This window comes from Homarus americanus, unplaced genomic scaffold (genome assembly GCF_018991925.1).
Source record: "Homarus americanus isolate GMGI-L3 unplaced genomic scaffold, GMGI_Hamer_2.0 scaffold39155, whole genome shotgun sequence".
Taxonomy (NCBI): domain Eukaryota; kingdom Metazoa; phylum Arthropoda; class Malacostraca; order Decapoda; family Nephropidae; genus Homarus; species Homarus americanus.
Window position 1 is genome coordinate 14049041 of NW_024737042.1, and position 72089 is coordinate 14121129.

A 72089-nucleotide genomic window follows, 5' to 3' on the forward strand; every position below is an offset into this window, starting at 1 on the left:
CACACACTACACCCAACACACACACTACACCCAACACACACACTACACCCAACACACACACTACACACTGTATCTCCCGTCAGCTTGGGTCGGGTCGTGATGGCGTCATTTGCTCACTCTGGTTCAGCTGGTAATTGTCGGTACATCATAATATCCCACAGTGACGTAAAAACCATATTACGAGGGCCATATTGGTAATCACTTCCGGTAATAATAGTGGGAGAGTCTTTTTTCCGGGTCATATTTGAACTCTATTGTGTGTGTGTGTGTGTGTGTGTTTGAAATTTAAACATTTTCGTGGTTGAGGATTTGGTTAATTTACATATCTATTCCTAGTTTAAATTATATACATAACATTTGTATTGGTTAAAGTATAATAGTATTCGCCAAGTTTTAATAGTAAAAAAAGTATGTTTTATAAGTATTTTTCTACGATAATACTCTTACGTAATTTTAAGTAAGGATAGTAATAAGTGTACTTGTAGGTGTATCGCAAGGTGTAAAGTGTAATTCATAATTCTCGTCAAAATGATTCGTGGCTTCGTGTGACACATCGAACCTTCTGAGCGAACCTTTTGGGAAATTGTATCGAGACAGTTTATTCAAGTGTTATATTATAGGTTAGGTCAGGTTAAGTTAAAGTTAGGTTAGTTTAGATTAGGTCAGGTTACAGTAGAAGCTCAGGGCAATATCCATGTCATTTTGGCCACCGCCTTTTGTGCCCCATCCAAACATAGCCACTTTTATGTTTCTTCTCAGAGACTTGGTCGTATTTAGATGCATTCTCTCATCCCCTGTTGAGTGTGTGTGTGTGTGTGTGTGTGTGTGTGTGTGTGTGTGTGTGTGTGTGTGTGTGGCAAAAAAATAAAAATAAATACAAAATAGTAGTAGTAGCAATAATACGACGTATCATGTATCAAGTCGTTCCTTATCGCGTCGTGTCGTACTGTATGCTGTATCAATTCTTATTATGTCGTGTCACATTGTGTATCCATCATGTAGCGTTGAACCTATCCTGTCGCGTCGTGTCGTGTGTGGCGTGATGCTGTGTGACGCGGCAGGATAAACAGCGGCTGTGGGTAATGTTCTGCCGGCCTCACAGCCTCTTGGAGACAGTGAGACAAGGTCGGGCCGCTCCTGTGACGGCATCAGCGGCGAGAGAGAGAGAGAGAGAGAGAGAGACAGAGAGAGAGAGAGAGATACTGTACATCAACCTTGACCCAATGATCGTCTTGCTTTCCTCACATGACTTGGGTTAGTGGGCTCTCAGGTACACCAGTGAGAGAGAGTTAATCCCTGGTTGTTGATCACATACGGTGGTATAGGTAGACCTGGACGAGCTATACCAACCACACGTTTGGCTGTCAGGAACTCATGTGTGTTTTTTGTTGCTGTAAGTCAGGTTGTTTGTGGCATATACCCCAACCGGATATCTCTCTCTCTCTCTCTCTCTCTCTCTCTCTCTCTCTACACGGACCCGGAAACATCAGGTCGTCAGGTTCCAGTACAATTGACTGCCTCGCTGTCGTACTCTCGTGAGATATAGAACGACTAGATTGGTGTCAGGCTGTATAGTGTGGTGTGGTGGTGTTGGGGTTGAATTGCATGTGGTGGTTCTTGGCGTTGCGTAATTAAACTGTGGTAGGATTGCTGTGGTAGGTTTGCTGTGGCGTTGGATACCATGGTGTGTGTGTGTGTGTGTGGGTAGAGAAGGCAGGCGGGGGTTGTGGCTTTGTAGGCGGTTGCAAGTGGGTATTGCAAGAGATGTGATTGCACTGCGGGGCAAGTTGTGGTGTTGCATGTGAGTGTCGATGTGCTCGGCTTGAGATACCATTGACTTGCACTTATTGATTAAGGTGGGCCATTGGCAAGCGTGTACAGGTCCTAACCCCCACCCTCCAAAACACACACACACACACACACACACACACACACACACACACGGTCTCTGGTTCACGTTGGGATGGCAGGGCAGCACAGTGGAACGGCCATCGCTAACCACCAAACTGAAAGGGGGTTGATTCGGACTGTATGGTCAGGGCTGGAGGGGTTCGGTATAAACGTCTGGAAGAGGAGGAGAAGCGGTAAGAGGAAGATATGGAAGAAAAGGAGGAGAAAGGGGAAGTTGTGGAAGAGGAAGATGAGAAGGAGAAAAAAGGAATATGTGGGTAGAGGAGGAGAAAGGGGAAGTATTGGAAAAAGAGGAAGAAGAATAGGGGGAGGAGGATAAAGTATTGGAAGAAGACGGGAAGAAAGAGAAAGTATTGGAAGCAGAAGAGGAGGATTGGAAAGGAGAAGAGGAGGAAGAAGAAAGGGAAGAGAAGGAAAAAGAGGAAGTATGGGAGGAAGAAAAAGAGGGGGAAGAGGAGAAAGGAGTTTGTGGAAAGGGAAGAGCAATCTGGTAATGGAGCGAGTGTGGCCGGAAGCAACTTCGAGAAAGAGTCTTGAGGGAAAATTTTTAAAGATGAGGAAGAGAAGGAAGAGGCCTGTGTGTGTGTGTGTGTGTGTGTGTGTGTGTGTGTGTGTGTGTGTGTGTGTTTTAAGAGTGAATAATATATTTACAAACACAAGCAGGCGGATTTTGATGAATTTACATACCTAACCGAACCGAACCGAATCGAATGCCGTAAAGGAAGGTCAGGTTTAAGGCTTCGTACTCTGATGACCCCCATCTTGTTGTTATTTTGTGGTGCCCTTATAGTCATTACCTCCTCCTCCTGTTGGTTAAATTGGTCTACAGTAGTTAATGTTCGTTGTGCTCCGTGTAGGGTGTTTGTGTACTAGTCTCTCTCTCTCTCTCCGTGCCTTTATCTCTTCCTCTCCGTCTTTATCTCTTTCTCTCTCTCCGTGCCCTTATCTCTTTCTCTCTCTCCGTGCCCTTATCTCTTTCTCTCTCTCCGTGCCTTTATCTCTTTCTCTCTCTCCGTGCCTTTATCTCTTTCTCTCCCTCTCCGTGCCTTTATCTCTTTCTCTCCCTCTTTATCTCTTTCTCCCTCTCCGTCTTTATCTCTTTCTCTCCCTCTCCGTGCCTTTATCTCTTTCTCTCTAGTTTAGTTAATAATTTCAAACCTCCAATTGGTTCATTTTTGCTTCGTAGTTTCATGTCTGCAGTTTTTTTTTTTAATTTTACGGAAACATTTCATCACTGTCGGGAAATAAACAGCTAATTCCTTTAAAATATTTGTACAGGTAAATAATCAATTAATTATTTGATAGATGAAAACACAAGCAATGCGTTAAGTATTTTGAACCAAACTCGAAGCATAAGAATTCAGTGTGGCGTCGTTGGTTCGTCACCGTGCTTGATACTTCGAGCACAGTAAACAAACTCTGGCAGACGGACGACTCAGAAAGAATTGTAACAAGTCTAGTGTATATATCGCTGGTCTCTCTCTCTCTCTCTCTCTCTCTCTCTCTCTCTCTCTCTCTCTCTGATACGTATAACAACATTTAAGATACTCAGTTTCGAATTAAGGATCATTTCCCTGGTTCAGCTGTTCGAATTAAGGTTCATATTCCCGATACTCTGATTCGAAATAGGATTTATTGTGTGGTTAGTGATGTAGTGTGGCAATTGTAGTCATCCAGGGAGGTTGTGTGTGGGTGGCCTCCTGCAGTACTACACTTCTAAAAAAAATATTCACCTGAATATTAACCACCTTAGTTTTAACCTTTCCTAACCTGATTCTGCAAGTAGCTTAAGAGTGGTTAATCTTCAGGAGAAATAGGCTAGGGTAGATAATTTTCAGGTGAGACCATAGATAAGTACTGCATCCAGACGTGTTTTAGGTAAAGATAATTTGAGTGCGTAATCTTGCAACGAGGATGATCACAAATATTTATTGGAATATCTTAATGAAACTCTAGTATGGTATGTATTTTGAGTTTACATGAAAAACAAAAATTATTACAGGATTATGTGAACTTAGCTTTGAAGTTCCCTTAGGCAGAGCATCACCCTCCGACTGCTTGTTTACAAATGGCGTTGGTGGGTTATGGCAGTAAAGCGTTTTATTGAAAACTGATACAACTCAAACTACTCTCGCTTAATTATGTTAGAATGTTTTGTTATTGTTTTTGTCTTAGTTATGTGAGGTTGTTTTTGTTTTTGAAAAGAATGTTAAAGTCCAAACATTTAAAAGAAAATTTAATAAAAAATTACCTCTTGAATTTCAAATGTATCTTTCTCCCTTTCAGGTTTATTCTCTTGTGTCTTTCTGTATCTTTTTTTTTGCTTGTCTGTGTGTTTGTCCTGTATATGTAAACAAATAAGTTTACTGGGTAATGAAGGTCGATTAAATTTACCACAAGTTATTGTTTCAGGGTGACTGACGTTGGTGAGAGGCGACGGACCTTGGAAGATCGGCAAGCCCTCCAACCCCTCCACCTCAACTCTACACACGTGAGTAACATACACACACTTATCGAACGTTTCTATTGCATTTTAGGGAATATTAAGAGGTTTAAAGGGAAATTTCTGACGTTTTAGGGATTAGTCTGATATTTAAGGGAATTTTCTGACGTTTGGGATTTTTGTACGTTTTAGGCTGCATTTACACCGAGCCAGTCAAGTCAAGTCAAGTCAATTAAGTCATTTGACTTGACTTGACTTGACTTGACTTGACTGGCTTGGTGTAAATGCAGGTTTTGGGAATTTTGGCACAGGTTAGGGTATTTCTTTGACATTTGGGGATATTCAAAGATATTTCAGGTCATTTTGTGTAAACCAATCTCACTATTTAGGATGTTGATGAAATCTAGGGTAAGATTTTTTCCAACCTCCCTGTTTTTGTCCCGAATCCAGGAAAAAAAAGTCACAATACAAACACAGTACAAACAAACATATATTTCATGTAGATCCACAATGGAAACATGGGTTAGATAAATCTTGATAAAATCACACATCTCCAGTTGCCTCTGAAGATGTGTTGAATAAAGCTAAGTTACTCCATTGTTTCCCTTTTTCCTGTGTGATTTTATCAAGACAAACATATATGTATAAAGGTCACCTCAACGTGACCTCACACCAAACACCTAGTCAAAAAAAATTACCTGATTAGACAACCTGTGGTCACAATGACTTCACCTGACTGGATTAAGGTAAGTCAGGTGAGGCCACTGTGACCACAGGTTGTCTAATCAGGTAATTTTTTTTGACTAGGTGTTTGGTGTGAGGTCACGTTGAGGTGACCTATATACATATATAACCTTGTCCCTCTGTATATTTTGTTAGTATTTAGTGAAAATTAATTTTTACGCCTCTAGTCATGGAAATTATTGACAGTAATAAGCGTGGTTCAAAATTCTGCAACAATGGGTACTTGTATACCAAACGTGTCACTCGCAAAACCAAGTTGCAGTGGATGTGTGTTAAAAGATCCAGTGGTCACTGTTGGGGCAGTATGACGAGAAACCTACAGAGAGAGATAGGCCAGCCTCACAACCATGCCCCAGATCAGTCCCAAATCCATCTTGCCAAAGTACGCAACTGGATGAAAGACCAAGCTACCAACACCCGAGATAAGCCAGCTCAGATCTACAGTCATGGTGTGAGCCAGTGTGATGATGACGTATGAACACTTATACCATCTGCTGATACTGGCAAACGAACTCTGCTCAACCAACGGCTGACTCCACCTGTACCACGTCTGCTAAAAGATCTAGGTGAAATTCCTATTGAGTTTGCTGACAGTTGGCCCTAATCAAGGGAGTTTTTACTCTATGATAAGAGACCAAATGTAAACAACAGCATTCTAGTGTTTGGTACCAGTGGTGGCTTCAGACACCTTGCTGGTGCTGTTACTGTATATATGGATGGCAACTTTGCTATGGCTCCAAACATATCCGTGTGCCTTTTGGTGATACAGCTATTATTTCAGTGTACTCTCTTCTTCCAAGCAAGACTCGTGCCACCTACGAAGAACTCTTTCAGGCTATAGTTGATAAATGTGCAGACCTGAACTACAATACCAACGTGCAAACCGTGGTGACCGACTTCGAGGATGTTGCTGTTCCCACCCTCTACCTGTTGCTGTTCCCACCCTCTCTACCTATTGTTGTTCCCACCCTCTCTACCTATTGCTGTTTCCACCCTCTCTACCTATTGCTGTTCCCACCTCTACCTATTGTTGTTCCCACTCTCTCTACCTATTGTTGTTCCCACCTTCTCTACCTATTGTTGTTCCCACCCTCTCTACCTATTGTTGTTCCCACCCTCTCTACCTATTGCTGTTTCCACCCTCTACCTTTTGTTACCACTCTACCTATTGTTGTTCCCACTCTCTCTACCTATTGTTGTTCCCACCCCCTCTCCCTATTATTGTTCCCACCATCTACCTGTTGTTGTCCTCACCCTCTCCCTATTATTGTTCCCACCATCTCCCTGTTGTTGTCCTCACCCTCTCTACCTGTTGTTGTTCCCACCCTCTCCCTATTATTGTTCCCACCATTTACCTGTTGTTGTCCTCACCCTCTCTACCTGTTGTTGTTCCCACCCTCTCTACCTATTGTTGTTCCCACCTCTCTACCTAATGTTGTTCCCACCCTCTCTCCCTTTTTATTGTTCCCACCCTCTACCTGTTGCTGTTCCCACCTCTACCTATTGTGTGTTCCCCTTCTACCTATTGTTGTTCCCACCTCTACCTATTGTTGTTCCCACCCCTCCCTATTATTGTTCCCACCCTCTCTACCTGTTGCTGTTTCCACCCTCTACCTGTTGCTGTTCCCACCTCTCTACCTGTTGCTGTTCCCACCTCTACCTGTTGCTGTTCCCACCCTCTACCTATTGTTGTTCCCACCTCTCTCTACCTATTGCTGTTCCACCCTCTCTACCTGTTGTTGTTCCACCCTCTATCTGTTGCTGTTCCTACTCTCTGCCTGTTGCTGTTCCCACCCTCTCTACCTGTTGCTGTTCCCACCCTCTCTGCCTGTTGCTGTTCCCACCCTCTCTACCTGTTGTTGTTCCCACCCTCTCTCTGCCTGTTGCTGTTCCCACCCTCTCTACCTGTTACTGTTCCCACCCTCTCTGCCTGTTGCTGTTCCCACCCTCTCTGCCTGTTGCTGTTCTACCCCTCTCTGCCTGTTGCTGTTCCCACCCTCTCTGCCTGTTGCTGTTCCCACCCTCTCTGCCTGTTGCTGTTCTACCCTCTACCTGTTGTTGTTCCCACCTCTCTGCCTGCTGTTCCCACCCTACCTGTTGTTGTCCTCACCCTCTCTGCCTGTTGCTGTTCCCACCCTCTCTACCTGTTGTTGTTCCCACCCTCTGCCTGTTGCTGTTCCCACCCTCTTTACCTGTTGTTGTTCCCACTCTCTATGCCTGTTGTTGCCTCACCCTCTCTGCCTGTTGCTGTTCCCACCCTCTCTACCTGTTGTTGCCCCACCCTCTCTGCCTGTTGCTGTTCCCACCCTCTCTACCTGTTGTTGTCCTCACCTCTACCTGTTGCTGTTCCCACCCTCTCTACCTGTTGTTGTTCCCCACCCTCTCTACCTGTTGTTGTCCCTCACCTCTCTACCTGTTGTTGTTCCCCACCCTCTCTACCTGTTGTTGTTCCCACCCTCTCTGCCTGTTGCTGTTCCCACCCTCTGCTTGTTGCTGTTCCCACCCTCTCTGCCTGTTGTTGTTCCCACCCTCTCTGCCTGTTGCTGTTCCCACCCTCTCTACCTGTTACTGTTCCCACCTCTCTGCATGTTGCTGTTCCCACCCTCTGCCTGTTGCTGTTCCCACCCTCTCTGCTTGTTGCTGTTCCCACCTCTACCTGTTACTGTTCCCACCTCTCTGCCTGTTGCTGTTTCTCCTCTCCTGTTGCTGTCCTCCACCCCTCTCTGCCTGTTGCTGTTCCCCACCCTCTCTCTGCCTGTTGCTTTGTTCCCACCCTCTCTCCTGTTGCTGTTCCCACTCTCTGCCTGTTGCTGTTCCCCCTCTCTGCCTGTTGCTGTTCCCATCCTCTGCCTGTTGCTGTCCACCTCACTGCCTGCTGCTGTTCCCACCCTCTGCCTGTTGCTGTCCCACCCTCTACCTGTTACTGTTCCCACCCTCTCTGCCTGTTGCTGTTCCCATCCTCTGCCTGTTGCTGTTCCCACCCTCTCTGCCTGTCGCTGTTCCCACCCTCTCCTGCTGTTGCTCCCACTCTCTCTTTGTTGTTCCCACCCTCTCCCTATTATTCTCCCACCTCTCCCGCTGCTGTTCCCACCCTCTCTGCCTGTTGCTGTTCCCACTCTCTCTGCCTGTTGCTGTTCCCATTCTCTCTGCCTGTTGCTGTTCCCACCCTCTCTGCCTGTTGCTGTTCCCACCCTCTCTGCCTGTTGCTGTTCCCACCCTCTGCCTGTTGCTGTTCCCACCCTCTCTGCCTGTTGCTTTTCCCACCCTCTCTACCTGTTTGTTCCCACCCTCTGCCTGTTGCTGTTCCCACCCTCTGCCTGTTGCTGTTCCCACCCTCTCTGCCTGTTGCTGTTCCCACCCTCTCACCTGTTACTGTTCCCACCCTCTCTGCCTGTTGCTGTTCCCACCCTCTCTGCCTGTTGCTGTTCCCACCCCTCTACCTGTTACTGTTCCCACCCTCTCTGCCTGTTGCTGTTCCCACCCTCTGCCTGTTGCTGTTCCCACCCTCTGCCTGTTGCTGTTCCCACCCTCTCTGCCTGTTGCTGTTCCACCCTCTGCCTGTTTGTTCCCACCTCTGCCTGTTGCTGTTCCCACCCTCTCTACCTGTTACTGTTCCCACCCTCTGCCTGTTGCTGTTCCCATCCTCTCTGCCTGTTGCTGTCCTCACCCTCTGCCTGTTGCTGTTCCCACCTCTCTGCCTGTTGCTGTTCCTCCCCTCTCTACCTGTTGTTGTTCCCACCTCTCTGCCTGTTGCTGTCCCACCCTCTCTGCCTGTTGCTGTCCCACCTCTCTACCTGCTGTTCCCACCCTCTCTGCCTGTTGCTGTTCCCACCCTCTGCCTGTTGCTGTTCCCTCTCTGCCTATTGCTGTTCTCATCTCTGCCTACTGTTCCACCCTCTCTACCTGTTACTGTTCCCACCTCTGCCTGTTGCTGTTCCCATCCTCTCTGCCTGTTGTTGTCCCCACTTCCTCTGCCTGTTGCTGTCTCTCACCCTCTCTGCCTGTTGCTGTTCCCACCCTCCTACCTGTTGCTGTTCCCACCTCTCTGCCTGTTGCTGTTCCCAACCTCTCTGCCTGTTGCTGTTCCCACCCTCTTACCTGTTGCTGTTCCCACCTCTGCCTGTTGCTGTTCCCACCCTTCTCTGCCTGTTGCTGTTCCCACCCCTCTGCCTGTTGCTGTTCTACCCTCTGCCTGTTGCTGTTCCCACCCTCTCTGCCTGTTGCTGTTCCCACCCTCTGCCTGTTGCTGTTCCCACCTCTCTCTACCTGTTGCTGTTCCCACCCTCTCTGCCTGTTGCTGTCTCCATCCTCTACCTGTTGTTGTCCTCACCCTCTCTGCCTGTTGCTGTTCCCACCTCTCTGCTTGTTGCTGTTCCCACCCTCCTGCTGCTGTTCCACCCCTCTCTGCCTGTTGCTGTTCCCACCCTCTGCCTGTTGCTTTTTTCCCACTCTCTCTCTGCCTGTTGCTGTTCCCATCCTCTGCCTGTTGCTGTTCCTCTAATTCTCTGCCTGTTGCTGTTCCCACCCTCTCTACCTGTTGTTGTTCCCACCCTCTCTGCCTGTTGCTGTTCCCACCCTCTCTGCCTGTTGTTGTTCCCACCCTCACTGCTGTTGTTTCTCCCACCTCTCTGCCTGTTGCTCTTCCCACCCTCTGCCTGTTGCTGTTCCCACCCTCTCTGCCTGTTGCTGTTCCCACTCTCTACCTGTTGCTGTTCTACCCTCTCTGCATGTTTCTGTTCCCACCTTCTCTGCCTGTTGCTTTTCCCCACTCTCTCTGCCTGTTGCTGTTCCCACTCTCTGCCTGTTGCTCTTCCCACCTCTCTCTGCCTGTTGCTGTTCCCACCCTCTCTGCCTGTTGCTCTTCCCCACCCTCTCTACCTGTTGTTGTTTCCACTCTCTGCTGTTGCTCTTCCCACCCTCTGCCTGTTGCTCTTCCCCACCCTCTGCCTGTTGCTCTTCCACCCCCTCTCTGCCTGTTGCTGTTCCCCCTCTCTGCCTGTTGTGTTCCACCCTCTCTGCCTGTTGCTGTTCCCCTCTCTCTACCTGTTGTTGTTTCCACTCTCTCTGCCTGTTGCTGTTCCCACCTCTCTCTGCCTGTTGCTTTTCCCCACCCTCTCTACCTGTTGTTGTTTCCACCTCTGCTCTGTTGTTGTTCCCACCCTCTGCCTGTTGTTGCTCTTCCACCCCTGCCTGTTGCCTTCCTCTCTCTCTGCCTGTTGCTGTTCCCACCCTCTCTTGCCTGTTGCTGTTCCCACCCTCTCTACCTGTTGCTGTTCCCACTCTCTCTGCCTGTTGCTGTTCCCACCCTCTGCCTGTTGCTCTTCCACCCTCTCTGCTCTGGCTGTTCCCCACTCTCTGCCTGTTGCTGTTCCCACCCTCTCTCTGTTGCTGTTCCCACCTCTCTGCCTGTTGTTCCAACCCTACCTGTTGTTGTTTCCACTCTCTCTACCTTTTGTTGTTCCCACCTCTGCCTGTTGCTGTTCCCTATCTCTGCCTGTTGCTCTTCCCACCCTCTCTGCCTGTTGCTTTTCCCACCCTCTCTGCCTGTTGCTGTTCCCACCCTCTACCTGTTGCTGTTCCCACTCTCTCTGCCTGTTGCTGTTCCAACCTCTCTCTGTTGTTGTTCCACTCTCTACCTTGTTGTTCCCACTCTCTGCCTGTTGCTGTTCCCACCCCTGCCTGTTGCTGTTCCCCACCCTCTCCTGTTGCTGTTCCCACTCTCTCTGCCTGTTGCTGTTCCCACCCTCTCTACCTTTGTTGTCTCTCACCCTCTCTACCTGTTGCTGTTCCCACCCTCTGCCTGTTGCTCTTCCCCACCTCTCTGCCTGTTGCTGTTTCCCATTCCTCTCTGCCTGTTGCTGTTCCCACCCTCTCTCTGTTGCTGTTCCCAATCTCTCTACCTGTTGTTGTTTCCACCCTTCTCTACCTGTTGCTGGTCTTACCCTCTCTACCTGTTGCTGTTCCCCACTCTCTACCTGTTGTGTTCCTTTTCTCCTGTTGCTGTTCCACCTCTCTACCTGTTGTTGTTTCCACCCTCTCTACCTTTGTTGTCTCCATCCTCTCTGCCTGTTGCTGTTCCCACCCTCTCTACCTGTTGCTGTTCCCACTCTCTCTGCCTGTTGCTGTTTCCCACCTCCTCTGCCTTGTTGCTCTTCCCATCTCTCTGCCTGTTGCTGTTCCCCACTCTCTCTGCCTGTTGCTGTTCCCACCCTCTCTGCTCTGTTGCTGTTCCCACTCTCTGCCTGTTGCTCTTCCCCACCCTTCTGCCTGTTGCTGTTCCCACTTCTCTGCCTGTTGCTGTTCCCACCCTCTCTCTGCCTGTTGCTGTTCCCACTCTCTCTGCCTGTTGCTCTTCCCATCCTCTCTACCTGTTGCTGTTCCCACCTCTCTCTGCCTGTTGCTGTTCCCACCCTCTCTGCCTGTTGCTGTTCCCACCCTCTGCCTGTTGCTGTTCCCACTCTCTACCTGTTGCTGTTCCCACTCTCTCTACCTGTTGCTGTTCCCACCCTCTCTATCTGTTCCTGTTCCTACTCTCTCTACCTGTTGCTGTTTCCACCCTCTATCTGTTGCTCTTCTCACCCTTTACCTGTTGCTGTTCTCACCTTTTACCTGTTCCCATTCCCACTTGCTGTTCCAACCTTGTCTACTTTTGTATTAGGATTAGGTGGAATAATTCTTGTTGTATACTTAATGTTTTGTTTTTTATATAAAGGTGATTGAGCTTATGAGTCAATTAGGCACAATATGAGACCATGGACGATAAATTTTGGTATATGAGGGCCGTCACTATAGCGCATTTTTTCCCAGCTGAGAAAAGATGCCCCGCCTCCTCCATCAAAAGTTACAGCTGATTGGCTATTGCAAACCTGTCCGTTTTTGTCCTGAAGTAATGGTGTATTTCTAAATGAGTTTATTCATAATCGTTGGGATGACTGTTTCTGACGAGAAAGATATTTAGCTAAATTATATAAAGATGCATACATTCATTATTTCAAACATAAGCATGTAAGAAGTTTATCAGAAGTATTATACATGAATTAACTGTTAAACTCTGGTAGCAAATTCACACTTTCAGAGGATGCATTTAATATATACTTATTTTTACCCACAATAAGGCATATTAAGACAAATTACTTATTAGTTATACTGTACTACATTATGCAAAACTAACATTTTAAAAGATCAGAATCACATTGAAATATTACACGACCGTCTACAGAGGTGGGAAATATGACTGCGAACAACTTCATAATTTTTTACTGTCAGGGCTTTCTCTTGGGAAATCTTACTTAGTTTTGTTATTTTTGCAATAGTATGACCCCATATGCTTATAATTTATTATTTTTTTAAGTTTGTTTTATTATTTCCACCACTTGTCAGCTTATTAGCCATTCAGAAGGTAGGTCTCTTCATTAGTACACCCTTCACTGTCCTGTGCTAGTACTGGAGGAAACAGGGGTGCAGTATCCATAGAAAACCTGTAATGTTTGATAGTGTCAGACTGATTAACACTTGTCTCACACTTAACCCAGGGAATAAACCTGTGATGCAGTTCTGTTCTGAAGATTTTTATTTGATTAGTAGGTATTGAGACATGTATCCTTTTTTATTTTATTAATATGTAAAACTTTGATGTGGATAGATTTCCTGTAGGTGGGCTCTGATCAGTTGCTCCACATAAGACAGTTGATAGACTTGGAAGTTTGCTGATGTCACTAACCCTCTCGTTGATTTTCAGATGGGACCTTCTAAAGGGGGCGGTGAAGCAGGAGGTGGAGGGAGAGAGACAGAAGAAAGTAAAGATGCTGGAGGAGGAGGAGGAGGAGGATGTACCCCGGGTCAGGACCTGTTGTCGTGGTGCCAGATGGTGACCCGGGGCTACAAGGGCGTCAAGATCACCAACATGACCACCTCCTGGAGGAATGGGCTTGCCTTCTGTGCCATCGTCCACCACTTCAGACCAGACCTTGTGTGAGTACCGGAGCAGGTTTACCTTTGAGGCCCAGCCAGGGAGTGGGAGGTGGGGAGGAGGTTGGTCGCGGATAGTACTAAGGGTGCTGATGGTATGGCTGCATTATAATTAAGATGTTATAACTTTATAAGCAGGCTAATTAACATTGAGTATACTGTACACTGAAGGAAGGAATGTAAGATTGTTGTAATATATACATACATACCAAGACATGTATACATTTATAACTATGATTACTCCATAGTTTCTTCATACTGGAGTTCCCTCCTTTCACCTGTTCTCCTCTGCTTACAAAATAATTCTTAGGAATCAAGAATATCATAGATAATATTTTACGTCATCTGCAAAAAGTGTTCATTTTAAGCAACCAAATTATATCAGTGAATGTTAACTATATACAGTACAGTATAAGTAACCAAGAACACTGAAGGTTAGGGTGAAATAATTGTTCTTTTTTTTATTTTCTGTATTGTACGGGATAATGAGGTATTTAATTCATCTTGTGTCCGCAGAGAATATGAGAGCCTGTCCCCGCAAGATGTGAAAGGCAATTGTAAGAAGGCCTTTGAAGCTGGTGAGAGATTAGGGGTGACCCGCCTGATTGAGCCCCAAGACATGGTAATACTCACAGTGCCTGATAAATTAGCTGTCATGACCTACCTGTATCAACTCAGGGCTCATTTTACAGGTATGTAGCTTCATTTCTTCCTGGTTTTCACATTTATAGGTATTTTGTTTTATCTCCTCTACTGAATCATCTATATGCCTTTTTCTCATCAACAACACTTGAGGCGCTCAGCATTAGAAGGGGATGAAGCGCCAGATTTAAAAAGCGGAGAAAAACGTGTTTAAAGTTTTTTAAGTTCAAGCAACCATAACTTTGTTGTTTTTAAAGCTAGAAGGTTCTTTTTTTGTTTATCTTGTAGTTCAATCCCTCTCCTAGCTAATTGTGAAAACTGGAAGTTAGTACAGTACTGTGAATAGTTATTATTTTATTGCGAGTTGAATTTTCTTATTATTATGGGCTATTACTGTAAAACACGCTAATGATCACCAAAAACAACACTCGTCTTACACACCCCCCCCCTAAAAATTAAATAATAATAAAAACTCATCTACCTATCAGTATTTATCTTTCCTTCCCTATTATTAGCCAAAGATTTATAATAATGTTAAGTATAATAGTGTGTAATAATAAGGAAACACCACTACACTCATCCCCGCCACCATTAACCTCTCCCCTCCCTCCCCCCCAATGTACAGTAATTAACATACGTGTACAAAGGTGGAGAAAGTTTGCACAATCTTTAGTAAAAACAGTACAGTCTCTCCTCGACTTACGATGGGGATCCGTCCCAACGACCAGATCGTAAATCGAATTGATCGTAAGTCGAAAATGCGAAAATAATACATTAAAATTCTAAAATGGGTGTCTCTTTTTCTTCTCAGCACCACGAGAACTCTCACTTTTACGCTTGCCAGCCATTTTAAAGGGAATTACAAAGAAAAATTTTGCCAGTACACAGCACGATCACTAACGTCGGTACTAGAAAATACATAATTTGAAAAATATTTTATACGACCACGGCGGTCGTATGTCTGGGTTGTCGTAAGTCGAGTATGTCATAAGTCGAGGAGTACCTGTATTATGATAATAGTATTACAATCTTACTTTGTTGAGTTCCTTCATTTTATTATCCCAAAAGATCGTAGTAAATTAAAGTTACCGTACATAAGTCCTGAGGAGTGCGTATAACTTTAATGGCCTCGTCATGATCAAATTACATTTACGCTTGGCAACCTCCAGTGCCAACTCGTCAACCTTACTCTGTCTCATCCTGCTTTTTTTTTCTATAAGGCCTTGGGGGGTACACTCCTGACCCCTGAAATCTGCATCACGTGGTGCTCCACCACCACCACTATTACCAACACTGGGCTCCCCAACATCACCAAGTAGCTCATCACCAACATTCACCTGCACCATCGCCAGTAGCACTTGTATCACCATAATCAACACTAAATTCACCACCAAAATCACTATCACCAAGCATGGCTGGGGTGTCCACGTGAGCACTGGCGTCACTAAACACACGCTCTTGAACCCACACCAGAAGGCCTGGCCGCACTCGAGTCTTGCTCTAAAATAAGGCAGACATTGCACAGCACTTCTCACACCCGTGGCACATGAATAACGTCAATGCGAGGCCGAAAAGTTATCAAAAATAGCAGTAGAAACTACACAACCACCTTTGCGATACAACACTCCAAAACTAACAAGGAGGCAGCATCTGGGCACGCGGATTGGCCTTGGAGCTGTGACGTAGCAAGGGTAATCCATTGTAATTGGCTGCTTCAGGGGGTATGGTCCGAGGGAGGCGCGCTGTCATGGCTCGCGCTCCTCTCACTCTGAACGGGATGTAGCCACTTTCATTTACTGAGCGCACAGCCAGATACGTAGCTCCCGGCCTGAGGCGAAATGACACCCTATTTTTGAAGGACTCTCAACCATATTTCCATTCTAGCTAGAGGGTTACATCCAACGCCAACATGTAGAGGAATGGTGAAAACGTGCCTCACTTAATCACCTTGTTTGCTTCACTTCATTCCTTGTAGCCGGCTCCCTCATTGGTCTCCCCACTTGATGTATTGATGAAGCCTCTGACATATTTTGATATCGGTAATTTTAGTATGGTTCCAGTTTAATGTGTTCTGTACCCTGAAATTTTGAGGTTCATAGGAATGTTGATGTCATATACAGTAGTGATCCATAGTCTTACTTTCCACTAAGAACTGAAATGGGAGCCATCCACTTGACCACCTCCTTCCAGTCCTCAGTGTAAACTCTCTCTGATTTTTAAAGATGTTAAATATCTGCAGATTTTTCAAGACCTGTGAAATGTTAATGGATAAATAATCTGCAAATAATTAATTACTCCAACCAATTTGTGATTTCATTATTACACTGGAGCATCCATCTGCATCATTCATGTTTTGTCATACTCATTTATCCATTGGTCTATCAGCTGTCCATTCCTTCAAGATATTTTATAATAAAAAATATCTTGAAATAGGATGCAGCTCTGAGAGGTCATAAGCATGGTACATCTTCATGTGAAATAATAAATGATTAGAATTGTGTTTTGTTGGTAAGAACTACAGTACTGTAATACTGTACTGTATCTTGTTGCTTCTTCCACATAACTCTCTTATCAACCAACTGATTGATTAAAATATTTTCTTTATTTATTTATTTTTTTTTTCGGGGGGTAATATATTGCACACACTGTATTGACCAACATATTTTTACTCAATTTGATATATTGCTGAATGTATTTGTACTCAGTTCAATATATTGCCATAGGTTAGGCTAGGCTAGGCTAGGCTAGGCTAGGCTAGGCTAGGCTAGGTTAGGTTAGGTTAGGCTAGGCTAGGTTAGGTATTTGGTTTAATATATTGTAGAATTCTTAGAGCAAATAACTTTTGTGGAGATGGTACAGTATACTTTCTTGCCATTCGTCACTAACAGGTCATGAATTGGAGGTCGCTCAAATTGGGGACACAGCAGCTGAGTCTTCGTACACTGTTGGTCGACTAGACACTAACTCTGGCGATGACGACATCCTTAACCTCCGATCTCATGACGACAACTGCAATCTACAACGACTCTCCTCCCACATTAGCACACCGGGAGAGAACGAAAATGACAACAGAACCACAGAAGCCAGAATACGAAGGACATCTGAATCGAGTCAGAGTTCGCAAAAGTAATTATCGTACCTATTTTGTTTCATATTTTTCACGGGTGTTGAGGACTCGACTAGTATGGTGCCAGTGCTATGATAGTCAGTCAATCTTTTATTTCTGTCTAGTAGTTTTTAAGGTGTAGGAATATTTTTGTGAAGTATTTCAGTGGAATGAGCAAAACAAGGTACAGTTGCAAACAAAAGTTCACTGCCCCTGGTGAAACTCAGTCACGATAATGAGTCTCCATACTTACTTACCCTGACTGCCATTTGGTGAAGTTATGCTGTTTTGTCTCATATGGGGTCAATACAGCTTCATAATGGGAGGGAGCAAACTTTTGACCTCGACCTTTATGTCCGATGTACAGTATATTGTGTACGTATAAAAGTGGAAATAGAAAGTCTTACTGGCAAATCAACTGTGTGAAATAATTAGTTATACAATACACCTTCTAACCAGTGTGGAAATCTTTATAATTTTCTATGCTTTCAACCCAGTGAATGTCATTTTTTATGGTACAGTAAATGAAATAGATTGATTTATAAACTTGTTTTAGGGTGTAAACTTTACACCCTAAAATAAGTTTGTAAGTCAATCTTTGTGATAAATTGTTATATCAATATTTTTATTGTTGCAGATCTTCAACAAATTCAAGCAAAAGAAAGAGTGGGGAGTACGGCCCAGAGAAGGACGGAAGTAATCTTTCCACGACTCCTTCAGCAAAGGAGCGTCTTTTAGCGTCGTCTAAATCTATCACGTCAGAAATCTTCAAAATTGGTACCAAAGTTCTCTCGCCCACTCGTGAAAAACTAGCCAAGACAGAAAATAGGAATTCAACTGTAAGTTCTTGTAATCGAGCTCAAAGTGTGTGAAGGCTGCAGGATATGTTTCTCGTGAGGAAACTTCAACTTGACTACTGTACTTTGTCTGCTACTGGTGCTATACATAAGAGATTTTTCTTCAATCTTGTACAGATGTTAATGTGTTCACTGTCATTATGAACTGTGAAGCCAAAAAAGATATACAGTAAACTTAGTTCCTTTCTAAAGACTGAAGTGAACTAAAGGGTTAACCCATACATGCAGGCATTAATTGTCACTGTGATAAATTGACTGAGTCAGTATCTTTGAGGTCTTGGAATATTGTACATATTGATACAATATTTTCTTATGTACCTGTATATGTAAACACTGTACAGGCTTACATATATGTTAGTACAGTACATATATCAATACTGTACTAAGAAAATAACATGATAATTATCCCCTACAGGCATCGTTGAGTAGCAACAGTAGCAGTGGTGAACGACCCGTGTTAATGACGCACAAGCAGCTCGTGGACCCATTTGCCTCAGATGATGAGGAGGATCCCACCTCTCCTGCTGCAACTCAGGAGCAGCGTCCAAGCAGGTAAATACAGCCAGTACAGTATAAGCAACTCCACCAAAGGGTTTACTATAATACATATTCATGAGAGATTCATATTGATCCACTTGTTCTGAGTTATGGAGGAGGGAGCTAATGACAACTCCATCTTTATACCCTGTTTTATGAAAATGCCTTTTTAATTAGAAAAATCAAGGTAAATTACAAGAACCTTAATATTTGTGCTTGTAATATGAATCAAGGATAAATTATTGTAAGGCATTCCCGTAACTAAACTCATATCAGTTGCTGCCCCAATTTGTTATGCCACATTGTGATACAGTACTGTACTGTCCTCAAAAAGGACCATTGTCTTATCACTAGGCAAATACTCTACCAGGAGAATATTTAATTAATTACATTGTCATCAGCCATCAGATTGGTTCTTTACACTTAGATCCATTTCTCTCTCGATGCCTATTCGTCCTTCTATTTATGTACTGTACAGTCATGGGACAAGAGTTCATTCCGTGGTGAGTCTGAGTCATGGAAATAGTCTCCAAGTTATTTACACTGACTATCTACTGGTGCAGGTGTGTTGTTTTATTTCCTTTGTGGTCAATACTGCTTCAGTTTGGGAAGGAGTGAACATTTGTCCCCTGGTGTACTGTATGGAGTTTGTTCTTGATGAATATTTGGAACATGATCAAGGGGGTGAGTGGTTGTGGGTGAACATTATTTATAGATGAAATAACAAAATGAAGAAGTTTTAGACATTAGTTGGTAGTGGAGGAAAGAGGGGTGAGGTATAAATGAGGAGTTTAGGACTCACATGGGCATTTTTTTTTTTTGTCACACAACTTAGAAATCACTAGTTCAATGGATGTCTGCGTGCAATATCCCATTGAACTCCATTCATTTCTAAGCTGCGCGACACAAACAAAAAAGAGCTTGTGTGGAAGAGGCTTTTCAAGAACTGCTTCTTATGGCAACTGATTGTGAATGTTGTTAAACAATGGAGAACTATGATTAATTATTAAGTTTTGTCTGTAGTTTTAAGCTTTTAGGTGTTTTACTGGGAATTGGGAATATTCATTACTTTGTTGCTTTAAGATAACATGAACAAGACTTTAAACCCTAAACAGTGGCCGTCATCAGTGGAGATTAGCTGTAGGGATGGCGGCCATTATCGGTGGAAGTTAGCTGTAGGGATGGCGGCCATTATCAGTGGAAATTAGCTGTAGGGATGGCGGCCATTATTGGTGGAAGTTAGCTGTAGGGATGGCGGCCATCATCGGTGGAAATTAGCTGTAGGGATGGCGGCCATCACCGGTGGAAGTTAGCTGTAGGGATGGCGGCCATCATCGGTGGAAGTTAGCTGTAAGGACGGTGGCCATCATTGGTGTAAGTTAGCTGTAGGGACGGTGGCCATCATTGGTGGAAGTTAGCTGTAGGGACGGTGGCCATCATCGGTGGAAGGTAGCTGTAGGATTGGTGGCCATCATCGATGGAAGTTAGCTGTAGGGATGGTGGCGGTCAACAGTGGAAGGTAGCTGTAGGGACGGTGGCCATCATCGGTGGAAGGTAGCTGTAGGAATGGTGGCCATCATTGGTGTAAGTTATCTGTAGGGAAAGTGACCATCCTTGGTGGATGGTAGCTGTAGGGATGGTGACCATCATCAGTGGAAGGTAGTTGTAGGGATGGTGGACATCATCAGAAGACATTTCATATTCCTTGCATTCCAATTTTGCTCATATGGGGATGGAACGGGGAATCTTCAGTTGCCAGTTAAGGGTTAATAAGCATAAAGTACAGTCAACAACAAAAATTGCCACCCCAATAATTACCATGAGTGGCTGAGGTATTTGCTCTTTCCCAGTTCCAATGGACCCCAAGGATGTGATAATTTTGTTGTTGACTACTTAAGAGATGAAAATGAACCATAAGAAACATTATATAAATACAGTATTACTTTTACAGCCCCCAAGACAGTCAAGAGAACGAGGAGAACAGCAACAAAGACAATAAGAGGTCGATGTCCCCTAAGACCTCGGTGATGTCCCCCAACGAAGAGGTATGTTAAGTTACATCAAGGACTTGTAAATTTAGGTACTGTTTGTATATATATTTTATTTTAGTTTGATTAGTTTTAGGTTTGATTATTGTAGTCCTTAATTCAGAATAAATAGTTACAATAATAGATGTGAAATAATACAGTGGCTCATGTGATTCCTTCGTCCAATATGTCAGCTACAGGGACTCACATGTATCATTCTTCAGTATATCAGTTACAGTGCCTCTGTGTCTCTCTGTCTCATTTCAAATCTCACTTCTCATTTCATTTATTCTTTTTATGGCATCCTCCATTGTTTACCTTCTTACACTCTTTTGGTAAACAAGGAATATGAGAATTAGGGATTATTGTTGTGTATGCTCATAATCGCCACTGTAAGGTTGAAGATAACCATTTCTTGTCGTCATCATTTGTAGGCCTTTGCATTTTGCTTTTATCTGTGAAATGTATAACTGTTTTTTCCAATTATTTAAGTTATGACCAGCTAAATTGAGTAGTGATAATATATAAGGCTGTTTGACTCAAGTTAGGTGGCATTTAGTCATAACATGATTCTACTTCTGTTATTTCATGAGGACTTTCTTCTCTCTTCCATGTCCCAGTCTTTTATATTCGGTGTTCTTCTTGTTCACTGTCTTTACTTTTCACATAGGGCTAGGAATTGTGTCTCCAGTGCTTCTTGTGTTTGTTCATTCTGTTGTTATTCCAAAGTATGGCTATGTTGTCAAATTTTGAAGTTGTTTACCACCACCATTACCTCCATTACCACTACTGCTACCACCACCATCACTGCCACCACCTCCACCATTGCCATTGCCATCACCACCACCACTGTCATCACCACCACCACCACTGTCATCACCACTACCATCACTGTCATCACCACTGCCTTCACCACCGCCACCACCACTGCCATCACCACCACCACCGCCATCACCAATTGCCACTACCACTGCTACCACCATTACCTCCACCAATATTATGGACCATTTGCTGATATAACCCAATGTGTCCTCCATGAAATGATCTTTCCATTTCCTTGTACCTTTCCAGTAACAAATACATGTTGAATTAACTGTCATCCTTCCTGTTGTGGCTTTTTGCAGTGTAAGGAAGTAGTGATTTAAAATTTTTGTGGGATAACAGCACCAGCATCAAGAGGTCTTCAGCAAATGGTTCAAACTTTGCTGTGGATTTTGTAACACATGGGAGATGATAATCTGGCAGGGGCAAGATTCTACCTGTGTTTGCAGTTCCTGGAGAAAGAGGAGCATAAGAGAAACACATATGACACATTGACATAACTATTGATCAGATTGGACGTAACAGGAGTGCAGTAGTTAGGAAATACTAGAAGGTGAAACGTGAAAGAAATAGAAGAAACAAATTCACTTAATCGTGGCAACACATATCTGGGTGGACAAGTTGGTTTACATATGTAGTATACCTGACACTGTATCTGACTTGAGGCTTATTAGGCACCAGATTCTCACGTTGATTCATCATACTTGGTCATTTTTCTCTTTTCTTTATCTCATCTTTGACTTAAATCTTCTCTTTTGTACAAGTTTGTTTGATTCCTTTTATTGTTCCTTCATGGTATTTGATCTTTTCTTAGATATGTAAATACTGTACAGGTACTGTGCTTATATCTTAATGAGAGATAGAATGTAAATAGCATAACTGAACCTTTTTTTTATGTATTTATCATTTATTTTTATGCTTTCACGAATTTTATAGTTCATACACCAGGGTAATGTAACGGACATACTGTTGTCAGCTTTTGTGATTCTCTGTTGGTTGGTAAGTTGGATGGAAGAGCCACAGTATTGGAGCAGCACAATTGCTTATAGATAACTGCATTAATTTGGTTCATTGCTTTTTTTTTTACAGTCAGTAATTTTATTGTAGAGTTTTAGATTTTTTATTTATTTTTTATACTTGTTTAGTTTTATTATTTGATTAATTTATTAATATCTTGAGTGAACTGTAAGTTTACCAGGGATGCCTCATTCATACCTCTGGGCTGTGGTTAGTAACATTCTTATTTGTAAACTTCTTTTTCTTTTCTTTTTTTTACAAAGGTAATTTATCATATGGATACTTGGTGGTGGTCTATATCCAAATTTAATAAAGATTAAGGTAGAGTATTTTGAGTGTCTGGTGAACTTCGGGGTGCACTCTTAACATGGCCCTATTAACAAAGGCATATATGCTTAGCTTGTCTAACTCTGGGAACTGTCTCTGTACGGTGGTCAGACTGGGTCTAGGAATGGGACAACTACCGGGCCTCAAGAAGGGTCCCCAGTTGATTCTCGACTGGGGTCCATAGTTCAGGAGGTTCCCGGACTCCTCGACCTCTCCCCCACTCGAAGGGATCAGGTGGTGATGAGAGAAAGACAAAGTCCCGTTAAAAAGGTGAGCTGCAACGATTCGTGGCAGTGCATTTATACTACAGATGAAGAGATTGCCATTGCACATCAGGAACTATTATGCTCACACTTGGCTGTTTATGGAGATGTAACACAGAATGAGCTTTTTGATGTTACTTTTTTGTCAACCATATCTCCTACATGAAACACTACTTTCCATGTACAGTACTCTGAATGCCTCACCTTATTATTGTTACTCTCCCCATTGACTTTTATCTGTTATGGCATCTCTTTTTGTGTGCACATCGTATGAATAACAACCAGCTTCAGTAGGGGAATGGCTTTTATCATCTGTGCTCTAAGTCAGACATACAAGTAGTGAGAGAATTACAGTAATAGATAATTTATAAGGCATGCCAATGATTGTAAGTTTAGTGTTTTATGTGTTACCTTGTGTATAATGGAGATATACCACAACCAGTTGGCCTCAGCTACTGCCCCCGAAAGCATTTTTTTAAGCTACTTTAAGACAGCAGTACACTTGGTGATCTGTCGTATGTCTAATTCCTCATCATTTGTTTGATCCCCTCATATCTCCTTTGTTCTGTCTTTTTATACACTTCCTTTTGTCTGTTTATTTCTCTATGTATAATTCCTCAGGTAACCTTCTCTCTTTGCCCACTGTTGTTGTTCCTCAGTGTAAGCAGGTGGCAGACTGCTTCACTCGTGTGGTAACCAAACTAGCAGTCCAGATTTCCCTAATAGATGTTTTGACCTTTGCAGTAGGTTTTATTGTACCTGAAGTAGTCATTGTCAGGTGCTGCTAAAGTGTTTGGTTATGACTCTTCCTCTGTTGATCTGTTTAAATTGCAGTAAAAAAAAAAAGATTATAGCTATTATTATGATGGTCTTCAATTTCTGTATATTATATTTACCAGAATTTTAAGGAATTTTAGGTTATATGTAAGGAATCTATGTAGGGTTTGTATAATTGTATAGTACAGTATCTTCTAATGACTGTCTTATCTATGGATTCCCTTTTCTCCTCTCATTTTCTTCCCTTGTAGCTTAAATCTTCGCCCTTGGAAGGTCAGAGAGGAAGTGGCCGGAGATTACAAACTCAAGAAGCAAGAGCTAAGACTAAAGTGATCTCACATGCTACTGTAAGACCTCTTAAGGAAAACATTAACTCTCAGAATAGAAAGACATCCTCAAGTCCTCAGAGATTAGTTACTAGTGGAAAAAAAATTCAAAATCTTGAAAATCACAGTACAGTTATGTCTTTAAGGGGCGACAGTCCAGAAACTAGCGATATAACATACGCACGCTTCAAGAACAGAGATCACAGTGGCAGTCCATCTCGAAAAAAAGTTAAATCCCTTTTGAGAGGGAAATCTAAGAAGACCTCCATTTTACCTAATTCACAGGTCAAAAGCCTCACTTTTCCAGGTCAGGTCAATAAGGAAGGACCCACAAAGTCCTCCAGAGCCACCAAAACATTTACAAATATAAAAGAAAAATTAAAGATGAATAATTTTTCTTCAAGTGATAAATCTAAATCTGGTTCAAAGGTTTCACACCATTCCAGTGCCAGTGAGAAGAAAACTAACCAAAAAGTAAATACCAAAAAGGAAATTTCTTTGCCTGCTGTATCAAAAAGCACCAAAGAAATAAACAACAAAAATACCCAGGCAAAAACATTACACAAGGAAAAGTTACATAACGTTGATGGTACAAATAAAACTGTATCATCACCCAAAGATAAAGCGGGAGCATCTCAAACTGTAGGAAAAAGGCAAGTTATACCAAGAGCAGTTTCAACAAAAGCTCGAGAAAAGGAGACGATCTATACTAATAATGATGCGGTCAAGTCGGCTACAAGCAGAGACCAGGTTAAAAAGGAGAACACACAAATACCAGGTCTTTTAACTTCATCTCCAATAGGTAATAAGGATCCCATTGCTAAAAGGTCCTCGGAACATTCCAAACACGTTGGGAGTGAACCCCAGCCTTGTACCATATGGGATGCCCACGCCCAGACACTTCCCAAGGATTTTGTCGTTTCCTCTTGGGCCAAGTTTGACGATTTTGACTGGGGTGGATGTGATGCAACGATACGTGAGCATCCAGTGAAAAGTGGTGGTCAGATGTCAAGCAGCCAAGTTGAAATGAGAGAAAATAAGCTGAATAATGATACTGAAATTAAAAAGGACAATGATTTGCACGAGACCAGCAAGAAGGAAGTTACTCGTATATCCCAAGGGACAGTAAATGACTTGGATACTGTGGCTCCTGAAGTCATATGTGAAAGTGCACTGAATGACTCTGAAGCCCAAACAGAAAGCAAAACAAACTCCTTAAAGACTGAGGAAGTCATTCATAAAGATGTACCAAAAATTGATGATCAGTTGCAGCATGAATTAAATGAGAATGGTAATTCAAATAACAAAAATATTGAATTAGGAATGCAAATTACTGAAGGTGAAAATAAAAGTCACAGTGCAAGAGACGACATGCATAGTGATTCCTCTTATAAACAGTCAAGTAACAATGTTCTTCCTCTTCCTCCCAGACGACTGAAAGAGGCAATGAGGAACTGGGTCTCATTTGAGGACCCATCAAATAGAACCAAGAAAATAGACACTCAGAAAGGTGATAATGAGCTACCACAAGAATCTCGTGCTAGCAGAAATAATGAGCGTAAAAAACGTGATAAGGATAAAGTGTATGAGAATGTCTGGTTTGGAGCTCTGCCATATACTGGAAAGGATCAGAGTACAGTTTTTGACAGCGATGAAGGTGATGAAGAATTTAAAGTTTATGCAAGTGTTAAGCCATTCGGAGATGATGGAGACTTGTCCTCATCATTTGATGCAGAGGATAACCGTTTTGCAAAAATTGTCAAAGAGCTTATGTGTCAAGATGTTGCATTAGATGAAAGTATGTGTAGTGATGTTGCATTAGATGAAAAACCTCTTCAACAACAACCTCTCACACAATTGCAAAGAATCAAAGAACTTATTGTTGTTGGTCCAGCTGAAGATGTGATGCAGAAGCCAATGAGGTTTGATAGGATTTTCAAATTAGATTCATCTGTACCTGAGTGTGAGAAAGTTGAATTACTGTGGCAGAGTCCATGTTCAAGTATTGTCGCATCTGTTGCCAGGAATCTTCAAATGGAAAGTCTCGAGAAAATTCCGGTACTTAAACATAATTTTGAATATGCCTTATGTCGTTTTGAAATTGACTACAAAAGGGTTGCTCTAGAAAAAAGTTGCAAAGTTCACACCTTTAGTACACCCTTGCAGGAACGTTTTGAAGAATTTACCCAACAGTTTCTCAATGAAATACCTCCAGTAGACTGCTCCTCCCTGTATCTTCACCCAATAGTGGAGCCCATACATGAAGTTCTCTTAGCAGTAAATACCTCAATAGCTCCATTGCAAAATATTGAATCTCCCAATATAATGAATACCATTATTGAACAAGTACAGACTGAGTTATTTGACAAATGTTTGGTTGTAGAAGCAGATGTCAGAAATTGTATGTTGAGTAATGAGGAAATAGATACGTCCACACAGACTGTATTGAAAAGTGTTCCCAGTAACACCTGTGATGAGGGTGAGTTAAGGGAGAATGAAAAGCTTACTACTGGTGAACAGTCTGTGATGGCTAATACTACTGCATGTGTACCACAATATGCGGGCACCATTGAAACATCTCAAGACCCTGTAAAGGATAATCAACTTGTTTATGAAGATGTTCTTAGAACAGGTGAACTGTTACACACCATGGAAGAAACTAAGGACAATGTAACTCAGGATTTAGGCGAGCTTAACTCTGAGGGATGTAATGATGATATAGTAAACCAGCATGAAGTATCAATCTGTAGTGAAATGGATCACTCACATTCCTTTGTGTTATTAGAAAATGTAAATATCATACCAGACAAAGAGTCATTGTATGTGGAAAGTAATGATGCTTCAGGGAAAAATTCATTAAATGGATATTTAAATAAGGATGAGAAGAACACAAATGCATCTGGTGTAGGTACAAACAGTGAAGACAGAAGACGAGAGAGTCTTCACGTCATGCACGCCATGGAGAGTATGGAGCAGGTGGAGTTAGAGTTTGTGTCCCAGGAGATGGCCTCAGATCCTCTGTTAGATTCAGGAGTAACATTTATAGATCCACAAGAAGTTGACTGTAGCGATAATCCAATTTTATTTATAAACTCCAGAAGGATTGGTATTACTGGTGAAAATTATAAAACAGCTTCAGAGGATAAAACATTAAAATATGATGCATCAAGGTTAGATATTCCACAGATACTTATTCATGCTCCAAGTGATGAAATGCTTGCTGTAAGCTCTGACAGCTTTTTACATGAAGAATGTGTTAGTTTACCTGAAGATGAGGAATATCCCTTAAGGAACGATGATAATTATTTGGAAGCGTTCGAGAGGGACGACAGTGAGTTGTATTGCACCAGTGATGTCGAAGATATTCCGGTTTGCTCTCTGGCCGAAGAGGAGATGCTGAGGGCTCTAATGTATGCTTCTGCCGAGGAAGGTACACAAGAGTTCATTGATGTATTTGTCATTAACAAGAGTCAGTATCAGCTTCCAGAGAGGGTCCATGCTAAACCAAAAAAGATTGAAAGAGAACCATTAATACTTGCAGTTGTTGAGGAAGAAATGAGTTACATGAGGATTGATCCTGAATGTGAATCAGTTCGTTGGAATAAATCTGTAAGTACTGAGGATAAAACTACAGTTAGAGTGGAGAATGAGGGTGTAAATACATTCAGTGAAGATCAGGAATTATTTGCCAAAGAAACCGAGGTCACTCCACTTGTATTTACCCCAGCTGTTAGAGAGCTATGCATGAATGGCCCTGAAATACTAGGTAATATGAAAGTGATGGATATTCCTGAGAAATCAGTTGCCATGGAAACTATTGACTTTAATCCGCTGGCATTTGAAAAATATGAGAAGTATAATGTTCATAAAGTCAAAGTCTGTAGCGAGAAATTATTCCAACCTTCTTCGAGTATCTTGAAGCCTGTGGAAGACAAATTATTGGGGGTTAAAGGAGGTAAGGTGCCTATGGCTGTAAGGCCTAATGATGAATTGACTCGGTTAAGGTATGTTTCACCTCTCTCTGGGAATGAAAAATCAGAAGCATATACTCACTCAGATATTGTTACTGATAGGGATAGTGAGTATAAGTGGTCATCGAGGGAGGTGGGCTCTCCTGATTCTCAATGGCTGTCTAGTGTCAAATCAGATACTGTTAAAGATTCATTTATGAATATTGATGAGCTTGACATTCCACTTATTGATTCAAATGTATCGCAAGCAAATTCAGTAGACTCAACCATTTCTGACGTGAACGTACATCCCCCATATGCCTCGTTATTCAAACCTTCTTGTCCTCTGAACACTACCGGTATGCTGCTCTCCCGCACCGAGTCTTTGGAGAGTCAGAGTGGCAGCTCGGTCGGAGGGGATGTTGTGTCAGTCAATAATGCTGCTGTTCTTCAGTATTGGGCCGGAGTGATGAAGGATAGAAGAAATTTGGGAAACTTTGGAGCAATTGCAGATTTTTCACTTGAAGATAAAAATATTAAATCTACAAGTTCAGTACCAATCCCTGAAGGTGGCAGCCATAGTAGAGAAGACAAGAATATAGCAAATCTCCTTCGAAGAGAGGAGAGCTTTGTATATTTCTTAAGTTGTTCTCCAGAGTCTGCCTTTGATGCAGCAGATTTTCAGCTTCCTTTGGAGGATGAAGAAGAAGATTGGCTTCAGGAACTAGAGGACGTTAGAGGGGAAGATGGGGTTTTTGACAGTGAATTTGAATTTGGTGAGATGGAAATTGACTCCAATGCTAAAAGTTTTCTCTGGGGGAAACTATCCCCAAAATGTGAGGACAAAGTGAGGAATCACAGAAAGAAACCAGAAAGTCATAGTAGATTAAGATTAAAAGGAGAAGCATCGGAATTAATGAAACAATCGGAAAATGAAGAAAGGCCAGTTGACAGTGACCTACCCAAGCAAGGGGGGTGGATCATGGATGGAATTAGACATACTACAAAAGGTCTATATAATCTTCTTTTTTATGGACAGACTCCTGGGGTTATGAAAGCTGAGGAAAATCCAGTGACAGAAGGCGAAGAAGTAACAGAATGGACGAAACTGACCGATGATGACGCTCAGCAGATTGGTTCTAAGGGAGTGAGTGATGATCATACTCATCTTGATAAACGGGGAATAGATAGTTATTCTCAGTTAGCATCTGGTAATAAACAAGAGCAGAAGCTTCCAGTCACCCACACAGCTAGTGGAGGGGTGAGACCCAAAGCCTTATCATCCTCCAGTGAGAAAATATCCAAATGTGTAGCCGGAGTTCAGTCTCAACTTAACAAGTCTACAAAAGATGCTGTCTGCATTTCATCTGAATCTACTGTAGAGAGTAATCACAGCAAACAAGATTCAGTAACTGATCTTGCTGAAGAAACACCACTTGAAGGGGAAGATGTCTTGTTCTTGGCTCAAGTGGCTGGAATTTCTCACATGGAAGAGAGTGATAGGGCAGCTCTACATCTACTTCTGACAAAGGTTCTGCAGTTGGAGTTTTTGCTGTGTGTAAAACAGTGTGTTTAATGCTGAGCCTTTTGCTGCCAACTGCCAGTCCTGCTCAAGAGTTTTAGCATTAATTGATTTGAGATATTGTTCTTTGAGCACAACTTTTTCTCGTGTGATTTTTTTTTACAAGCTTTTACTAATATTGTGATATGCATGTTGATATTGCTAGTTCATTAACATATATTAACTCCAAATTTCTTGTTATCTTCAACTTGTGTATGATGCCGCTGCCTCATATAAAAATATGTTTTCTTCAGGGTCTTTACAGGATGAAAAGATGAACTGTACCTACATTATAGTGGTTAACTTTAACTCTGTCTGGCCCTGGTGGTACACTTTGTCTAAACCATTGTCAGTATATGGTACACAACTGTTTAACCAGATCCCCGTAAAAGCCACTTAAAGCCTATGATATACATACAGTGTCTCAATGATATACTTAGTGAATTAGATGGCTGGAGTTTACCATGGAGGAACTAAAGTGGTATTATTTGTCTCTTCAGTATAGTAATACAGTAGTTTTCTATGTTCAAATATCACTGCACTTAGTTGTTTGATCTACAGATTTCTCTAAAGATGACCATTTTTTTTCTCATATTATATCCCGCCTAGCATTGAGATGAGTGGCAGGGGATGTGGAAATAGTGTGTCTGTGTGTGTGTTCATTCATTCATCTAGCTATGTTGTGAATGTACCAACTAAAACACCAAAGTGGTGGATCTTGATGAAACTTGCTTTTAAGGTTTAACTCAAGATGTTCGTTGAATTTGATAATTTTAATACTGGCCGTGTCATTACATTCTCCCAGATTAAGGGCTAGACTAGAGCTTTCATTAGGTGATCTTCCTAATAGCTATGCACTCTCAGGTACGGCAACTGGAAAGTTTTCTTGAAATTGAAAAAAAGGTTTTAACTTTAACAATTGTCTGCATTTCCATTTTAGCTGCTGAGAGATGATTCATTACAGAGTTTCATGTGACCCATCATTGTCAGTTATGTGGAGATATGATTCTTCAGTTTGATGAGGATTGTATTCTTTTTTCTTTTTCTTTTTTTTTAAACTTTCATGTTCAAAAATCTTTAGAGGGTCGTGTGATTTTTGCATAGCCAGATGGATAGGTTGATAGATACTGTACGTAAAGAGTTAGGAATATCTGTGGTAGTGTTTATTTAAAGAATATGAGAGGCCAGGTGTGGTTGTTTTAAGTTGAAGGAGGTACCTATATATGTAACGTATAATTCATTCAATTTCATTATATTTTTCAACAGATGTTCTTCCGTTGGTAAACGAGGTCATTCAATCCACTAACCAATTTTAGTGTGAAATCAAACTCAGTATTGGCAAAAATATAATATACTTGAAATGCATTCTGTAGATACTAGAATCAGACATTTATCCTTTTAGAAAAACAGAGTACCTGTAGTTGTTTTTTATATTCTAAAGTCGCCCACAAAAGTCATGTCGCCTCTCCTGTTGCTCCATGAACCCCAAGATTCAGATTCGTGAACCGAAGGAGGAGATGCTGATGCATTATTCTGTCCATAAATGCTTCTGATATATGGGTTTGAACCTCGAGGTTCGTGGAGAAGCAGAAGAAGTCGTACAATTAATCACAATACTGTGGGGAGTCTTTACCAGGGTGTGTCAAGCAGGTGAGACAAACTTTAGAATTAATCGTTCAGGAATTCTTGTTGACACATAACACCTGGCCAGCTGATGTATGGAAATGCTAATCATCATTATTTCATTACCTTGCTTAATAGCTTTTGCCAGCTATAAAACAATATCAAATTATCTGTATCCTTAATTGTAAAAATATTTTTTGCCTATGAGATTAAAGATTTTTTAATTGATGTTATAAAATTCTTGATTGAAATATCAAAATGACAGCTACAATTTTATTTGTAGTTTACTTTTAAGAAATGCTTTATATTTGCTTTGAACATTTATGATTTAAAGGATATTTTAACAGGTACAGTACTGCTAGTGGATGTTCAGTTACTTGATTTTTCTGAAGAATGATATATGAACTAGTTTTAATTAATATATATCTCATGGGATAGTTGTGAGAAGCCAAACAAATAGATTATATGATATTTTGGACATTGCAAGATTTATGAAGGATAGCTCTCGAGGATAACTAGTTTTCTGAGTTACATCCATAGGTTTCACTGCTGATATTAACCACTTGTGTATGGGAATCGGCAAACAAAATATTAAAAGTAGCGTCTCTGCAGTGAAGGGGTAATAATTTTTTTTTCACCTAAATATCTTGAAATGTGTAGCTACTTTTTCAGAATTTAATTGATTAATATAAATTCCACAATCACGCCAACCATTTGGTATGACATCACTAGAAGAGAAGTTCATTGTCTCCAGCGGTTCGTTATTCCAAAAAATAAATTCTAACCGTACTCCGTTCATTAACCCCTCGTGTACAGAAGTGTCTAAGCTGAGTACAATTTTCTCTCTTTAGCCAAAAGAAAATTAAAAGTGGCATCCAATAGTGAAGGAGTTAATGGAGATAGTACTGTTTATTAACCTCCTGTGTACAGCGGTCTGTCTCAACCGTCTGCCGTTTGCCAAATAAAATATTAATAGCGGCGTCCCCGTAGTACCTAACTTAAGAACTGGTATATACAAGTATTTGAATAAGGATAAGAGACTAAATTATAACATTCATAATTTATCAATGTGGTTTTTCTCAACTAATATCAGACTCAGTGGTAGGAGGTTGAGAAGGTGGTTTGATTATTATTTATTTATTTTTATTCTGAAACTTGTTCTTTTTTTTTAAGTTCATCCATCTTTTAGAAAATGACAAGAATAATGCTGAAAAAGTGTGACTGGAGATGACCTTTGAGCTGAAGCATCAATAAATGTCTCAGCCTGCATGTGTACTAAAGGACTTGGCTGTGTATCTGGTCTCCAGCATATTTATATTTTTATTATACATTTTTATATGTAATGGCTGTCTTTTTGTGTATTTGATAAACTCTAGCATTTTTATCCTAATTTGATCGTTGAATAATACGTTATTAATGTCATTACTGAGTTGCCAAGACATTTGCTCAAGCATGTTTAGTTTAACATTTAGCTAATGAGCAGTACGTTGGCAAATGTCATTTTGAAGAAGATAGGAATGTTTATTTATGTTAGGTTTTGTGATACCTGGGCTCATAACTGACTACTGTATATGGTATTTTGAACTTGATTTCTAGGGGTCCCACCTCCCAAGTCATGAGACAGAACGGAAGGTATACAGTATATCCGAGACAACCTGTACTTAACCGTAACTTAATCCTGCCAGCTGCAAAAGAATCACAAGAAGAATATCAGTCACCTAGATTTCTATATAGGAAAATCACACAAATATGTATACTGTTTAAGTATATAGTCAAGACACTCCTAAAACATACCACAATATAGTGGTTGTGAGTAGTCTTTCCTCCTCACAAAAATCTTTGTGAGGAGGCCTCAGGACACCGAGTTTGCACCTTCTTCACACATGTGCGTGTAGCTTTGTCTGTTACTAGCACAACTTGCTGGGAGGGTTTGGTAGACTAGCAACACATACGGACATTTCTTGTCTCTTGTCGATGTCCCAGCTGCAAGTTTTTGTGATCTCGGTAACAATTTATGTCATCTGTCAGACATTGGACCATATCTAGTTATGAGCCTGGGATAGCAATAACCTAAAGTACTTTTCACAATTACTAGAAAACTTTTAAAATTGATTTCCTTTTTTTTTTTTTTTTTTAATGATGAGAGAGTTAAAGGTGTCTTAAAAACCTTAGAGAATACCATAAGATAATTCATGTGCTAGAAGCCTGCTGAGAGAATTGCTTACTTCACTCTATGGAAAATACTAAACCACATTTCATACGTACAAGTAGGTACAGTAGAGATGGAGACCTTGTACAACATTGCCAAGTAAAGACACTTGATATAAGGAAGAATGAAATGTGAGAAACGTGGATATAATGACATCACTACTTATAGAGCGATGTATGGATAAAAGTGTTTAAAAATGAGATACTTTTGTAGAACTAGTAATAGGGATGGCAGTGACTAATAATATTTATAGCGTGTGGATAAAAGTCTTCCAAAATGAGATACTTAAATAGACAGTATGATGGATGATAGCAATTGATATTTATAGTAGCATAATTGAGGGCGAGATGAAGTGGTACTGTTACAACCTTCACACCCTCTTCTAGGACTCGCTAGAGGATGTATAGTCAGCCCATAGGCCCAATATATCAGAGGAGACTGAAATAACAGCTTCTGTTAACAGAGAGATTAAATGTTAAACACAGACCCTTACCTTATTTCTGGCTAACAGCCTCCTGACAGCTGACAGGTGTTTATTTCAATACCACTGTTCCCATTAAAGCTGGTTTAATCAAAACACAGCTTTAAAATTACAACAAAATATAATAAATATGTCCATGTGCATACACAAGGCCACAAATCAGTTCACTCAGAATAATGTTATCTCCACCAACTACAAGGCTCTCTCACTACTATAATATTCTTTAGACTATATGAACATATTACACTTTAGTTAACACCATAATTATCCATGATTGCCCAGATAATAATGTGCACCACACAAACTTGGCCCTCCTATCCTCCTCAACCTAGCTTCAGAGAGTGCCGCCAAAACAATGATCCAATACTTTCTTGTTTCATCAACATATAATTGATAATTATTTTTATACTTCACACCTGCTTCTTACAGTCTTTCACAACTGTATACAAAATAAGAATACATTCTACAAGGTTTACATAATGAAACAAATACAAGTATACATACTTATACAGTATAAAATAATCAATACATTTTTTTTTAAGTCTTTACCATAAGCTTGGAAATTCAATTCTAAAGAAAAATGGGAAACAACATAAACTAAATACAATGGGTAACTGAAACAAATATTGAGGGAAAGGGGAGATGACCATGATACATAACATTAGAGGAAAATATAATTAATGAATGGGTTGTTGTTGTGGTAATTGGGAGATGCCATGAAATTGTATATGGTCAAATATTGTGAAATTATATCAAATGGGGAAGTGAATGAATATGTTTAAAGTTTTAGATTAATGAATGAACATGTCAAGTTAAGTCTGATGATCCAACTCAGAGTGAAAAAGTGAATAAAAGTTAAGTAATTAGTGCTTTGTTATATATTTCTCTGTTTAAATTAACTTGAGGATCATATATAGATGATTTTTAGCTTTCTGTTGTTGATTGATACTAATTACATGTGATATTCCTACTGATACTTGTGAAATTCTAAACACATAACCTGTATCTTAGCTAAATATTTACTAGTCTTTAAGATTGAGTCCAAATATGAAGTAATTTTCTTCCTAAGGATCTTCAGTTTGCTATAATATCAGAAAGTTTGTATCCTAAGAAAATGTGAATTTACTCCTTTAATATAGTTGTACCTTAAGTGATAAAGAGAACTCATCTGTTATTATTAGATTATTACTGGAATCTTGTTTCCTATTTTTTTCTTTTATTTTCGTTTTTCATGCTTGCCACGATATTCATAACTTTGTACCTGGCATGTGATGTACTGTACCTGATTTCCCTCCCGTTCATTTTCTCTGCATCATTTTGTCAGGAACATCAATCTCAGAGACCTTAACATGTTGTAATTATCTTACTTCAGCGCCCATCGTCTCGACACGAAGAGCTTAAAGAGCGGCAGGCATTTATTAGAACAGGCCAGACGAGAAGCTCAAAGTCGCCCGGGACCTCAGCGATCGTTATCAAAGGTACGCTGCCATGGTCTTAGAATACTGCACGATCATGTAAATTACATCTTGAATCCAGGTGATGATAAGTGTGATATTTTTTTTGGGGAAGTGAAACTTTGACAACAATTTTCTTTTATCTTTCTCACAGGAAGAAGAAGAGCGACAGGCACAGTTGAGGGAACGTCTTGCGTCGGCTTATTGCCGAAGCTAAGCAGGGGTTTCTCACCCCATCCACACTAAAATCTGCTTCACACCGCAAAGTCGAGACAACTCTCATGGTTTGTGCGCTTGGATCCATGTACTATACATACTTGGTGGATGCTTTTTATATTTGCAATCCTGATCAGTTGTCTGTAATTCATTTCTGAGTTGACTTTTTCAATTGAGTCCTGAGCCCTAAGGTGTAAACACAAGGTAACACATAAACATCAGAGATTTGGACAAGTTCATGAGTTACCCCAGTACTTATGCTTCCCCATCATAGGAAAGATGGATCTATTCATGAATTATTCTCAGTCTCAAGTTTAGGGGTTAGCTCAGGATCACAGCACAAGAGGACTCAAGGATACAATACAAGAGTTAATTTGTTCTGGGATCAAGCTGCCATTTTTGTGATTGTGATAATTTTAAGCTTAGTTTTTTTTTTACTTAATTCATTGCTTATTTTTATTTATGCCTCAAGAACATGGCTGTGAAGAGATTTAATTGTATCTTGATTAGGAAAGTCAGGAAACTGTCCTTTTCCCACATTAGTGTACAGTAAGATCTGTTATTTCGCGCGATTTCATTTCGCGTATTTGAATTTCGCGAGCACTACCTAATGTAACCAACTCCTATATTTGGCGTAAAATATCGTGAATTTATAAGATCCAGCCAGCTGAATGCGAGATCCATCCAGCTGAATCCGAGATCCATCCAGCTGAGCGAGATCAACCAGCTGAAGCGAGATCCAGCAAGTTGAATGCTGGCCACCAGTGAATGACGTCACAGCCCTTACCAGTTGGTCATTTCTGCTACTAGCCCGTGTTTTGTCAGCAAATTGGTTAGCGATGGATGGTGAATAGGGGCAGCTGTTTGTAAAGCGTGAACTTTTGCATACGAATGTTGGCTGTAACATGATTCCATCCTCAGCGTTTTAAGCGTGGCGAGGTTATACAATATTTACAGTTCGCGTTCAACATCACATGTTCAATTGATTCATGTCTTTTGTTTGTGAAGTGTTTTTGAGTACTCTGTAAATTTCGTTTTTTTTTTTTTTTTTTTTTTAATTTAACTGTACCCATAAATACTGTATGAAAAAATAAGTAAAAGAATGTTTCGCAGTGAGGACTAATAATGGTTTACACCAGCACTCTCTGTTTACATCACATGATCAGTTAACCCTTTGGATCGACATGCGGGTAAACCGCCCAAATATTATATTAATTAAATGCTAAGCGGGGATATCCAAGCTTTGACGAGACGACATCACGGACATATTATTTATTGAGGTATAGGAGTATTTCCTGAATGCAATATAGCTTATTTTTTGTACTATTTTGTTTGATATTATCTGAATATGTAATACATATCTAAATTTGCTGTTTAGTAACCAAATTGATTAAATTTTTGCCATATACCAGACATTGATTTATACCAATTTCCTGCATTTTTGGGTATAAATGTCATTTTCTTTAAATTACACATATGTGAATTTTTGTTGAATTTGAAAATATACTAAAAGTTCTCTAGGAAAAACATATAGAAAATGTGATTATATGAAATTCATTTTTGGCAGGATAATTGACACTTTTAAGACAAATTTAATTCGCACCTAAAGAGTTAAATCTCGCAGTTTCTGTCAATTGCTCCGTGATTTTGCTGTTTTCTCCAATTTTGTTGTGTTAGCGATGAATATGGAAAGACAAGATAAGAAGAATGGTAAGAAGCGTTCTGGTGATCAGTGCGGTGGTGAATGTAAAAGAGGTTTACAATAGCGCCTTCTCGCGTTGTAGCCCTCCATCCTAGCAACCACCGGGCTGTTATTGTGTGCTTTGGTGGTGCTACCACCTGTCTAGAAAGATAATGGCCTCTACCTCTACTGGGGGTCCTACTGGTGCTGGTGGGGTGGGACAGACCCACCTAAGCGGCCAAAATAAGGAAAAGGAAGGCGGGACTATCATAGGGAGTTAAGTTTGCCAAGTACTCGATGCAGGATAAGCAGCGTGTGATTAAGTTACTTGAGGAAGGCCTAAAAACTAGTTTCCTGAAAGCATCATCAGGTCTCAAAAGGCAGAATTTGTATCATTTGGAGGTTATAAATGGGGAAATCAGAGGTTGATGTAGAGTGGCCAGTCTATATTGTTATTTTTCCCATTAGTTTATGTATTTGCATTTGGCGAATTTGAATTTGGCGCAATTTTCCCAGTCTATATTACTCATGAAATACAAGATCTTGCTGTACATGAAGTTTTACCTTATAAATATCTGGTTTTTCATTGAATTAGACAGTTGGGGGATTTTCTTTTATGAAACATAATTTGTTACAGAAGAATGTTTATATTTGGGTAAATTTTTTTATTGATGTATACTAAGGCAGAAAAATCCCCAATGTTTGTATATCAGTTTTGTATATAAAATCTTGAATATTAGCATTCTGCCATCACCAGTACAGCAGATTCAGGCTCAAGTTATGGAAGGTTTACTATACTTTCCTGAAAAAAGTTTTCTGTAACTTGTAACCAATTTTCCCATTTACTTCCATTAAGTGCCCTCTTAAGGCGATGGTAGAGTGTCGGCCTTCCTGTATGCCGTCCCTGTCAACCAAGATAGCTATGCAGTGGGACTCTTAATAATGTTCTGTATGTCATTTTATTTTACGAGTACAATAGTTTAACTGTCTTATATGTACAGTAAATATTATGGTTTTTGTTTTGTGTTTTGTTAATTATTGAATTTTGGCAAAGATTAATTTTTTTCCAAAATTTCTAAACTCCGGAAACTTTGGGAAGATTTTCTGTTGATGCAAATTTTTCTTCATATCCTAGGTTCTGTTAATGCAAACTTTCATTACTCGGGGAATACATCCATGTACTGTCGCATTACCTGTACAGTATCTGTGTTGAATTATCAAGATCTTGCAGTACTGTATTTATAGTTTCTGCTCGGTTTTATTTATTTATTTTTTTTTTTCAGAGGATGATGATGATGATGTGCATGTAGAGTATCAAATACAGGCTGTTTCACCTGCTAATGAGGTAAGGAGCAAAAATGTGTTCACCAATTATTATTAGATGTATTATTTTTATTATTGTTATTGGTGATATTTCTATTAACCGGAACAATTGGTGCAGAGCACTTCCGGGAATGAGAGATTTCTGGGTAATGAGACGACTCTCAAAGCCGGAAAAAAATTTCTCCTCCCCAGAATTTCAGGGTAGCGGAAAAATGTTCTTGGAAGTTCCAGAAATTGCCCATTACATCATCTCTTGAACCCGGAAAAATATCCCCTATCCCCTTAATTTTCCGGGTACCGGAATTTTTTGGGGGAATTTCCGGAAAATGCGCCTTATTTTCATCTCAAATCTAGGAAAAAAAAACCCATCCCCAGAATTTTCTGGGTATCAGGAAAATTTTCTCAAAATTTTCCGGAAAATGTCCTCCCGGAAAATCGTTCTCAAAGCCGGAATTTTCTGAGAAAATTTAAATTCTGGCTATCGGAGAGCTTCGGGTTTGAGGATCGGCTAACAGAGATATTATTGATATTACTGTATTATTATTCATCTGCTGTATGACTGTTCTATTTTGTTGATTCCTTCACTAAGAAAGATTCAATTTGTTAGTCTTTATCCTGTTTCTGTGATGCTTGTTGTAAGTTCCCCTGGAGGTACTTTGATAAGTTTGGTAGTGTGGTAGTGAAGGAAATGCGACCAATGTTTGGTAAGTTTAATTCTTCAGTAAAGCTTTTTTTTTACATGGTCCCTTGATGTTCCATCTTCAAATACTAGTTCTGGGTTTGATAAATTTAATATATTATGTGTTAGTGTTTTTATTGTGATCAATTCTGGCCATAATAGTGTTTACCTTTTGTCATCCTTCTCCCTTTCTCCTTACTTTGCTTATATACCAGCACTCTCTGGTGTATTGTGTACCTTCATTGTCTATACTGCATGCCTACTTTGTGCATATATTTACTGATTCACTGAAAATTTATCTTTTATATTTTCTGGTTAAATTGACATTTGTTTACTCTCAATACATTTTCTGTTTCACATTTCCAGGTCTAAGTATTCTTTGGGAAATTTTTCTTTGAGTTCTTACTTACAGGCAGCTATGCTTTTCCTTAAATTAGAGTGAGTTCCTCATTGCAGTGTCTTAAATAATTATATCAGTCGCTATCACATACGAACACTGCTTTACGAGAGCTTATGGAGGTGTTCTGAAACTTATTGAACAGGATTTTTTCTACATTGTACTTTTTTTATTATAACATTCTGCATCTGGTAAATTTTAGATCTATAACCTTGTAACCCCTTCTGTATGGGATCCTTTCTGTGTTGAATAAAATTGTCGGTTTTGCAAAATAAAATATCAGAAGTGATGTCCTCGTAGCAAAGGGGTTAACCATCTTTAAGAGACCTGTGTTGTTCACCCAGGCACGTCTATAGTTAGAACCCAGACTAGTGATAACAGTCATGGCTAGGGAGTAATAAATACATAAGCTTCATCTTCAAGTGTAGTACAGTACAGGTATTCTGTCAACTCTTAACTATATATGCCTCAGAAAATTACATCGATATACCAGTTTCTTCAACGAAGATTAACGTCCTTTCTAGTGATGTAAGGCTTACGGTAAATTGAGGAATATGTAGAGGTAATTGGTGAGGTTTGTGGGAATGGATCCAGTGTGTGAAGACAAGCTAAAGAAAGGGTGGAGGATGAGGGCATTAAAGTCTCTTCGTGCTTTTCAGGTTTATAATTGAATTTTCATCCTATCTATTATCTGGTTCTCTTTTATTTCAGGAAAATGGCAATGTCATCTCAGCATCAGGAGAGAAAAAGAACATAATATGGCTTTAAGCAGTAGTACAAGTGTAGCTCCAATTACCATGACGACCTCCACCACAGTGTTACCACCGTCTGCCTTCCCACCCACAACATCTCCGACTGAAGTACAATCCTCGTCCTCTTCGATACTCGGGCGGAACTCGGGAGGGAGCATAGGCAGTAGTAACGAGGGCGTCAGAGAGGTCCGGCATGAGCTACAATCATTTAAGAATATTATGGATAGAATGTCTCCAGATAAAGTCCGGCTCACTCTCCTCGAGCCTCGCCTGATAAGGTACAGAACTGATATCCGTTTCTTTATTCCGTTCCATTTAAACTGTTCCATTATCTTCCATTCAAGATGTGAAGATGATAACACACTGTAGAAATATAGGTACAAGAAACTATATTGCTTTTCACTACAGTATATAGGTGACATATTCTTTGCCATTTTTCTTTTTTCAAAATATTTTCATGTGTTGTCATTATATTATAAAAAAATGATGCAAGAATGTTGACAATTGAGATGCTGTTGGGATAACATGGAAGGTATAGGATGGCTGTGTGGATCAGTTATTGAAATGAGGAGAGTTCAGTCAATGTCTGTATGCAAATGAACAAAATAATGAAAGAATGCATGATAGAATAAGAAGGAAAAATCTACAAACTTATGTCAGGGAAAACTGGTTATAGTTAAATGAACCAGAGAAGAGGAAATACAATAAAAGAATGAATAGTAGTTAAATGTCTTGGAAGAGAAGTAAATGAAATAATTTAGTATAAAAAAAATGAGATAAATTCTGTTGCATTCTGTATATTTTGTTGTTTTCTGTATTATTTTGTTCCACAGCAAACTTGTGAGAGCAGCCGTTACTTACAAAATGAATTGGAATCCTTAGAGAGAGAGCAGCAACAGATTGACGAACAAGCGGCCAAACTTGAAAAGAGACTAAGAAAAATAATGGACCTCAGTAAGTATTTTTTTATTTATTTATTTATTTTTTTTTTATTTTTTTTTGCTTGTAGGAGGGAAACTTATGGGTTTATGTGAGGTGATTCTTCTATTTCGATTTTGTCAGCGCTTACCCAATCAATCGGCCAATCAATCTTTCTTCAGCATGCAGTAAAATCACTAATTGACATTGGTTTAAACAGTGACAGATCCAGTTAAAGCATAAGGGGAGAGTTGAAGAGGGTTGGGGGTGGGGTCCATGAAAGAAGCAGCATTATGGTACAACTTTTTTTATTTTATTTTTGGAACATTTTATGGATCTGACGGTCTACCTCAGTCAGCTGTCATTTCTTCTTTTATCAGTAATTTCTCTATATATGTCATTCATCTTTAACACTTCTGTCCCTCACCTACCACTACCACCCTCCCACCTTGCTTACCACCAGTACTACCCTCCCTACCACTACTACCACCCTCCCACCTTGCTTACCACCAGTACTACCCTCCCTCCCTACCACTACACCACCCTCCCCTGCTTTACCACCAGTACTACCCTCCCTCTCATTTACCACCTACTACCCTCCCCTCACCTACCACCACTACTACCCTCCCCTCACCTACCACCACTACTACCCTCCCCTCACCTACCAGTACTTCTACCCTCTCTCACCTACCACTACCACCTCCCCTCACCCTACCACCACTACCTCCCCTCCTCTACCTACTACCACCCTCCCCTCACCTACCAGTACCTACCTCTCTCCTACCACACTCCCCTCACCTACCACCTACTACCTCCCCTCACCTACCGCCACCTACCCTCCCCCTCACCTACCAGTACTTCTACCCTCTCTCACCTACCCTACCACCCTCCCCCCTCACCTACCACCACTACCTCCCCCTCACCCTACCCACCACTACTACCCTCCCCCTCACCCCGCCACTACCCTCCCCCTCACCTACCAGTACTTACCCTCTCTCCTACCTACCACCTCCCCTCACCTACCACCACTACTACCCTCCCCTCACCCTACCACCTACTACCCTCCCCTCACCTACCGCCACTACCCTCCCCCTCACCTACCAGTACTTCTACCCTCTCTCACCTACCTACCACCCTCCCCTCACCTACCACCACTACTACCTCCCCTCACCTACCACCACTACTACCTCCCCTCACCCCACCACCACCACCCCTCCCCTCCTACCACCACCTACCCTCCTCTCCCACCTACCATCCTCCCCTGCCTTACCAGTACTACCCTCTACCACTTCTACCACCCTCCCACCTTGCCCCCCAGTACTACCTCCTCTCATTTAACCTACTACCCTCCCCTCACCTACCACCACTACTACCTCCCCCTCACCTACCACTACTACCCTCCCCCTCACCTACCACCACTACTACCCTCCCCTCACCTACCAGTACTTCTACCTCTCTCTGCCCTCACCACCCTCCCCCTCACCTACCACCACTACTACCCTCCCCCTCTACCACCACTACCACCTCCCCTCACCTACCTACTACCCCTCCCTCTCACCTACACTACTACCCATCCTCCCCACCTTGCCCCACCACCAGTACTACCCTCCCTACCCACCTACCACCCTCCCACCTTCCCACCACCCTACTACCCTCCCCTCTCATTTACCACCACTACTACCCTCCCCTCACCTACCCACCACCTCCCCTCACCTACCACTACTACCCTCCCCTCACCTACCATACTTCTACCCCTCTCTCGTACCCTACCACCCTCCCCTCACCTACCCTACCCCTCCCCTCACTACCACCACACCCCTCCCCTCCCACCACCACTACTACCCTCCTCTCACCTACCACCACTACCATCCTCCCACCTTGCACCACCAATCACTACCCTCCCTACCACTACTACCACCTCCACCTTGACCCCACCACTACTACCCTCCCTCTCATTTACCACACTACCCTCCCCTCACCTACCACCACTACTACCCTCCCCTCACCTACCACCTACCTCCCCCTCGCTTACCCTCTCTCGTACCACCCCTCCCCCTCACCTACCACCACTACTACCTCCCCTCACCCTACCACCACTACCACCTCCCCCCTCCCACCTACCACCCTACCCTCCTCTCACCTACCCCTACATCCTCCCACCTTGCTTACCACCAGTACTACCTCCCTACCACACTACCACCCTCTCCCCACCTTGCTTACCACCAGTACTACCCTCCCTCCCACCTACTACTACCACCACCTTGCTTACCACCACTACCCTCCCTCTCATTTACCACCACTACTACCCTCCCCTCACCCCTACCTACTACCCTCCCCTCACCTACCACTACCACCTCCCCTCACCTACCACCACTACTACCTCCCTCTCACCTACCTACTACCATCCTCCACCTTGCTTACCACCAGTACTACCCTCCCTACCTACTACCACCCCTCCCCTTGCTTACCACCAGTACTACCCTCCTCCCACCTACCCTACTACCACCCCTCCCACCTTGCTTACCACCAGTACTACCTCCCTCTCATTTACCACCACCACCTCCCCTCACCTACCACCCTACCCCTCCCCTCTCACCTACCAGTACTTCCTCCTCTCACCTACCCTCCCTTACCTACCATCTATACAGTACCTATCTCTTGTGTTTCTCGTGGTAGGTACAGTATGTAGAGTTCATATCTAAGTCGTGTCTAGTAAAAGTGAGCACTAACTTTTTTGTTTGTGCGAATCACGCGGAGCAGGGACGAGGCGGCTGATGCAACAGTGGTTCACGCTAGTCAACAAGAAGAACGCCCTCACTCGCCGTCAGATGCAGCTCAACATCCTGTGAGTATTTGCCACCTTATACTAACTCCATATTGTTGCACTGTGGTCCTCTCATCCTAAGTGATGCATTGATGGGTTCCTCCTCTACTTATATTGACTCGACTCTTTTATGTCCTATTGGTCAAGATATGTATACATTTACTGTTGCTGTGTAACGTGGTGTGTGTGTGTGTGTGTGTGTGTGTGTGTGTGTGTGTGTGTGTGTGTGAAAGGTTATGGGGTTACTCCTGTAATATTGGCAGTAGTTGCATCGTGCTGGGGGAGTGATGGGATTGTGTAGCTAAGCTCTTCAGTTTAGATCGTTACGTTATGTGAACTGAATATTGTTTGATTCTAATGGAGCGTGCAGGCTATAATAAGCAAGACCTTATGGCATGTAATAACCAGGATAAATTTACCATTGATTATCCTCGATCATCTTGGGTTAAGTTGTCTGGGATGAACAGTGATGAACAGTGATCAGCTTATTGGAGAGTGTCACAGTCACTATCATCAGTCAGGTGGAGTTGAACACACTGGTGAACAATCCTCTCCATCATAACACTCCACCAAGTTCTTACCGATGCAATGGTTATATATACTGGATTAAATTTCACATCTAGATTCTTAAAATGATAACAATACAAAAGTTAACCCCAAATCACCTAATTGCTATGACACAGATAGTTCACTATGCCAAGTCATTATTGCACGTGTTGGTGAAGTGGTTTTTTCTCGGCAATTTTACTAAGTGGTATTAACCTCTCGTGGGGTCAGCTGCTGATTACTCTTATTATTACAAGTTGTTGATAGTGTTAGATTAAGAGGCACAAAGACTTGAGATAAAATAGCAATAGAGAAATAGTTTTGGATGGCTGGTAGTAATAGGGTGGAAGGCTCCCTGTAGTACAACACAGTACAACACAGTACAGGTGACACGCCACTGTAGTACAACACAGTACAGATGACCACGGCAGTAACACGGTAGGGTGACCACTACAGTAACACAGTACAGGTGACCACTACAGTAACACAGTACAGGTGACCACTACAGTAACACAGTACAGGTGACCACGGCGGTAACACGGTACAGGTGATACTACAGTAGCTTACGAGTACGGGTGACCACTACGGTAACACCCGGTACGGGTGACCACTACGGTAACACCCCAACAGGTGACCACTACGGTAACACAGTACGGTGACGCCACTGTAGTACAGCACAGTACAGGTGACTACTACAGTAACACAGTACAGGTGACCACTACCGTAACACATACAGGTGACCACTACAGTAACACAGTACAGGTGACCACTACAGTAACACAATACGGGTGACCACTACAGTAACACACAGTACAGGCCGCCACTTTTAATAGTACAGCACGGTACAGGTGACCACACCAGTAACACAGTACAGGTGACCACTACAGTAACACAGTACAGGTGACCACTACCCAGTAACGCATTGGGTGACCGCAGTAACCTGTAGTACAGGTGATGACGCCACTTAACAACACAGTACAATTGACCACTACAGTAACACAGTACAGGTGAGCCGCCACTGTAGTACAGCACAGTACAATTGACCACTACGGTAACGCAGTACAGGTGACCGCCACTGTAGTACAGCACAATTACAGGTGACCACTACAGTAACACGGTACAGGTGACCACTACAGTAACACAATGCAGGTGACCACTACGGTAACACAGTACGGGTGACCCGCCACTGTAGTACAGCGCGCAGTACAGGTGACCACTACAGTAACACAGTACAGGTGACCACTACGCAGTAACAAAGTACAGGTGACCACGACAGTAACACAGTACAGGTGACCACAACAGTAACGGTACAGGTACGACAGTAACACAGTACAGGTGACCACTACAGTAACACAGTACAGGTGACCACTACAGTGGCACAGTACCAGGTGACCGCCGCAATTGGCACAGTACAGGTGACCACTACAGTAACACCAGTACAGGTGACCACTACGGTAACACGGTACGGGTGACCACTACGGTAACACGGTACAGGTGACCACTGCGGTAACACAGTACAGGTGACGCCACTGTAGTACCAGCACAGTACAGGTGACCACTACAGTAACACAGTACAATTTGACCACTACAGTAACACAATACAGGTGACCACTACAGTAACACAGTACAGGTATTGCGCCACTGTAGTGCAACACAGTACGGGTGACCACTACAGTAACACAGTACAGGTGACCACTACAGTAACAAAGTACAGGTGACCACGACAGTAACACAGTACAGGTGACCACAACAGTAACTTACAGTACCAGGTGACCACGACAGTAACACAGTACAGGTGACCACTACAGTAACACAGTACAGGTGACCACTACAGTAACACAGTAGGTGACCACTACGGTAACACAGTACACGGGTGACCACTACGGTAACACAGTACGGGCAGGCCACTACAGTAGCATGAGTACGGTGATTACGACAGTAACACAGTACAGGTGACCACTACAGTAACACAGTACAGGTGACCACACTACGGTAACACAGTACAGGTGACCACTACGGTAACACAGTACAGGTGACCGACAGTAACACAGTACAGGTGACCGACAGTAACACCACAGTACAGGTGACGCTACGGTAACACAGTACAGGTGACCACGACAGTAACACAGTACAGGTGACCACTACCGGTAACACAGTACGGTGTTGACCACAACAGTAACACGTACGGGTGACCGTCACTTGGCACAACACAGTGCAGGTGACCACTACAGTAACACAGTACAGGTGACCACGACAGTAACACAGTACGGGTGACGCGTCACTGTAGCTTCTTACAGTACAGGTGACCACTACAGTAACACAGTACAGGTGACCACAACGGTAGCTTTGGTACAGGTGACCATTACAGTAACGCACAGTACAGGTAACCACTACAATAACTTACAGTACAGGTGACCACTACAGTAGCTTACAGTACAGGTGACCGTCACTGTAGTACAACACAGTACAGGTGACCACTACGGTAACACAGTACAGGTGACCGACGGTAACACAGTACAGGTGACCACTACGGTAACACAGTACAGGTGACCACTACGGTAACCTGGTACGGGTGACCACTACAGTAACGCAGTACGGGTGACCACAACAGTAACACAGTACAGGTGACCACTACGGTAACACGGTACAGGTGACCACTACAGTAACACAGTACAGGTGATGACCACTACAGTAACACAGTACGGGTGACCCACTACAGTAACTTACAATTTGGTGACCACAACAGTAACACAGTACGGGTGACCACTACAGTAACACGGTACAGGTGACCGTCACTGTAGTACACAACACAGTACAGGTGACCACTACAGTAACACAGTACAGGGGCCGCCACTGTGGTACAACACAGTACAGGTGACCACTACGAAGTAACACAGTACAGGTGACCACTACAGTAACACAGTACAGGTGACCACTACAGTAACACAGTACAGGCCACAGCAGTAACACAGTACAGGTGACCACTACAGTAACACAGTACAGGTGACCACTACAGTAACACAGTACAGGTGACCACTACAGTAACACAGTACAGGTGACCACTACAGTAACACAGTACAGGTGACCACAACAGTAACTGAGTACAGGTGACCACTACAGTAACACAGTACGGGTGACCGTCACTGTGGTACAACACACAGTACAATTGACCACTTTCACAGTAACACAGTACAGGTGACCGTCACTGTAGTACAACACAGTACAGGTGACCACTACGGTAACACAGTACAGGTGACCACTACAGTAACACAATTACACAGGTGACCGTCACTGTAGTACAACACAGTACAGGTGACCACTACGGTAACTGTACAGGTGACCACTACGGTAACACAGTACCGGGTGACCGTCATTGTAGTACAACACGGTACAAGGTGACCACTACGGTAACACAGTACGGGTATTACACTACGGTAACACAGTACAGGTGACCACTACAGTAACACAGTACCAGGTGACCAGCAGTAGCTTGCACAGTACAAGTGCCACTACGGTAACACAGTACAGGTGACCGTCACTGTAGTACAACACAGTACAGGTGACCACTACAGTAACACAGTACAGGTGACCACTACAGTAACACAGTACAGGTGACCGTCACTGTAGTACAACGCAGTACGGGTGACCGCACAGTAGCTTACAGTACAGGTGACCACTACAGTAACGCACAGTACAGGTGACCACTACAGTAACACAGTACAGGTGACCACTACGGTAACACAGTACAGGTGACCACTACAGTAACACAGTACAGGTGATACTACGGTAACACAGTACGGGTGACCCGCGACGGTAACACAGTACCAGGTGACCACTACAGTAACACTTACAGTACAGGTGACCACTACAGTAACACAGTACAGGTGACCACTACGGTAACACGGTACAGGTGACCACTACGGTAACACAGTACGGTGACCGTCACTTTGTGGTACAACACAGTACAGGTGACCACTACGGTAACACAGTACAGGTGACCACTACGGTAACACAGTACAGGTGACCACAACAGTAACACAGTACAAAGTGACCACTACAGTAACACAATTGCAGGTGACCGACAGTAACACAGTACGGGTGACCACTACAGTAACACAGTACAGGTGACCACTACAGTAACACAGTACAGGTGACCACTACAGTAACACAGTACGGGTGACCGTCGCATGAGTACAACACAGTACAGGTGGTAGGCAGTAACACAGTACAAGTGACCACTACAGTAACACAGTACAGGTGACCACTACAGTAACACAGTACAGGTGACCACTACAGTAACACGAGTACAGGTGACCGTCACTGTAGTGCAACACAGTACAGGTGACCACTACAGTAACACAGTACAGGTGACCGTCACTGTAGTACAACACAGTACAGGTGACCACTACAGTAGCTTACGAACAGGTGACCACTACAGTAACACAGTACCAGGTGACCACTACAGTAACACAGTACAGGTGACCACGACGGTAACACAGTACAGGTGACCACTACGGTAACACAGTACAGGTGACCACTACGGTAACACACTACAGTAACGCAGTACAGGTGACCACTACAGTAACACAGTACAGGTGACCACTACAGTAACACAGTACGGGTAACCACTACAGTAACACAGTACCAGGTGACCACTACAGTAACAGTACAGGTGACCACTACGGTAACACAGTACAGGTGACCACTACGGTAACACACGGTACAGGTGACCACGACAGTAACACAGTGCGTTGACGACGACAGTAACACAGTACGGGTGACCACTACGGTAACACGGTACGGGTGACCACTACGGTAACACAGTACGAAAGGTGACCACGACAGTAACACAGTACAGGTGACCACTACTACAGTAACACAGTGGTGACCACTACAGTAACACAATTTTGGTGACCACTACAGTAGCTTACAGAGTACGGGAGACCACTACAGTAACACAATTTTGGTGACCGTCACTGTAGCACAACACAGTACAGGTGACCACTACAGTAACACCAGTACAGGTGACCACGACAGTAACACAGTACAGGTGACTGACAGTAACACCAGTACAGGTGACCGTCACTGTGGCTTACAACACAGTACAGGTGACCATTACAGTAACACAGTACAGGTGACCACAACGGTAACACAGTACAGGTGACCATTACGGTAACACAGTACAGGTAACCTACAGTAACACAGTACAGTTTGACGGTAACACAGTACAGGTGACCATTACAGTAACACAGTACAGGTGACCACTACGGTAACACGAGGTACCGGGTGACCACTACAGTAACACCGTTACAGATGGCCACTACGGTAACACGGTACAGGTGACCACTACGGTAACACAGTACAGGTGACCACTACAGTAACACAGTACGGGTGACCACTACCCAGTAACACAGTACAGGTGACCACTACGGTAACACGGTACAGGTGACCACTACAGTAACACAGTACAGGTGACCACTTTCTGATAACACAATTACAGGTGACCACTACGTAACGTGCAGGTGACCACTACCCAGTAGCTTACAGTACAGATGACCACTACGGTAACACGGTACGGGTGACCACTACGGTAACACAGTACAGGTAACAACTACAGTAACACGGTACAGGTGACCACTACAGTAACACAGTACAGGTGACCACTACGGTAACACAGTACAGTTGACCGTCACTGTAGTACAACACAGTACCAGGTGACCACTACAGTAACACAATTACCAGGTGACCACGACAGTAACACAGTACAGGTGACCTACAGTAACACAGTACAGGTGACCACTACGGTAACACAGTGTTACAGGTGACCACGACAGTAACACAGTACAGGTGACCACTACGGTAACACAGTACAGGTGACCACTACAGTAGCTTACAGTACAGGTGACCACTACGGTAACACAGTACAGGTGACCACTACAGTAACACAGTACAGGTGACCACGACGGTAACACAGTACGGGTGACCACGACGGTAACACAGTACAGGTGACCACTACGGTAACACAGTACGGGTGACCACTACGGTAACACAGTACAAGGTGACCACGACAGTAACACAGTACAGGTGACCACTACAGTAACACAGTACAGGTGACCACTACGGTAACACAGTACAGGTGACCACTACAGTAACACAGTACAGGTGGTGATCACTGTAGTACAACACAGTACAATTGACCACTACAGTAACACAGTACAGGTGACACGGCGGTAACACGGTACAGGTGACCACTACGGTAACACAGTACAGGTGACCACTACAGTAACACAGTACAGGTGACCACTACGGTAACACACAGTACAGGTGACCAAATCACTGTGGTACAACACAGTACAATTGACCACTACGGTAACGCACAGTACAGGTGACCGTCCTGTGGTACAACACAGTACAGGTGACCACTACGGTAACACAGTACAGGTGACCACGACAGTAACACAGTACGGGTGACCACAACAGTAACACAGTACGGGTGATACTACAGTAACACAGTACAGGTGACCACTACAGTAACACAATACAGGTGACAACTACGGTAACAGTACAGGTGACCACTACAGTAATGTACAATTACAGGTGACCCGCGACGGTAACACAGCGGTACAGGTGACCACTACAGTAACACAGTACAGGTGACCACTACAGTAACACACTACAGTAACACAATTACAGGTGACCACTACAGTAACACAGTACAGGTGACCACTACAGTAACACAGTACGAAGGTAGCCACTACAGTAACACAGTACAGGTGACCACTACAGTAACACCAGTACAGGTGACCACTACGGTAACACAGTACAGGTGACCACTACAGTAACGCAGTACAGGTGACCACGACAGTAACACAGTACGGGTGACGACGACAGTAACACAGTACAGGTGACCACTGGTAACACAGTACAGGTGACCACTACAGTAACACAGTACGGGTGACCCACGACAGTAGTAACACAGTACAGGTGACACACAGTGGCACAGTACAGGTGACCACTACAGTAACACAGTACAGGTGACCACTACAGTAACACAGTACAGGGAGACCACTACAGTAACTGTTACGGGTGACCCAAGTCACTGTAGCACAACACAGTACCGGTGACCACCACAGTAACACAGTACAGGTGACCACGACGGTAACACAGTACCAGGTGACCACGACAGTAATACAGTACGAATTTGACCGTCACTGTGTACAACGCACAGTACAGGTGACCATTACAGTAACCTGGTACAGGTGACCACAACGGTAACACGGTACAGGTGACCATTACAGTAACACGGTACGGAGTAACCACTACGAGCTTACGAGTACGGGTGACCACGACAGTAACACGGTACAGGTGACCATTACGGTAACACGGTACAGGTGACCACTGATAACACAGTACAGGTGACCACTACAGTAACACAGTACAGATGACCACTACGGTAACACAGTACGGGTGACCACTACCGGTAACACAGTACAGGTGACCACTACAGTAACAGTACAGGTGACGCACTACGGTAACTTACAGTACAGGTGACCACTACAGTAACACAGTACAGGTGACTGACCACTACAGTAACACAATTGGGTGAGGCCACTACAGTAACACAGTACGGGTGACCACTACGGTAACACAGTACAGGTGACCACTACAGTAACACAGTACAGATGACCACTACAGTAACACAGTACAGGTGACCACTACGGTAACACAGTACCGGGTAACAACTTCACAGTAACACAGGTACAGGTGACCACTACAGTAACACCCAGTACGGGTGACCACTACAGTAACAGTACAGTTGACCGTCACTGTGAGTTACAACACAGTACAGGTGACCACTACGGTAACACAGTACAGGTGACCACGACGGTAACACAGTACAGGTGACCACTACAGTAACACAGTACGGGTGACCACTACAGTAACACAGTACAGGTGACCACGACAGTAACACAGTACAGGTGACCACTACAGTAACACAGTACAGATTTGACCACTACGGTAACACAGTACAGGTGACCACTACAGTAACACGGTACAGGTGACCACTACGGTAACACAGTACAGGTGACCACGACGGTAACACAGTACAGGTGACCACGACAGTAACACAGTACAGGTGACCACTACGGTAACACAGTACAGGTGACCACTACGGTAACGCACAGTACAGGTGACCGACAGTAACACAGTAGGTGACCACTACAGTAACACAGTACAGGTGACCACTACGGTAACGCAGTACAGGTGACCACTACAGTAACACAGTACAGGTGACCGTCACTGTAGTACAACACAGTACAGGTGACCACTACAGTAACACGAACAGGTGACCACAACAGTAACACCAGTACAGGTGACCACTACAGTAACACAGTACAGGTGACCATACGGTAGCTTACAGTACAGGTGACCACTACAGTAACACAGTACGGGTGACCGTCACTGTGGTCTGGCTTACAGTACAGGTGACCACTACAGTAACACAGTGGGTGACCGTCACTGTAGTACAACACAGTACAGGTGACCACTACGGTAACACAGTACAGGTGACCACGACAGTAACACGATACAGGTGACCACAACAGTAACACGAGTACGGGTGACCACTACGGTAACACAGTACAGGTGACCCACTACGGTAACACAATACGGGTGACAACTACGGTAACACAGTACAGGTGACCACTACGGTAACTTTGGTACGGGTGACCACTACAGTAACACAGTACAGGTGACCGTCACTGTAGTACAACACAGTACAATTGACCACTACAGTAACACAGTACAGGTGACCACTACGGTAACACAGTACAGGTGACCACTACGGTAACTTACAGTACAGGTGACCACAACAGTAACACAGTACGGGTGACCACTACGGTAACACAGTACAGGTGACCACCTGGTAACACAGTACAGGTGACCACAACGGTAACGCACAGTACAGGTGACCACTACAGTAACACAGTACAGGTGACCACTACAGTAACGCACAGTACGGGTGAGCCACTACAGTAACACAGTACAGGTGACCACTACGGTAACACAGTACGGGTGACCACTACGGTAGCCTGATACGGTGACCACGACAGTAACACAATTTACAGGTAACCACTACATTAACACAGTACGGGTGACCGCCGCTGTGAGTACCCAGCGCAGTACAATTTGACTACTACAGTAACACAGTACAGGTGACCACTACAGTAACACAATACAGGTGACCACTACGGTAACACAGTACAGGTGACCACTACGGTAACACAATACAGGTGACCACTACGGTAACACAGTACGGGTGACCGCCACTGTAGTACAGCACAGTACAGGTGACCACGACAGTAGCACACAGTACAGGTGACCACGATAGTAACACACAGGTACAGGTGACCACTACAGTAACACAGTACGGGTGACACTACGGTAACTCAGTACAACTGACACTACGGTAACACAGTACGGGTGACCGCTACGGTAACACAGTACGAATTTGACCACTACGGTAACACAGTACAGGTAGGCCACTACAGTAACACAGTACAGGTGACCACTACGGTAACACAGTACGGGTGACCGACGGTAACACAGTACGGGTGACCACGACGGTAACACAGTACAGGTGACCACGACAGTAACACAGTACAGGTGACCACTACAGTAACCACAGTACAGGTGACCACAACAGTAACACAGTACCGTTGACCACTACGGTAACACAGTACAGGTGACCACTACTGGTAACACAGTACAGGTGACCACAACAGTAACACAGTACAGGTGACCACAACGGTAATACCTGGTACGGGTGACCACTACAGTAGCTTACAGTACAGGTGACCACTACAGTAACACAGTACGGGTGACCACAACAGTAACACAGTACAGGTGACCACTACAGTAACACAGTACAGGTGACCACTACAGTAACACAGTACAGGTGACCACAACGGTAACACAGTACAGGTGACCACTACGGTAACACAGTACAGGTGACCGTCACTGTAATTTTCAACACAGTACAGGTGACCACTACAGTAACTTACAGTACAGGTGACCGCCACTGTAGTACAACACAGTACAGAGTGACCACATTGAAGTAACTTACAGTACCCAGGTGACCACGACAGTAACACAGTACAGGTGACCACTACAGTAACACAGTACAGGTGACCACTACGGTAACACAGTACAGGTGACCACTACAGTAACACAGTACAGGTGACCTACAGTAACACGGTACAGGTGACCACAACAGTAACACGGTACAGGTGACCACTACAGTAACACGGTACAGGTGACCGTCACTGTGAGTACAACACAGTACAGGTGACCACTACGGTAACACACAGTACAGGGGAGACCGCCACTTTGTAGTACAACACAGTACAGGTGACCACTACGGTAACACAGTACAGGTGACCACTACAGTAACACAGTACAGGTGACCACTACAGTAACACGGTACAGGTGACCACAGCAGTAACACAGTACGGGTGACCACTACAGTAACACACAGTACAGGTGACCACTACAGTAACACAATTACCAGGTGACCACTACACGGTAACACAGTGCAATTTGACCACTACGGTAACACAGTACAGGTGACCACAGTAGTAACACAGTACAGGTGGTGACCACTACGGTAACACAGTACAGGTGACCAAATCACTGTAATTACAACACAGTACAGGTGACCACTACAGTAACACAGTACAGGTGACCGTCGCTGTAGTACAACACAGTACAGGTGACCACTACGGTAACACAGTACAGGTGACCACTACGGTAACACAGTACAGGTGACCGTCACTGTAGTACAACACAGTACAGGTGACCTACAGTAACACAGTACAGGTGACCACTACAGTAACACAGTACAGGTGACCGCCATTGTAATTTCAACACAGTACAGGTGACCACTACAGTAACACAGTGCGGGTGACCACTACAGTAACTTACAGTACAGGTGACCACTACGGTAACACAGTACAGGTGACCACAGCGGTAACACAGTACGAAGTGACCACTACAGTAACTTACAGTACGGGTGACCGTCACTGTAGTACAACACAGTACAATTGACCACTACAGTAACACAGTACAGGTGGCCACTACAGTAACACAATTTTGGGTGACCGTCACTTTGTAGTACAACACAGTACAGGTGACCACTACAGTAACACGGTACAGGTGACCACTACAGTAACACAGTACAGGTGACCACTACAGTAACACAGTACAATTTGACCACTACAGTAACACAGTACAGGTGACCACTACAGTAACACAGTACAGGTGACCACTACAGTAACACAGTACAATTTGACCACGACAGTAACACAGTACAATTGACCACTACAGTAACACAGTACAGGTGACCACTACAGTAACACAGTACAGGTGACCACTACAGTAACTTGCAGTACCAGGTGACCACTACAGTAACACAGTACAGGTGACCGTCACTGTAGTACAACACAGTACAGGTGACCACTACAGTAACACAGTACAAGGTGACCACTACAGTAACACAGTACGGTGACCACTACAGTAACGGGTGACCACAACAGTAACACAGTACAAGTGACCACTGGTAACACAGTACAGGTGACCACGACAGTAACACAGTACAATTGACCACTACGGTAACACAGTACAGGTGACCACTACAGTAACACAGTACGGTGACCACTACAGTAACACAGTACAGGTGACCGTCACTGTAGTACAACACAGTACAGGTGACCACGACAGTAACACAGTACAAGTGACCACTACAGTAACGCACAGTACAGATGACCACTACAGTAACACAGTACAGGTGACCACTACGGTAACACAGTGCAGGTGACTATGCTGTAGTACAACACAGTACAGGTGACCACTACAGTAACACAGTACAGGTGACCGTCACTGTAGTACAACACAGTAGGTGACCACTACAGTAACACAGTACAGGTGACCACTACAGTAACACAGTACAGGTGACCACTACAGTAACACACAGTACAGGTGATACACGACAGTAACTTACAATTTACAGGTGACCACTACAGTAACACAGTACAGGTGACCACTACGGTAACACACTACAGTAACACACAGTACAGGTGACCACTACAGTAACACAGTACAGGTGACCACTACAGTAACACAGTACAGGTAACCACTACAGTAACACAGTACAGGTGACCACTACAGTAACACAGTACAGGTGACCACTACGGTAACACAGTACAGGTGACCACTACAGTAACACAGTACAGGTGACCGACGGTAACACGGTACGGGTGACGACGACAGTAACACAATTTTGGGTGACCACTACAGTAGTAACACGGTACGGGTGACCACTACGGTAACACAGTACGGGTGACCACGACAGTAACACGGTACAGGTGACCACTACAGTAACACAGTACAGGTGAGCCACTACGGTAACACAGTACAGGTGACCACTTTACAGTAACACAGTACAGGAAGACCACTACAGTAACACAGTACAGGTGACCGTCACTGTAACAACACAGTACAGGTGACCACTACGGTAACACCAGTACCTGGGTGACCACGACGGTAACACGGTACGGGTGACCACGACAGTAACACGGTACGGGTGACCGTCACTGTAGCACAACACAGTACAGGTGACCATTACGGTAACACGGTACGGGTGACCGCAGTAACACGGTACGGGTGACCACGACAGTAACACGGTACAGGTGACCGTCATAGCACAACACAGTACAGGTGACCATTACAGTAACACAGTACAGGTGACCACAACGGTAACACGGTACAGGCCATTACGACAGCTTACTTACAGTACAGGTAACCACTACAGGCAACACAGTACAGGTGACCACGACAGTAACACAGTACAGGTGACCATTACAGTAACACACAGTACAGGTGACCACTACAGTAACACAGTACAGGTGACCACTACAGTAACACAGTACAGATGACCACTACTGATAACACGGTACAGGTGACCACTACGGTAACACAGTACGGGTGACCACTACAGTAACACAGTACGGGTGACCACTACGGTAACACAGTACAGGTGACCACTACAGTAACACAGTACAGGTGACCACTACAGTAATACGGTACAGGTGACCACTACAGTAACACAGTACAGGTGACCACTACAGTAACTTTTAATTTTTGCAGGTGACCACTACAGTAACACAGTACAGATGACCACTACGGTAACACGGTACAGGTGACTTTTCTGGTAACACAGTACGGGTAACAACTACAGTAACACAGTACGGGTGACCACTACGGTAACACAGTACAGGTGACCACTACAGTAACACCAGTACGGTTGACCGTGCGGTACAACACAGTACAGGTGACCACTACAGTAACACGGTACAGGTGACCACGACGGTAACACAGTACGGGTGAGCCACTACAGTAACTTGCAATTACGGGTGACCACTACAGTAACACAGTACAGGTGACCCGCGACGGTAACACAGTACGGGTGACCACTACGGTAACACGGTACGGGTGACCACTGCGGTAACACAGTACAGGTGACCACTACAGTAACGCACAGTACGGGTGACCACTACGGTAACACAGTACAGGTGACCACTACGGTAACACGGTACAGGTGACCACAGCAGTAACACAGTACAAGTGACCACTACAGTAACACAGTACAGGTGACCGTCACTGTAGTACAACACAGTACGGTGACCACTACAGTAACACAGTACAGGTGACCACTACGGTAACACAGTACAGGTGACCGTCACTGTAGTGCAACTTACAATTACCAGGTGACCACTACAGTAGCTTGCAGGTACAGGTGACCACTACAGTAACACAGTACAGGTGACCACTACAGTAACACAATTACGGTGAGCCACTACAGTAACACAGTACGGGTGACCACTACAGTAACACAGTACGGGTGACCACTACGGTAACACAGTACAGGTGACCACGACAGTAACACAGTACAGGTGACCACTACAGTAACACAGTACAGGTGACCACTACAGTAACACAGTACAGGTGACCACTACAGTAACACAGTACGGGTGACCACTACGGTAACACAGTACAGGTGACCCGTCACTGTAGTACAACACAGTACAGGTGACCACTGCAGTAGCTTACAGTACAGGTGACCACTACAGTAACACAGTACAGGTGACCTGCAGTAACACAGTACAGGTGACCACAACTTGAGTAACACAGTACAGTGACCACTACTGGTAAACACAGTACAGGTGACCACGACAGTAACACAGTACAGGTGACCACTACAGTAACACAGTACAATTTGACCACTACAGTAACACAGTACAGGTGACCACTACAGTAACACAGTACAGGTGACCGTCACTGTAGTACAACTTACAGTACAGGTGACCACGACAGTAACACAGTACAAGTGACCACTACAGTAACACAGTACAGGTGACCACTACAGTAACACAGTACAGGTGACCACTACCGGTAACACAGTACAGGTGACCGTCACTGTAGTACAACACAGTACAGGTGACCACTACAGTAACACGGTACAGGTGACCGTCACTGTAGTACAACACAGTACGGGTGACCACTACTGGTAACTGGTACAGGTGACCACTACGGTAACACAGTACAGGTGACCACTACAGTAACACAGTACAGGTGACCACGACAGTAACACAGTACAGGCCACTACAGTAACACAGTACAGGTGACCACTACAGTAACACACTACAGTAACACAGTACAGGTGACCACTACAGTAACACAGTACAGGTGACCACTACAGTAACACAGTACAGGTAGCCACTACAGTAACACAGTACAGGTGACCACTACGGTAACACACAGTACAGGTGACCACTACAGTAACACAGTACAGGTGACCACTACAGTAGCCTACAGTACAGGTGACCACGACGGTAACGCACAGTACGGGTGACGACGACAGTAACACAGTACGGTGACCACTACGGTAACACAGTACAGGTGACCACTACAGTAACACAGTACAGGTGACCACGACAGTAACACAGTACAGGTGACCACTACAGTAACCTGTACAGGTGACCACTACGGTAACACAGTACAGGTGACCACTACGGTAACACAGTACAGGGAGACCACTACAGTAACACAGTACAGGTGATGACCGTCACTGTAGCACAACACAGTACAGGTGACCACTACAGTAACACAGTACGGGTGACCACGACAGTAACACAGTACAGGTGACCACGACAGTAACACAGTACAGGTAGGCCATCACTGTAGCACAACACACAGTACAGGTGACCATTACAGTAACACAGTACAGGTGACCACAACAGTAACACGAGTACAGGTGACCATTACAGTAACACAGTACAATTTAACCACTACAGTAACACAGTACAGGTGACCACGACAGTAACGCAGTACAGGTGGACCATTACAGTAACACGGTACAGGTGACCACTACAGTAACACAGTACAGGTGACCACTACGGTAACACAGTACAGATGACCACTACAGTAACACAGTACGGGTGACCACTACGGTAACACAGTACAGGTGACCACTACGGTAACACAGTACGGGTGACCACTACGGTAACTGGTACAGGTGACCCACTACGGTAACACAGTACACAGGTGACCACTACAGTAACACAGTACAGGTGACCACTACAGTAGCCTGGTACAGGTGACCACTACAGTAACACGGTACAGGTGACCACTACAGTAACACAGTACAGATGAAAGGCCACTACAGTAACACGGTACAGGTGACCACTACGGTAACACAGTACAGGTAATACGGTAACACAGTACAGGTGACACTACAGTAACACACAGTACACAGGTGACCACACAGTAACACAGTACAGTTGACCGTCACTGTAGTACAACACAGTACAGGTGACCACTACAGTAACACAGTACAGGTGACCACGACGGTAACACAGTACAATTGACCACTACGGTAACACAGTGCAATTTGACCACTACAGTAACACAGTACAGGTGACCACGACAGTAACACAGTACAGTGGGTACTACAGTAACACAGTACAGGTGACCACTACGGTAACACAGTACAGGTGACCACTACAGTGAAAACACCAGTACAAGGTGACCACTACGGTAACACAGTACAGGTGACCACGACAGTAACACGTGCGGTGGTACGACAGTAACACAGTACAGGTGACCACTACGGTAACACAGTACAGGTGACCACTACAGTAACACAGTGGGTGACCGACAGTAACACAGTACAGGTGACCACTACAGTAACACACAGTACAGGTGACCACTACAGTAACACAGTACAGGTGACCACTACGGTAACACAGTACAGGTGACCGTCACTGTAGTACAACACAGTACAGGTGACCACTACAGTAACACAGTACAGGTGACCACCAACAGTAACACAATTACAGGTGACCACTACGGTAACACAGTACAGGTGACCACTACAGTAACACATTACAGGTGACCACTACGGTAACACAGTACGGGTGACCGTCACTGTGAACAACACAGTACAGGTGACCACTACAGTAACACAGTACGGGTGACCGTCGCGTAGTACAACACAGTACAGGTGACCATACAGTAACTTACAGTACAGGTGACCACGACAGTAGCACAGTACAGGTGACCACAACGGTAACACAGTACAGGTGACCACTACGGTAACACAGTACAGGTGACCACTGCAGTAACACAATACAGGTGACAACTACGGTAACACAGTACAGGTGACCACTACAGTGACACAGTACAGGTGACCACGACAGTAACACAGTACAGGTGACCACTACAGTAACACGGTACAGGTGACCACTACGGTAACACACTACGGTAACACGGTACAGGTGACCACTACGGTAACACAGTACAGGTGACCACTGCAGTAATACAGTACAGGTAACCACTACAGTAACACAGTACAGGTGACCACTACAGTAACACAGTTACCGGGTGACCACTACAGTAACACAGTACAAGGTGACCACTACAGTAACACAGTACAGGTGACCACGACGGTAACACAGTACAGGTGACGACGACGGTAACACAGTACGGGTGACCACTACGGTAACACAGTACGGAGTCGGCCACTACAGTAACACAGTACCAAGGTGACCACGACAGTAACACAGTACAGGTGACCACTACAGTAACACAGTACGGGTGACCACTACGGTAACACAGTACAGGTGACCACTACGGTAACACAATTTTGGGAGACCACTACAGTAACACAGTACAGGTGACCGTCACTGTAGCACAACATTACAGGTGACCACTACGGTAACACAGTACAGGTGACCACGACAGTAACACAGTACAGGTGACCACGACAGTAACACAGTACAGGTGACCGTCACTTTATGGCACAACACAGTACAGGTGACCATTACAGTAACACAGTACGGTGACCACAATTATTAACACGGTACAGGTGACCATTACGGTAACGCAGTACGGGTAACCACTACGGTAACACAGTACAGGTGACCACGACGGTAACACAGTACAGGTGACCATTACGGTAACACGGTACGGGTGACCTGCAGTAACACAGTACAGGTGACCACTACAGTAACACAGTACAGATGACCACTACGGTAACACAGTACAGGTGACCACTACGGTAACTACAGTACGGGTGACCACTACAGTAACACAGTGCAAGGTGACCCACTTTCACAGTAACACAGTACAGGTGACCACTACAGTAACACAGTACAGGTGACCACTACAGTAACACCAGTACGGGTGACCACTACAGTAACACAGTACAATTGACCACTACAGTAACACAGTACGGGTGACCACTACAGTAACACAGTACAGATGACCACTACGGTAACACAGTACGGGTGACCACTACAGTAACACAGTACAGGTAACAACTACAGTAACACGGTACAGGTGACCACTACAGTAACACAGTACAGGTGACCACTACGGTAACACAGTACAGTTGACCGTCACTGTAGTACAACACAGTACAGGTGACCACTACAGTAACACAGTACGGAGCCGACAGTAACACAGTACAGGTGACCACTACAGTAACACAATTACCCAATTTGACCACTACGGTAACACAGTACAGGTGACCACGACAGTAACACAGTACAGGTGATACTACAGTAACACAGTACGGGTGACCACTACAGTAACGCAGTACAGGTGACCACTACAGTAACACAGTACAGGTGACCACTACGGTAACACAGTACAGGTGACCACGACGGTAACACAGTACAGGTGACCACGACAGTAACACAGTACAATTGACCACTACAGTAACACAGTACAGGTGACCACTACGGTAACACGGTACAGGTGACCACGACAGTAACACAGTACAGGTGACCACTACGGTAACACAGTACACCCAGGTGACCACTACGGTAACACAGTACGGGTGACCACTACAGTAACACAGTACAGGTGACCAAATCACTGTAGTATTTTAACTTACAATTACAGGTGACCACTACGGTAACACAGTACAGGTGACCACAACAGTAACACAGTACAGGTGACCACTACAGTAACACAGTACAGGTGACCACTACAGTAACACAGTACAGGTGACCACTACAGTAACACAATTACAGGTGACCGTCACTGTGGTGCAACACAGTACAGGTGACCACTACAGTAACACAGTACAGGTGACCGTCACTGTAGTACAACACAGTACAGGTGACCACTACGGTAACACAGTACAGGTGACCACGACGGTAACACAGTACTGGGTGACCACAACAGTAACACAATTGCAGGTGACCACTACGGTAACACAGTACAGGTGACCACTACAGTAACACAATACAGGTGACAGCACAGTAACACAGTACAGGTACTACAGTAACACGGTACAGGTGACCCTTTCACAGTAACACAGTACGGGTGACCGTCACTGTAGTACAACACAGTACAGGTGACCACTACAGTAACACAGTACAGGTGACCACTACAGTAACACAGTACAGGTGACCACTACAGTAACACGGTACAGGTGACCACAACAGTAACTTACAGTACAGGTGACCACTACGGTAACACAGTACAGGTGACCACTACAGTAACACAGTACAGGTGACCACAACAGTAACACAGTACAGGTGACCACTACGGTAACACGGTACGGGTGACCACCACGGTAACACAGTACAGGTGACCACTACAGTAACACAGTACAGGTGACCACTACGGTAACACAGTACAGGTGACCACTACAGTAACACAGTACAGGTGACCACGACAGTAACACAGTACGGGTAACCACTACATTAACACAGTACAGGTGACCGCCACTGTAGTACAGCACAGTACAGGTGACTACTACAGTAACACAGTACGGAGTGACCACTGCAGTAACACAATACAGGTGACCACTACAGTAACACGGTACAGGTGACCACTACGGTAACACAATACGGTGACCACTACAGTAACACAGTACAGGTGACCGCCACTTTGTAGTACAGCACAGTACAGGTGACCACGACAGTAGCACAGTACAGGTGACCACGATAGTAACGCACAGTACAGGTGACCACTACAGTAACACACAGTACAGGTGACCACTACCACAGTAACTCAGTGCAACTGACCACTACAGTAACACGGTACAGGTGACCACTACGGTAACACACAGTACAGGTGACCACTACAGTAACACAGTACAGGTGACCACTACAGTAACACAGTACAGGTGACCACTACAGTAACACAGTACGGGTGACCGCGACGGTAACACAGTGCAGGCCGACGGTAACACAGTACAGGTGACCACGACAGTAACTTACAGTACGGGTGACCTTTTCACAGTAACACAGTACAGGTGACCACAACGGTAACACAGTACAGGTGACCACTACAGTAACACAGTACAGGTGACCACTACAGTAACACAGTACGGGTGACCACAACAGTAACACAGTACAGGTGACCACAACGGTAACACAGTACCAGGTGACCACTACAGTAACACAGTACAGGTGACCACTACAGTAACGCAAGTACGAATTTGACCACAACAGTAACACAGTACCCAATTTGTTGACCACTACCCAGTAACACAGTACAGGTGACCACTACAGTAACACAATTTGACCACAACAGTAACACAGTACAGGTGACCACTACGGTAACACGGTACGTTGACCGTCACTGTAATTTCAACTTGGTACAAGGTGACCACTGCGTGGCTGGTACGGGTGACCGCCACTGTAGTGCAACACAGTACAGGTGACCGACGTAACACAGTACAGGTGCCACGACGGTAACACGGTACAGGTGACCACTACAGTAACACAGTACAGGTGACACTACGGTAACACGGTACAGGTGACCACTACGGTAACACAGTACAGGTGACCACTACGGTAACACATTACAGGTGACACAACAGTAACACGGTACGGTGACCACTACGGTAACACAGTACGGGTGACCGTCACTGTGGTACAACTACAGTACAGGTGACCACTACAGTAACACTTTTGGTACAGGAGACCGCCACTGTGGTACAGCACAGTACAGGTGACCACTGCTGGTAACACCCAGTACAGGTGACCTACAGTAACACGGTACGGGTGACCCTACAGTAACACAGTACAGGTGACCACAACAGTAACACAGTACAGGTGACCACTACAGTAACACAGTACAGGTGACCACTACCAGTAACATACTTACAGTACAGGTGACCACTTCCGTAACACCAGTACAGGTGACCACTACAGTAACACAGTACAGGTGACCACAACGGTAACACAATTACAGGTGACCACTACAGTAACGCAGTACGGGTGTTGACCGTCACTGTGAGTACAACACAGTACAGGTGACCACTACAGTAACACAGTACAGGTGACCGTCACTGTAGTACAACACAGTACAGGTGACCACTACAGTAACACAGTACAGGTGACCACTACAGTAACACAGTACGCGGTGAGGCCGTCACTTTTAATGGTACAACACAGTACAGGTGACCACTACTGTGGTAACACAGTACAGGTGACCACGGTAACTTACAGTACGGGTGACCGTCATTGTAGTACAACACAATTTGGTGACCACTACAGTAACACAGTACAGGTGACCACTACGGTAACACAATTACAGGTGACCACTACAGTAACACAGTACAGGTGACCACAGCAGTAACACAGTACAAGTGACCACTACGGTAACACAGTACAGGTGACCGTCACTGTGAGTACAACACAGTACAGGTGACCACTACAGTAACACAGTACGGGTGACCACTACAGTAACACTTACAGTACAGGTGACCGTCACTGTAGTACAACACAGTACAGGTGACCACTACAGTAACACAGTACAGGTGACCACTACAGTAACACAGTGGGTGACCACTACAGTAACACAGTACAGGTGACCACTACAGTAACACAGTACAGGTGACCACTACAGTAACACAGTACAGGTGACCACTACGGTAACACAGTACAGGTGACCACGACAGTAACACGGTACCGGTACTACAGTAACACAGTACAGGTGACCACTACAGTAACGCAGTACAGGTGACCACTACAGTAACACAGTACACAGGTGACCACTACAGTAACACAGTACAGGTGACCGTCACTGTAATTTTCAACACAGTACAGGTGACCACTACAGTAACACAGTACGGGTGACCACTACAGTAACACAATACAGGTGACCACTACAGTAACACAGTACAGGTGACCACAACAGTAACACATTACAAGTGACCACTACAGTAACACAGTACCGGGTGACCACGACAGTAACACAGTACAGGTGAGCCACTACGGTAACACAGTACAGGTGACCACTACAGTAGCTTACACAGTACAGGTGACCACTACGGTAACACGGTACAGGTGACCGTCACTGTAATTTTTAACACAGTACAGGTGACCACGACAGTAACTTTGTTACCGTGACCACTACGGTAACACAGTACGAATTTGACCACTACCGGCACAGTACCAGGTGACCACTACGGTAACACAGTACGGGTGACCGTCACTGTGAGTACAACACATTTACCAGGTGACCACTACGGTAACACAGTACAGGTGACCGTCACTGTAATTTTCAACACAGTACAGGTGACCACTACAGTAGCACCCACAGTACAGGTGACCGCTACAGTAACACAGTACAGGTGACCACTACAGTAACACAGTACAGGTGACCGACGGTAACACAGTGAGTGACCACTACAGTAACACAGTACAGGTGACCTGCAGTAACACACTACAGTAACTTACAGTACAGGTGACCACTACGGTATTACAGTACGGGTGACCACTACGGTAACACAATTACCCAGGTAACCACTACGGTAACACAGTACAGGTGAGCCACTACAGTAACACAGTACAGGTGACCACTACAGTAACACAGTACAGGTGACCACTACAGTAACACAGTACAGGTGACCACGGCAGTAACACAGTACAGGTGACGACGACGGTAACACGGTACAGGTGACCACTACAGTAACAGTACAGGTGACCACTACGGTAACACAGTACACCCAGGTGACCACGACAGTAACGCACAGTACAGGTGACCACTACAGTAACACAGTACAGGTGACCACTACAGTAACACAGTACGGGTGACCACTGCAGTAACACAGTACCAGGGGAGACCACTACAGTAACACAGTACGGGTGACCGTCGCTGTGGCACAACACAGTACAGGTGAGCCACTACGGTAACACCCAGTACGGGTGACCACGACGGTAACACAGTACAGGTGACCACGACAGTAACACAGTACAGGTGACCGTCACTGTAACAACACAGTACAGGTGACCATTACGGTAACACAGTACAGGTGACCACTGTTAACACAGTACAGGTGACCACGACAGTAACACAGTACAGGTGACGTCACTGTAGCACAACACGGTACAGGTGACCATTACGGTAACACAGTACAGGTGACCACAGCAGTAACACAAGTACGAAAGGTGACCATTACAGTAACACAGTACGGGTAACCACTACGGTAACACAGTACAGGTGACCACGACAGTAACGCACAGTACGGGTGACCATTACAGTAACACAGTACAGGTGACCACTACAGTAACACAGTACAGGTGACCACTACAGTAACACAGTACAGATGAAAGGCCACTACGGTAACACAGTACAGGTGACCACTACAGTAACACAGTACAGGTGACCACTACAGTAACACAGTACGGGTGACCACTACAGTAACACAGTACAGGTGACCCTCTGGTAACACGGTACAGGTGACCACCACTACAGTAACGCACGGTACAGGTGACCACTACGGTAACACGGTACAGGTGACCACTACGGTAACACGGTACAGGTGACCACTACAGTAACACAGTACAGATGACCACTACAGTAACACGAGGTACAGGTGACCACTACGGTAACACGGTACGGGTAACAACTTCTGGTAACACAGTACAGGTGACCACACAGTAACACAGTACAGGTGACCACTACAGTAACACAGTACAGTTGACCCGTCGCATGTAGTACAACAGTACAGGTGACCACTACAGTAACGCAGTACAGGTGACCACGACAGTAACTTACAGTACAGGTGACCACTACAGTAACACAGTACCCAATTCACTACGGTAACACAGTACAGGTGACCACGACAGTAACTTACCTGATACAGGTGACCACTACGGTAACACAGTACAGGTGACTACGGTAACACAGTACCAGGTGACCACTACGGTAACACAGTACAGGTGACCACTACAGTAACACAGTACAGGTGACCACGACAGTAACACAGTACAGGTGACCACGACGGTAACACAGTACCAGGTGACCACTACGGTAACACAGTACAGGTGACCACTACAGTAACACGGTACCCAGGTGACCACGACAGTAACGCAGTACGGTGACCACTACAGTAACACAGTACGGGTGACCACTACGGTAACACAGTACGAGGTGACCACTACAGTAACACAGTACGGGTGACCGTCACTGTGGTGCAACACAGTACAGGTGACCATACAGTAACACAGTACAGGTGACCACAAGTAACGCAGTACGAATTTGACCACTACGGTAACACAGTACAGGTGACCACTACAGTAACACAGTACAGGTGACCACTACAGTATTTTTAGTACAGGTGACCGTCACTGTAGTACAACTGAGTACAATTGACCACTACGGTAACACGGTACAGGTGACCGTCACTGTAGTACCAACACAGTACTGTGACCACTACGGTAACTTACAATTACGGGTGACCACGACGGTAACACAGTACCAGGTGACCACAACAGTAACACAGTACAGGTGACCACTACGGTAACACAGTACGGGTGACCACTACAGTAACACAATACGGGTGTCTTCTGATAACACAGTACAGGTGACCACTACAGTAACACAGTACAGGTGACCACTACGAGTAACACAGTACAGGTGACCGTCACTGTAGTACAACTACAGTACAGGTGACCACTACAGTAACACAGTACAGGTGACCACTACCCAGTAGCTTACCAGTACAGGTGACCACTACGGTAACACAGTACAGGTGACCACAACAGTAACACAGTACAGGTGACCACTACAGTAACACAGTACAGGTGACCACTACAGTATTTACAGTACAGGTGACCACAACAGTAACACAGTACAGGTGACCACTACAGTAACACAGTACGGGTGACCACTATTAACGCACAGTACAGGTGACCACTACAGTAACACAGTACAGGTGACCACTACAGTAACACAGTACGGGTGACCACTACGGTAACACAGTACAGGTGACCACGACAGTAACACAGTACAGGTAACCACTTCATTAACACAGTACAGGTGACCGCCACTGTAGTACAGCACAATTACGGAGCTACTACCCAGTAACACAGTACAGGTGACCACTACAGTAACACAATACAGGTGACCACTACAGTAACACAGTACAGGTGACCACTACGGTAACACAATACAGGTGACCACTACGGTAACTGTAGTACAGGTGACCGCCACTGTAGTACAGCACAGTACGGTGACCACGACAGTAGCACAGTACAGGTGACCACGATAGTAACACAGTACAGGTGACCACTACAGTAACACAGTACGGGTGACCACTACAGTAACTCAGTACAACTGGCCCTACAGTAACACGGTACAGGTGACCACTACAGTAACACAGTACAGGTGACCACTACAGTAACTTACAGTACAGGTGACCACTACAGTAACACAGTACAGGTGACCACTACAGTAACACAGTACAGGTGACCACTACGGTAACACAGTACGGGTGACCACGACGGTAACACAGTACAGGTGACCGACAGTAACACGGTACAGGTGACCACGACAGTAACACAGTACAGGTGACCACTACGGTAACACAGTACAGGTGACCACAACAGTAACTTGCAGTACAGGTGACCACTACGGTAACACAGTGCAGGTGACCACTACGGTAACACAGTACAGGTGACCACAACAGTAACACAATTGCAGGTGACCACAACAGTAACACAGTACAGGTGACCACTACAGTAACACAGTACCAGGTGACCACTACAGTAGTAACACAGTACAGGTGACCACAACAGTAACAGTACAGGTGACCACTACAGTAACACACAGTACAGGTGACCACTACAGTAACACAGTACAGGTGACCACAACAGTAACTTACAGTACAGGTGACCACTACAGTAACACAGTGCAGGTGACCGTCACTGTAGTACAACACAGTACAGGTGACCACTACGAGTAACACAGTACGGGTGACCGCCACTGTAGTACAACACGAGTACACCAGGTGACCACGACGGTAACACAGTACAGGTGACCACGACAGTAACACAGTACAGGTGACCACTACGGTAACACCAGTACAGGTGACCACTACAGTAACACAGTACAGGTGACCACTACAGTAACACAGTACGGGTGACCACGACGGTAACACAGTACGGGTGTTAATGCAGTAACACAGTACAGGTGACCACTACGGTAACGCACAGTACAGGTGACCATTACAGTAACACAGTACAGGTGACCACGACAGTAACACAGTACAGGTGTCACGACAGTAAAACGGTACAGGTGACCACTACTGTCCAACACAGTACAGGTGACCACTACAGTAACACAGTACAGGTGACCACTACGTAACACAGTACAGGTGACCACGACGGTAACACAGTACAGGTGACCACAACTGATAACACAGTACAGGTGACCACTACGGTAGCTTGCAATTCACGAGGTGACCACGACAGTAACACGGTACAGGTGACCACGACGGTAACGCAGTACAGGTCACCGACGGTAACACAGTACGGGTGACCACTACAGTAACACAGTACGGGTGACCACTACAGTAGTAGCTTACAGTACAGGTGACCACTACGGTAACACAGTACAGGTGACCACTACAGTAACACGAAGTACAGGTGACCACGACAGTAACACAGTACAGGTGACCGCTACAGTAACTTACAGTACGGGTGACCACTACAGTAGCTTACAGTACAGCAGGTGACCACTACAGTAACACATTACCGGGTGACCACTACAGTAACACAGTACTGGGTGACCACTACCGTAGCTTACAGTACAGGTGACCACTACAGTAACACAGTACGGGTGACCACTACGGTAACACAGTACGGGTGACCACTACAGTAACACAGTACAGGTGACCACTACGGTAACACACCAGTACAGGTGACCGCTACGGTAACACGGTACAGGTGACCACGACAGTAACACAGTACAGGTGACCACTACGGTAACACAGTACAGGTGACCACGACAGTAACACAGCGAGGTACGGGTGACCACGACAGTAACACAGTACAGGTGACCACTACAGTAACACAGTACAGGTGACCACTACAGTAACACAGTACAGGTGACCACGACAGTAACACGGTACCAGGTGACCACTACGGTAACACAGTACAGGTGACCACTACAGTAACACACAATGCAATTTGACCACTACAGTAGCTTACAGTACAGGTGACCACTACAGTAACACAGTACAGGTGACCACTACAGTAACACAGTACAGGTGACCACGACAGTAACACACAATTACAGGTGACCACGACAGTAACACAGTACGAGGTGACCACTACGGTAACACAGTACAAGGTGACCACGACAGTAACACAGTACAGGTGACCACGACAGTAACACAGTACAGGTGACCACTACAGTAACACGGTACAGGCCACTACAGTAACACCAGTACAGGTGACCACTACGGTAACACAGTACGGTGACCACTACGGTAACACAGTACAGGTGACCACTACAGTAACACAGTACAGGTGACCACTACGGTAACACAGTACAGGTGACCACTACAGTAACACAGTACAGGTGACCACTACAGTAACACCAGTACAGGTAGGTACTACAGTAACTTACAGTACAGGTGACCACTACAGTAGCTTACAGTACAGGTGACCACTACAGTAACACAGTACAGGTGACCACTACGGTAACTTACAGTACAGGTGACCATTACAGTATTAACACAATTACAAGTAACCACGACAGTAACACAGTACAGGTGACCACGACAATAACACAGTACGGGTGACCAATACAGTAACACAGTACAGGTGACCACTACGGTAA

At 44.2% G+C, this 72089-nt stretch overlaps 1 protein-coding gene across 1 annotated transcript; it reads left to right on the plus strand.

The window, feature by feature from the left end:
• Positions 1 to 4318: 4318 nt before the first annotated feature.
• On the plus strand, positions 4319 to 41050 carry LOC121872732 (EH domain-binding protein 1-like protein 1). Its single transcript, XM_042375756.1, has 14 exons — positions 4319 to 4402; positions 12837 to 13069; positions 13583 to 13758; positions 16597 to 16834; positions 17452 to 17653; positions 18087 to 18223; positions 20160 to 20253; positions 22513 to 22671; positions 28757 to 29248; positions 34964 to 35069; positions 35200 to 35329; positions 38226 to 38287; positions 40053 to 40371; positions 40927 to 41050. The coding sequence occupies exons 2-11, from the start codon at positions 12837 to 12839 to the stop codon at positions 35289 to 35291; spliced, it is 1929 nt and encodes a 642-aa protein (XP_042231690.1). The 5' UTR covers positions 4319 to 4402; the 3' UTR covers positions 35292 to 35329; positions 38226 to 38287; positions 40053 to 40371; positions 40927 to 41050.
• The last annotated feature ends 31039 nt before the right edge of the window (positions 41051 to 72089 follow it).

Bases quoted from the DNA above. Each gene is read 5' to 3' on its own strand.
- LOC121872732 (XM_042375756.1), top strand. From the start codon at position 12,837: ATGGGACCTTCTAAAGGGGGCGGTGAAGCAGGAGGTGGAGGGAGAGAG. The intron at 13,759-16,596 runs GTATGTAGCTTC...CGTCACTAACAG, and splicing joins ACTCAGGGCTCATTTTACAG to GTCATGAATTGGAGGTCGCT. The intron at 17,654-18,086 runs GTAAGTTCTTGT...TATCCCCTACAG, and splicing joins CAGAAAATAGGAATTCAACT to GCATCGTTGAGTAGCAACAG.